Source organism: Solanum dulcamara, chromosome 6 (assembly GCF_947179165.1).
Source record: "Solanum dulcamara chromosome 6, daSolDulc1.2, whole genome shotgun sequence".
NCBI classification, from domain to species: domain Eukaryota; kingdom Viridiplantae; phylum Streptophyta; class Magnoliopsida; order Solanales; family Solanaceae; genus Solanum; species Solanum dulcamara.
In genome coordinates this window covers 73,964,379-74,036,467 of record NC_077242.1, presented here as the reverse complement: position 1 = coordinate 74,036,467, position 72,089 = coordinate 73,964,379, and the positions used below count along the sequence as shown (strand labels likewise).

Below are 72,089 nucleotides of genomic sequence, written 5' to 3'. Positions count from 1 at the left end.
CTTATTCAATTATCATTCCCACTACAACAATCGACACACTCATATTACCCCAATTCCAATTCCAATAATTCCAAGGCCCACCAATACATTAACCCATTATCACAATTCCCACTTAATTCATTCCCAACAAAAGACCTCAGCATATGCTATCAGATGCGCACATACGCGTCAATTTTTCGGACAAACATCGCAAAATCACCGCTCAAATGGTAATTTCTTTCCATTCTCTCTCCATTTCTGAGATTTCATAGAGCCCTCGTTATTGCCTTTGATTCATATTTTCTTGTCCGAAATTCAATGCGAATCAGAAACCGTTTAGATCAATTTCAAATTTTCAGGGATATGTTTTGATATTCTTTGAGTTTTGTAAAATTTGATCTTTTCTCTCTCTCAGATGGCTCCTTTTGAAATTCAAATCAGTTATTTTTGGCTATAAATACAACGCTTGTTTTCATTGAAAGGGGAGAAAAAAAAGAACCATTGAAAATATAGAGTATTCAATAGTTATAAGAGGAGGATTCATTCTAAGAAAAATGATCTAAAAGAAGAGAATTTCAAAACGAAAATCTCTCAAATAGCTCGACGAAACCTTAACTTAGAAGCATAAAAAGCTTGAGTTTTCCAGTTCTTCTCGAATTCGGAGTTCTTCTTCACTGGATTCGGCTTATAGGTGGTGGAGTCGCTTCGAAGTCGTCGTTCTAGTCCGCTGCTCTCAAAAAGGTAATACCCTTCTTCTTCTCTTAGTTATTTGATTGTAACAGTTTATGTCTCTTTTTAGTATAACTCTCTTTTTAGTATAATTTTCTTTGTATTCGTACTCTCTCTTTTTGGGATGATATAAATAAGGGCAAGAGATACTCTATTTATAGGAGAAGAAAACACGTAAAAAAATTACGTGTTAATTTTCTACGCGTTTTTTTTCTTTTCTGTCAACATTTGCTTTTCAACAAATGTTGCATATACATTTTTGATATAATTCAAAAAAGGAGGCAACAATTGTTGATCAAAAAGGGAAACAATTGTTGACCTTTTGTTTTCCTTTCATTCTCCCACTTGAAGATTTAATTGAGAATCAATTAAGTCTTCACGTAATTGGTCTAGCAGAAACATAACATTGCAGTAATTGGGTAGAAAGGATGGTATGAAGACTTAATTGATTCTCAATTAAATTTTTAAGTAGAAGAATGAAAGAAAAACAAAAGGTCAACAATTGCTGCCCTTTTTGGTCAACAATTATTGCCTCCTTTTTTGAATTATATCAAAAACGTGTATGCAACATTTGTTGAAAAACAAATGTTGACAGAAAAGAAAAAAAACAACGCGTAGAAAATTAACGCGTAATTTTCTTACGCGTTTTCTTCTCCTATAAATAGAGGGCCTCTTGCCTTTAAGCTAAGAGGGAGATGATAGGGTAATGAACCAAAGTAAGTCTTGAGCTTTCGATAGTGATGAGTTGATCAGGATGAGACATCAATGTTTTTCCGTCTTGCATTTTCCTAACACTTTAGTTGAGGTGATACTATATTCCTCCTGTATGTATGAGCACCATGCCCATGGCCTAGACCCATGTGCCCCCCATGTTGATGATAGTAGACTGAGTTGAGTGAGAGTAAATGGGGGAGAGTGAGTGTTTCCTGATTGTGATAGTTGTGTTGTACTTGTCTATTTGAGGATAGAGGTGTGGAAGAGGAGCGAGATGAGACCTGTGATGTGCAATAGATAGGTAAGAGTATGTTAGTATGTCTCTGGGTAAGAGCTTATGCAATAATGGAGGTAGAAGTGTTAAAGTAGGCTTGTCAATTCTTAGATGTGGTAGAGGTGGTTAGAGTGATAGGCTTGAGTGTGTGGTTGTTTCTATGAGGGTGATAGTAGTAGGCTATTGATCACTTTTGGGGGAATTATTGGATGTACGTGAAGGGTGTTATGAGGCTTGGAAAGAAAGGAAAGTTTGGGCACCGATATATTGGCCTTACGAAATTGTGAAGAGGATTGGGGATGTCACTCATGAATTGGAGCTCGACGGTTGATGATCTAGATGTTTGAATAATTCGATTGATAGAGTTTCGATGTTCTATTTGGGCCTAATGATGAGAATGATGAAGGTAATGTCCCTACTCTTGACTTGAATTGATTTGTCTATTCTTGAGTTTGGATAGTTGATTGTCTAGATTTCTTGATTTGGTCGATTGGTTGATTTGATTAAGTCTTGATTGTTATTCATTCATCGAGTCTAGCTCCAGTTGATCTTCATTCGAGGACGAATAATTCCAAGGGGGAGATAATGTAACACCCCAAAATTTTTCGTCAAGACTCAAACCATTCTTCATATGCGTATAGACTTAAAATGACTTGTAATTGTACATATGAGTTGGGATCAATTGCTAATTATTTGAAAGGTATTAGATGTGGTTTAGGTTCATGAGGGATCTCTAACACCAAGCCAAATCCAAAGAATTTCTATCGGCTAAGTTTTCCAATGAGTCCGTATAAGGGTAAACTTCAAACGATCATAACTTTTACAATATTAAGATTTCGGTGACCCATGGCCTATCAAATTAAAGGTCTTTGAGTCTTCTTTCCAACTCCACCAAGATTACATTTTTTAAGTTTGGAGTCAAAAGTTATGATCATTTTACTATAGACTATCACTGCAGCGATTTCAGGTCTGGCGCTGGAGTGGCGCCCGGCGTCACTATAGCGCCCGAAACTAGCTACAGTAGTTTTTCCTTTAGCGCGGCGCGCCACTATAGCGCCTGCAAGGTTTTGAACCCGTTTTTTAGATTTTTTCTTGATAAAGGGCATTTTGGACTTTTCCCCACCTATCCCAAGTATAACCCTAGTCGTTTTGGGACTGAAAATCAACTCCCTCATAATATCCAAGGAGGTTTTCCTCCCCGTCACCTTAGGAGATTTAAGAGAAGAGACCAAAAAGGAGAAGAAGAGTTAGGATTCAAGATCTTCAAGCCATGTCCTTGGTTTTTGGTGAGATAATCTTTATTCCAGGTATGTAAGGCTAACTTAAAATATGGATTGAGTTCTTTCATATGCCCCATAGATGTGTTGGATGGAAATTGTGAAAGACTTGAACCTTATATGAATGTTTTCTTGAATTTTTCCTAAACTCTAGAATATTTTTACATGTTATTAATTGATTGATGATTTTCATGACTTGAATTCTTGAATAATTACTTTTCATATTTTATTTCATAAACCATAGCTACATATTGACGGCAAATGATTATGTATATGTATTGATTGGAATGAAAAGAATGAATTGGGATAGCTATGAATATGAATGGCATAAATAGGAACGAAATCTTGGTGGAGCTAGAATGTCCTTTGTGTCTCTATAAATTGAACATATAATTAAATAAGGATTTTGTAGCAAGATGTTTGATGATGATAAAAATAATGTTCATCTTTAAAAAGTGAAATGGTTGATGAAGATGTAATGGTAATGATGATGTTTTGAGATGTAATGGATTGGAGTCTAATGTGACTACATGATATGATTTGCATAATTGGATTTGATTGGAGTCATATGAGGATCTTGAGTATAAATGATTGTTTGAAAAGTAGTTTTAAAAATAATTTGTGAACATTTTTGCATAAATTATTTATGCACCATTTTGAGTTTAAAAAAATGAATATTTTCATCTTTGATTTAGAAAGAGTTTAAGCATGAGTTGAGTTTGAGAAGTCTCTTAATTATTATTTTAAGCATGAATATTTTGAATATAAACGAGTTGAGCATTATTACATTAAATCATCTATTTTGAGATTGAGTTGCGGAGTTAAAAACTATGTTTTAAATGCATTCATTGAGTTGAGATTGTATCAAATTTAAAGAGAAGAGCTTGATAATTGAGATGGGTTGATTTTGAAAGAAGGTCCAATGAGACCAGATTGATTGAGTTTTGAAAAGAGTCCAATGAGACTAAATGAGTTGATTTTGAGTATTTTGAGTATTTTACTCACCTGATAGATATGCGAATATTGAGTCTTGGGAGGAGTATCGAGCACCGAATTGGGTAAGAGTATAGTCCCTACTCGAATCCCATGAACTACATAGCCAATGTAGGAGAGGATTGGACCATTAAAATCGAATGTTTTTCTATTTTATTGTCCTGACATGATAGGACTTGACTGATTATTGGATCCATGATTGGCTGATTCGTTCATACCCTGACAAAGTATTGAACGGACGTGGCAACAATGTCGGCTTGTTGTACATTATTAGCTCATAGGTGATGGTTGTCGGTTAGAGAAACTCTCATTGAGTGGATTGCGCATGATATGATTGGTTTGATTGAGATTGTAGATGATTGAGTTGAATTGTAAAACATTGCTAAATTCTAATTTGCATATCTATTAAGTTGAGTCCTTTGACTTTATTGTTGAGTTGATTGTATATGATTGGATTGGATTGAATTGGATTGTACATGATTGGATTGAATTGTATACGATTGGATTGGATTGGATCGGATTGTATATGATGGGATTGGATTAAATTGTAAATGATTGGATTGAATTGGATTGTATATGATTGGTCTCTGTCTAAACTGTGATCTTACTTTAGACTTATGACACCTTGATTGAGTCTCCCTTATCTTTCTGACTTGAGATATTTGAACCGATATTATTCTATCTTGACGCATGTTTCATTCTGTCATATTACATACTCGTACATTTCATATACTGACGTCCAGTTGGACCTACATCGTTTCATGATGCAGAGACAGATTTAAAAAATCATCAATAGGCGCACCGTTGAAGATCTGTTCACACTCAGCTTATTGGTGAGTCCTCCCCTACATTCGGAGGATACCATTTATGTTATTCTTGTGTCGAGTTTAGTCTTTTCATTTTGATTTGAGGTAGCCATGAACCTGTCATTGGCACCAATTAGATAGTAGTGATGGAGGTTCATAGACTAGATAGTAATGGGTCGATTGAGTATTTTATTTTCTTGAATTGTTCTTGTCAGACTATTTTAATGACATAGATTGGAATTCGATTTGTTGGCCCATGTCCTTTTTTTCTTGAGCTAGATTGTTGATTGGAATTGCCCACTTAATTACATCGTTATTTTAAGTCTTCCACTGATTGAATGAATGAACGGATGTGTGATCAGGACAAGTAGTTCACTTGGGAGCCAATAATGGTTTACGAGTGTCGGCCACGTCTAGGGTACCCTCTCGGGGCGTGACATAAGCAATACAACTATTGCGCACTACCCCAACTAACTCTAGTTGACATAGACTTTGAACACTCCGATCAAGCTAACTCTAGTCATGACTCAGAAATTAAGCAATAAATCTATTGCTGACTATACCAACTACCTCTAGTTGACATAGACTTCAAACACACCTTTCAAAGCTAACTTAGCTATGAACTCGATGCAAAACTGATACAAGGAAAAATGATCAATATTCCTTTATAGATTAGGAACTGATGTTACAATATTTAGCACATTACACTCAACATTACAACAAAGCAATAACCTAAACACTATTCTTCAAAAGTAGCTGAATCGGGTCCCTTGCTGCCTTGAGGAAGTTGTTCTTCCTTGAGAGAATAATGGTTTTTTCTTGTATATACTCGATGTGCAAAAACTTGGTTATTTCTTTTTCAAGGATAAGTATTAACGTATGGACAAAAACAATCTCGTGCATTCTGATTGGCGGAGCAGGTCCATTGTCCTCTGCTGTGTAGGCAGTGGCAGCTTTTACAACTGGTATTCATTATGTTGTTGACATTCCATGCTCATGCAACCAGGTCCGTCTATCAGGTCTCATGGTTTGTTGATATACAAAATACGAATATTCACCTCTATTGCAATGCCCACCAACCTCTGTAACTTTTGCAGTTTTACAATTGTACTCTACTTTCTTGCCTGAAAAAATATTACACATGGGACCAGGTCCCTCTATTAGGTCTCATAATGTGTTCAATCATCAAACACAAATGTGAACCTCTGTTATTGTGCCCACTTACCTCTTTAGCTTTTGCAGCTTTACAGCTAACTTCCATTTTCCTTTCTTGGGTCGACGTTACTCATGAGACCAGGTCCCTCTACCAGGTCCCATAGTTTGTTAAATCATCAAAATACAAATATAACATTTTCCATCTTTAAAAGTCTCAGAAAAAAAGGAAAGGAACAAAAGAAACTGACATTATTGTTGTTCAAAATTGTAACATCTTGATGATTTGTACTACCTTAATTATGAGTGGAGTAGGAGGATGAAGAGTCATTCGCCTTATGAAATAGATGGCTTTGTCTTCAAGTCATCAATAAAATTGAGCTCATATGTGATTATGATTGTACACTGATGCTTAAGTCCTCTTTACTTATCAACGAGCTAATACGCAAGCATGATATAAAGTACATTATATTATGCATGTGTCTTCTTAGCTTTACAATGAGCTAATATGTGATTATGATATGTAGTACATTGATGCAGAAGTCTTCTTTGCTTTAGATCGAGCTAATATGTGATTATGATATATAGTGCATTAATGCAGAAGTCTTCTTTATTTTACGTCGAGCTAATATGTGATTATGGTATATAGTACATAATGACTATGTTGTCTTTATTGTTTTCTTCTTATTTTACTTGAGTTGGGTCTTTCGGAAACAACCTCTCTATCTCCATCAGGTGGTACGATCAGCGTACACTATACCTTCCTCAAATCCCATTTAGTTAAATTTCACTGAGTTTGTTGTTGTTGTTGATATATAGTACATTGATCATAAGTCTTCTTTACTTCATATCGAGTTAATATGTTATTATGATATATAGTACATTGATGAAGAAATTTTCTTTACTTTACGGTGAGCTAATATGTGATTATGATATATAGTGATTGATGCAGAAGTCTTCTTTACTTTACGTAGAACTAATATGTAATTATGATGTATGGTAACATTGATGTAGAAGCCTTGTCCATTCCATATAAATCATAACAGATAAGAAAAATCTGGTCGATTACCCCCTCCATTATTGGCTCAATTCACAGGCTAATCTAGAATATAACATATGGGTTCATTGAAATTCAATTTCTTCTCTAACTCGTATTTATATCAATAATTCTACTAAATGTCTACATATATTTGACAATAAACTCAATTATTATTATTATATTACTTAAAGTTATTGTAGAAATTGATAAATTTTAAATTCTGAATCTGGCTTTGACTCCCTAAATGCTATAAGTCAATAACGACGAGGTTTAATTATTGGTATTAAAGGGTTTTAGCATACAGTAGTATTATACTGAATTGACTATTGGGTCCCTTTTTTTCGTGCTTACAGATTTTTAGTGAGCACATTCTGTGGTCCTAAAGAGATTTGAAGGACAAAAAATCTGGTAGTTAAACATCTTTTAGAAACAAGAGCATACTCATTTTAAAATCAATTTATGTACCTTCATAAAGTAGAGTCAAATTTGTGTACACGCTATCATTTAGTTACCCTATATTTCCTCTACAAATGCTAAGAAAATTTTCATATTTACCTACTATGTATTGGAGTTGTACCGACTATGTTATTGATTATTGTTGTCCTATTATTTTCTTTTGTGGATTATCAATGAAACAACAAGATCAGTTTGACCAGTAACTAAATTAGTATCTTGAAGATATTATTATCTACTGTAACTCTTAGCACAACTCTTTTTTATTCATTATTTCAATTTAGAAAGAAAAGAGCTTAAATAAAAATACTTAATTAATAGCATGGTGATACAGGCTACGCTCCCTCGAAGGATCTTACACCAATGAAAAGATACGCCTAGGAAGTTTTTAGGTTCAGTATATGAGGAAAGACTAAAGGGGGTAGGCTTTTAGTGGTGAGAGATCAGGCACCACAACGAGAAATCTTGGCTCATTCGTTCACGGGTGGATTCATGAGTCATTGTAGATGAAATTCTTGCATAGAAAGTGTTAATATGGGCCGGGGTTGCCTATAGCTACTTGGCCTATGGAAAATGACCAACCAAAAAATAGTTCTTGGTGATGGAATTATTGAAAATAGGCTTGACAGTGAGGGATTTGGGTCGTCTACCTTTCAAGGTAGGACAAGGTCTGTATATCTCTACCCTCCGTAGATTTAACTCGTAAAAATATACTAGGTATGTTGTTATTATTGTTGTGGCTTAATTGTGAGGGAATGGGAGAAACACGAGGAATTGGCGACTGCATCCACCATTGAAAATGCCGTGAGGAAGTTAATATATTTGTAATTACATCATATTTATTTTATGAGGTACAAAAATGTTGTTAGATACTAATTTTAATAGTGTGGTAAAAGATGGTATTAGAAAATTTAATATTTCCATTTTATAATAAGTTTCAATGTATAGTGAGTATATGTTGCAGCTCACTGAAGATATGACCTTAGATAAGAGGGTATGAAGATCGCAAATTGGGTAAAAGATTAGTAGATAGTAGAGCATTTTGCGCTTTTCGGTGTGGGGTTAGGCTTGGTGGTAGTTCAAAGCACCATGTTATGTTGTATTAGCGTTATTCATGTAGTTTCTTGCTTTTTGATATTTGTTACCATATGTCGTTGTTACTCCTCTTTTAAATTCTTGTGTATTATTTTCTGTATTAATGGTCAGATTTGATTAATGACGGGAGGTTGTATCTCATTAAAAGACTCTATAATAGATAAAATTGTCTTACTATTTTTCTCAAATTATTATTTAATTATTTATATAATATTTAGAATTAAGGAGTCCACCCCACCCTTGTCATTTATAATCCTCCATTTAAGTAATATCTTTTTATATTATATACAATATTTTTATCTTTTAATATATGTATTTATAGATTTTTATTTAAGTTCATTAACATTGATGTAAGTAGAATTATCATTTATAAGTTTGTTGCAAAATCTAATGTTATTTTTTTATGATTGTTATTTTAATATTATATGTATTATGTACGTATATATGTATGTATTATGTGTATGTATAGTTAAATTTCACTTATTTCTCAATCATAATACATTAACATACTATTTAACTTGATCTCAGTTAACAACTACGAAACCTTAATTTGTAATGATTACACCAAGACTTTATAAATAGACTGGTCTCTTTTGCTTTTTGAATTGGACTTTAGATTAGCTTTGCATTGAAATTGTAAATACATACCAATCATCATATACCATATATATTATATTAAAAGCATGAACGTTCTTGGAAATGTTGTTTGAATTTTTTGTCTTTCATTAAAAGATTTCACTTAAGCTAAAATTGTTTTTTCACCATTTTTCTTCAATTATTATTTAATTATTTTTAATTAAAATAATTTTTGATGTGATAAAAAGGGAAAAAGAAGAAATATAACATTTAAAGTAAAAATATATTTTGAGAGTCATATTTAAATTCTATGGAATATGATTTTCAGTATACAATTTTCTCCAAATAAGGGTGTAAGTAGACAATAACAAAATTTGAAAGAAAATATTATAACACAATTTTTTGAAACTTATCACAAAATTCAAGCAATTCATGCGGAAAATAGTGGATATATATATATTTTTTACAAGCGTTTCTTCATAAAATTTTCTTTTAGAATCTTTAGTTTTTAATAAGGTTTTATTATATAAAAAATGACAATTGTTATTTGGATGATTTCTACACAAAAAACATAATGATGGTGAAAGAAGAAAAAATGAGTATGTTTAATATATATGATTGACATGGTGAATTATTATTTCTGATTTAAATTCGTCCATACTGATTAGAAATAGTCATTCAATTATTATTCTACTGTAATCATTTAAAATTTATTAAATATAAATTTATAAATGATTTAAATTATATTAAATTTAAGATATATTAGTCCAAATAAATATAGTGAATTAATTATTTAAATGCAATAAATATGAATTTAATTAAAGTCCAAGCCCACTTTATTAAGCCCAATATCATCTCATTCTAGAGGCCCATTTTGATGCCACGTGTCAAGTGGCATGTCATGCCAAGTAAAATAAACAAGTCAATAGGATCATGTCATGTGTTAAAATGACAAGCCCATTTGCTAAAGCCCAATATGCCATTTCACTTAAATCTTATTAACCGGAGGAAAATTTGTTCTTATCACAACTCATCTATTCTACAACGATAAATAGGAGTCCTCATAATTCAGAAAAGACATCAGAATTCTAACAAGAAGCCAAAGAGAGCGTGTGGATCAAATGCCGCAGATTTCTCGACAAGCTACAAGTTCAAGAATTCAAGATCAAGTTCAAGAACAACTCAAGATCAAGACCACCAGATTCAAGAATAAGCCCAAAAGTCCTTGAATTCAAGTACAAGTCAAGATCATGTTCGAGAACAAGTGAAGATCAAGAAATTCAAGATCAAGCTCAAGAGCCTTTGAATTTATATTCGAAAAGACGAATCAGAGGATACATAGAGATTGTAATACTCATATTCAAAAATCAAATACTACGATTGTTGTGATATTTTTCGTTCTTGATTATTATTTTTTCGACGCGAATTTTATTATCTATAAATTTTGGCATGCCTAGTGGGACATACCTCTGATCTCAACTTTTCAAGCATCAGAGAATATCAAAATGACTTCTAAGAAGATTAACTCCCAATCAACTTCTTCCAAGATTGTTGACTTCAAGTTCTCTACTGATGTAGAAGGAATCATTGGTGGTACCTTCGGAAGGTTTGAAGCTATCACGAGGAGCAAGGCTACTATGTTGGGACAAAAAACACGTCAAGTGTCGTCCACATCAACTCCTGTTTTGGGGTCCTCAACTCCAAAAGGATCAAAGTCCTCCACAAATGCTTCAGAAGGAGGAAGTAGTGTTACCGAAAGGATCAAGAAGACTTTAGCTCTACTCGGGCGCTCTGGATCAAAAGACTTTACCATAAATGGGAATCATGATTCAACTGGTAGATCCTCTCCACATGCACCGCGTAATGTGTGTCCATTGAATATCAACTTGTGTGATAATCTATGCTATACTCCTACAACCTCAATGATCATGCCAGCAATAGTAACTGACGCTTCATCTACAGAGGAACAACTTGCAAACCTGACAAAGTTAGTGTACAGATTGACGAAGCATGTATACCATCAAGAGTCTCGAATTGATAAGTTGATGGATAAGATAGAGGGTCTCTTAGACAAATATGACAGTTATGCACCAGAAAGGGTATAGAAGTTCAAAAGATTGAAGATCTTAGAAAGCAAGCACCCTCTGTCAAGGATATACCAGTCTCTTCTGAAGGGATGATCCCACTCAATGGATTGAAGGAGTTCACCGAAGGGACCATAAAAGATAAATATGAAGTCTCCACTAAGTCTTCCCATATGTATGCCAAGTTGTACACTGCAAGAATTGATAGCTTCAAAATGCCTGTCGGTTATCAACCTCCCAAATTTTAGCAGTTTAAGGGAAAAGGAAACCCAAAGCAACATGTTGCACACTTTGTGGAGACATGCAATAATGCTGGGACCTATGGAGACTATCTTGTGAAGCAGTTCGTCCTCTCTCTGAAAGGAAATGTCCTTGATTGGTACACTGATCTTAAGCACAATTCTATTAATAGTTGGAAGCAGCTAGAGCATGAGTTTCTCAATCACTTCTATAGAACAAGGCACACTGTGAGCATGGTAGAACTCGCAAATACTTGTCAAAGGAAGGATGAACCGGTCATAGACTTCATAAATTGGTGGAGAAATGCAAGCCTAAATTGCAAACATAGACTCAATGAAGCTTCTGCCATCGAAATATGTATCCAAGGAATACACTGGGAGCTTCTGTACATTTTACAGGGAATAAAGCCGAAGTCTTTCGAAGATCTAGCTACTCGCGCTCATGATATGGAGTTAAGCATGTATTCTGCAGGAAAAGATGTGATGTTTGTCCATGATCCTCGCAAAGGAAAGGACAAACATGAACCTAAAAGGTGGACGAAATTTGTGCCCAGGAATGATAAAAAATCCATGAATATTAATGTGTCGACTGTTAAGTTTACCACAAAGGAAAGCAAAAGGCAAAATATGAAGATGACTTTTCAAGAGCATCTGAATCGAAAGTCAACCTTGAGAGAGATGCAAGAAAAGGAATACCTATTCCTAGATTCTGACGTCTCTGAATTTTTTTTGATTAATTGCTCAAACTAAAACTCATTGAGTTGCCAAATATGAAGTGACCTGATGAAGCTGGAAAAACTAATGACCCAAATTATTGCAAGTATCATAGACCTGTAAGTCACCCTTTTGAAAAATGTTTTGTCTTCAAGGATAAAGTTATGCGATTGGATAATGAAAAGAAGATTGTCTTTGATGATGAGAAGGTTAGTTCTAACCAAATCTCTATCATATTTGGCTCGCTTGATCCAGTCCAAATATGTATCTCTGAAAAGCATGAAGAAGATTCATTGGAGAAAGATAAATCCCAAGTTGATGTAGACGATGGGGAAGGTTGGATTCTTGTGACTAGGCAAAGACGCAACAAGAAAAGTTTGTGAAAAGAATCATCCGAACAACCAATCAGAAGAAAGATGGTGAGGATACTGAAAAAGTAGAAACCAATCAAGCATCTGAAGAGGGCAAAGTATGAAGTGCATCACCACCAGAAACCTCGACGTCATGTGACTCTAGAGAAATTCTTACCAAGTTGATTCTGTGCAAAGGCTACTCAAGACAGAATCAAGGCTTCATGTTTAATGCCGACAAAGAAGTGAGAGTGAGTGAAACCTCACCAAACGCGTCTTATGCAAACAAAGAAGAAGAAACATATGAAATCTTATCAAAGGTATCTCCTTCACCTTCTAAAAATCCCGTTGAACCTTCTTCCCAAGAAATACATGCATGTGATACAAAAATGACAATTACAGATGACGATCTTCTATTTGATAAAACACTATATAATCGTCCTTTGTATATGGTGGGTCATGTGCTAGAGAAGAAGATAAATAGAATCCAGAGAGATGAAGGATCTGGGTTAACATTCTGCCAATCCACACTTTGAAGGAACTTGGCATCACAACCAAAGAACTTAGTGAAAGTCATTTGTTGATGCAAGGATTCAATCGAGGAGGTCAGAAGTCCATAGGCTCAATCAAGTTAGAAATCCACATGGAAGATTTGCTATCAAGCGCATGGATGCATGTGATCGATGCAAAGACTTCATATAACATATTGCTTGGCAGGCCTTGGGTACAGGAGAACAAAATTATCTCTTCTTCTTACTATCAATGTTTGAAATACCTTGATGATGGAATTGAAAGGAAAATAGTTTCTGATGATAATCCTTTCACTGAAGTTGAATCACACTTTGCCGATGCAAAATTCTATCTAAAGAGTTACGTCATGAAGGAGGCAAAACTCGACGACGTCAAATCAACCAAGTCTGGTAAGCTTGCAGGTAAAAGAGTAAAGAGTTGATTTGACTGTTGGGAAAGTCAAGGTTGATATTAAGGAGCCTTGTTCCATTCTTAATGAAGGGAAGATCATGCCCTCAAAAAACTCATCTTCTATACTCCGCTACGTTCTAAAGGAGAAGAAAGAAGAAGGTGAATCATCTTGCACCCAAGGAAATGTACTTAAAGGACTAACCCTTCCTATCAAACAGATTGATGTAATAAACTTATCTTCGAAGCTACCGGGGAAGTCAACTATCAAAATCCATCGCAAGATGTGGTACTTCCTATAAGACGCACATGAGAAGGCTTTGACCTAAATGCTTACAAGTTATTCATGAAGGACAGATATAACCCTAATGAGACGTCAAGGTTAGGGAAACTATTATCGAAAAATACAACCAAGCAAGCACGTGAAGGCTTAGGCTATAGCCAACTACCGCCAGTTTGCATTTCCATAAGAAGGGAGAGAAATAACTATATCACTATAGAAGATGAGTCTGTCGCTTCAAATTAAAGGACTTCCATCTTTGATTTACTTGGGAAATAAACCACAAGAACTTTTGTGTTTGAGAGGTTAGGTCCATTGAAGAAAAAGAATTACGAGCACCAAAAAATTTGCCTGAGGGTGACAACGTATGCTTCGCCTATGATCTAGAAAGATTTCAAAAGTTTAATTCCTTCTAGAATGAGGAGACAAGTGAGACTTATTATCTCATGTAAAGAAATACAAAAGGCGAAGACTCATACTGTGGTTTACACCAAGAAACGCGAGAAAGATAAAGAAAGTGTAGGCTCCTAATATCATGTTACAACCCAGAGTGAGCACGACATCTCGCCTCAAATGAAGATCGATGAAGAGTTGGGAGATATTGCCTGGTGCTATCATATATCTGTCAATGACAATGATCCTCAAGAAGAGGAAGATACTAAAGATGCTCCGCTAGAATTAGAAAAAGAAGTGAAGACCACAGTAGATCCCTTAAAGGAAGTTAACCTTGGAACTAATGAAGATCCGAGGCCAACTTACCAGAGTGCCTTTTTGGAAGCTGATGAAGAAATTGCTTATATGGATGTACTTAGAGAATATAGGGATGTATTCACTTGGACTTATAAAGAAAGGTTTGGCTTGAATCCTAAAGTAGCAGTCCATCAATTGGTAGTCAAGAATGGTGCTCGCCTTGTTAAGCAAGCTCAAAGATGGTTTAGTCCAGACTTGTTTCCATTGATCGAGAATGAAGTTAATAAACTCATTGAAGCAAGCTTTATTCGTGAAGTCAAATACCCTACATGGATTTCAAGTATTGTTCTTGTGAGGAAGAAGAATGACGAAATTTGAGTTTTTGTTGACTTTAGAGACCCTAATAATACATACCCTAAGGATGAGTTTTTTCTTCCCATTCTAGAGCTGATGATTGATGCTATAATTGGCTATGAGGCGATATCTTTCATGGATAGTTCATCTGGCTACAACTAAATCCATATGGCAGCAAAAGATGAACTCACCGCATTTCGCACGCCTAAAGGTATTTATTGTTACAAAGTGATGCCTTTTGGTTTAAAGAATTCTGGCACCACATATCAAAAGGCTATATAAAATATATTTGATGACTTATTCTACAAAAATGTCAAATGTTATGTTGATGATTTGGTAGTGAAGTCAAGAAAGAGGAGCGGCCATTTGAAAGACTTAAGAAGGTGTTTTAGTTGCTTCGAAGATACCAACTGAGGATGAATCTGTTGAAATGTGCCTTTGGAGTTGCTTTTGGCAAGTTTCTTGGATTTATTGTGCGACATCGAGGGATTGAGATTGATCAAGCTAAAGTTGATGTTATCTTGAAGATACCGGAGCCTCGAAATATTTATTAGCTAAAAAGTCTTCAAGGAAAGTTAGTTGGAAGATGCCAGCCATTTAGCCATCTTATGAAGAAGGGTGCTCCTTTCAAGTGGACCAAACATGTAGCAATGCCTTTGAAAGTATCAAAGTATATCTGGTGAAGCCTCTAGTTCTAGCATCCCCTATATCTAGAAAGCCATTGATACTCTACATTGCGGCATAAGAAATATCCGTAGGAGCCCTATTAGCTCAAGAAAATAGTGAAGCCAAAGAAAACTCTCTTTATTACTTAAGCAGAATGATGACATCAAATAAGCTGAATTATTAGCCAATCGAAAAGTTGTGCTTAGCGCTAGTCTTCTCAATCCAAAAGATGAAGCATTACTTTCAAGCTCATATTATTCGCCTTGTGTCTAGAGCAAATCTCATCAAATTTGTTATGTCGAAATCAGTCCTTAGTGACCAACTAGCAAGGTGGTACCTCCAGTTCCAATAGTTTGAGACCCTGTATATCCCTCAAAAGGCTTTGAAGGGGCAAGCATTGGCAGATTTTTTGGCAGACCATCTAATACCAGATGAGTGAGAGTTAACCGATAAGCTTTTTGATGAAGATGCGATGGTTATCGAAGTTCTACCTCCTTGGAAGATGTACTTTGATGGAGATGCACATCGTGGCAGAGCTGGTGCTGGCATGGTATTTGTCACTTCATAATAAGAGGTTCTACCATTCTCTTTCACTTTGAAACAATGTTGCTCCAATAATGTCATTGAATATCAAGTATTAATACTTGGAATTGAAATGGCCGTCGACATGAAATAATTGTAGTTACAAGTCTTTAGTGACTCTCAGGTGGTAATCAATCAAATTCTGGAGAGCTATGAAGTTAAGAAACCTGAACCACACCCTTATCATTCTTATGCTCAGAATTTTATAGGATGGCTTGGAGATGTGACCCTCCAATATGTGCTAAGGAAATAGAACAAGAAAGTTGATGCCCTCGCTTTAATTCTGACTCTTCCAGATCATACACAAGTCACTATCTATCAAAAATGGGTAGTACCACCGCCAAATGAGGATAAATATGCAAAAAATAAGCTTGAGCATCTCGTCACCATTTCTGAAGCCGCAAAGAAAGATTGACGACAATCTATTACCGACTATTTTTATCATGGGTTACTTCCAGAAAATCCGAAGAGAAGGAATGACATTCATCGTCGTGCACCTCGATTCCTATACTACAAAGACACATTAGGCAGAAGATCATTTGAGAGAGTACTCTTGCGATGTTTGGGAGAGAAAGAAGTGGTCCAAGCTTTATAAGAAGCACATTCAGGAGTATGTGGATCACATCAATCTGGACCAAAGCTCCACTTCCACATAAAAAGAATGGGTATTATTGGTCAACTATGGTGAAAGATTGCTTAGACTATGATCGAAGGTGTAAAACTTGTCAATTTCATGCAAATTTCATACATCAGTCGCTCAGAGTATTACATCCAATTATCGCATTTTGGTCATTTGCCGCTTGGGGATTGGACGTTGTTGGACCACTGTTAAAGTCTTCCGAGGGACACTTGTATATCCTGGTTGCAACATATTACTTCGCAAAATGGGCCGAGTGAAGAAGGAGAATGTTGCAAACTTCATTCGGGTGAATATCATCTACCAATTTGTCATTCCTTGCTATATAATAACAGACAATGGAAAGTCATTTGATAACAAGTTGATGAATAAAATTTGCGATCTCTTCGATTTCAAGTAGTGCAAATCTTCTATGTATCACGCTGCTACTAAAGGCCTATCTGAATCATTCAATAAAACTCTATACAATCTATTGAAGAAAGTCATCTCCAAGTCCAAGAAAGATTGGGATGAAAGAATGGAAGAAACTTTGTGGGCATATAGGATAACATACCGCACACCAACTGAAGCAACCCCATATTCACTTGCTTTTGGAGTTGAAGTTGTCCGACCACTTGTGCGTTAAATACCTTTCTTAAGACTTGCTATCCAAAAAGGTCTCACTAAGGAAGAAAATGCTCAACTACGTCTTGCTGAGTTAGAAGCTCTTGATGAAAAAAGGCTAGAAGCTCAACAAAATCTTGAAGGTTATCAAGCCCGTCTATCTCGTGCTTGCAAAAAGAAGGTTCGTTTGAGATGCTTCTAAGTTGGAGATCAAATCTTTGCAGTAAGAAGACCCATTATCACTTCACATAAGTCTAAGAGAAAATTCACCTTGAAATGGGATGGACCATATGTCGTATAAGAAGCATATACAAATGGTGCTTATAAGTTTATCGATGCTGATGGTATTAATGCAAAATTCTTGAAAAGTTACTACCCTTGAAGTGAGATGCCACTCCTTAAGGTACGAGTATAAACTACATGTTACTCCTGGCCCGCAAGAGTATAAACTGTGTACGGCCCAAAAAAAGGCCCGCTAGGTTGAAAATCTCGAAAGAAGCGGCCTAGCCAAAAGTTAGGACACAAAAAAAAATCACTCCCCCCTAGAACTACGTTGTGACTTGATACTCTTCACTAAGGTACGTATATGCTTACAATTATATTCTGAGTTCAGTTGCATGAGTGTCAAAACCCACATGTTCCCGCTTGATCTATCACATGAATATTGAGGTTATGTACTCTCTTATCGAACTTTAGACTTGTATCAAATGGTGGTGACTTGATGGGGGAAAACCCCTTTGAAATATGATCTTTTTTTTAACAAAAGTTAAAGTCTTCAAATTCTTCAAGTCAGCAAGCTAGAGTCTCAAATCCACTAAGGTTGCAAGCTTAAGTCTTCAAATTCTTAAAGTCTGCAAGTTGGATTCTCAAATCAATCAAGTTCGCACGTTGAAGTCTTCAAAGTCTGCAAGTTGAAGTCTCAAATCAAAAATATATGTTGAAGTCTTCAAAATTCTCCAAGTCTGCGAGTTGAAGTCTAAAATTGACCAAGTCCGTGTTGAAGTCTTCAAATCATTTAAGTATGTAAGTTAAAGTCTTTAAATTCTCCAAATATAGAAATTAAAGTTTGCAAAATTATTTAAGTCTGCGGATTGAAGTCTCAAATTGACCAGGTCCATAAGTTGAAGTCTTCAAATCCTCCACGTCTTCAAGTTGAAGTTTCGAATCCACCATGGTTGCAAAGTTTATTTCTTCAAAGCCACTAAGTATGCGAACTTCATAAAATCTTCTAAGTCTGCAAAGTTGAAGTCTTCAAATAGAAGTTTTAGATCCATCATGCATGCAAAACGTCAATTTTGAAAGTTGAAGTCTTTAAGTCATGACCTTCCTTAAGGCGGGAATGCGTATCTATTCCTTTTCACCGTTTAGAATACCATAAAATTACCTTTCTTAGGGAGGGAATGGGTATCCATCCTTTTGCGCCTTCAGAATACCATAAAATTACCTTTCTTAGGGCGGGGATGCGTCTCCATCCCTTTGCGCCTTCAAAATACCATGAAATTACCTTTATTAAGGTGGGAATACGTATCCATTCCTTTGCACGATAAGAACACCTTCAAATTACCTTTCTTAGGGAGGGGATGCGTATCCATCCCTTTGCGCCGTAAGAATACCATAAAATTACCTTTCTTAGGGCGGGGATGTGTATCCATCCCTTTGCACCGTAAGAATACCATAAAATTACCTTTCTTAGGGCGGGGATGCGTATCCATCCATTTGCACCGTAAGAATACCATAATATTACCTTTCTTAGGGCGGGGATGCGTATCCATCCCTTTACGCCATAAGATTACCTTTAAAATACCTTTTTTAAAGTGGGGACAAGTATACATCCCTTTGCGTCGTAAGAATACCCTAAATTTCCATGCCTTAAGATGGACAAAAATTATCCCTTTACACCTTAAGATGGTCTTTTATAGACTTACTCTCAAAGGATCTCTATATTTCCATGCCTTAAGGTGGACAAAATTTGTCCCATTGCACTTTAGGCTGGCATTTTTACGGGTTTATCCTTAATAGGATCTCTAAATTTCCATGCCTTAAGGTGGACAAAAATTATCCCTTTGCACCTTACGCTGGTATTTTATGGATTTACTCTTAAAGGATCTCTATATTTCCATGTCTTAAGGTAGACAAAAATTGTCCCTTTGCACCTTAAGCTAGCCCTTTTATGAGTTTATCTTTAAAAGAATCTCTATATTTTCATGCCTTAAGGTGGACAAAATTTGCCCTTTTGCACCTTAAGCTGGCCTTTTCATGGATATAAAATTATTTTTCGTAGGGCAAGGACGAGTATTCATCTCCTTGCATTGTAAGGTTGCCTTCTTCATAGATCATCCTTTAAATCCTACCTACAAAAGAAGGGGGAGGGGAAAGACAAGACAAATAAAATACAAGTAGAGGAGAGATTGTTACCTGTCAAGACGTTACAGACTTGAAAGCCATGCTAGACTAGCTAGGCTATACTTGAGACGAGATTTTCTTGGTGAGAATGAAGCCCTTGAAGTCTAGTTTTAGCGATCACAACTTTTTTCGGTAACGACATTCCGACATCAAGATATAGAATATTTTGTGAGGAAATAAAAATCTGAAATTTTCAGCATGACAAAATTTAAAGTTAAACTTCAAAAAATTATCTAGAACGATATTGAAGGAGTTTAAATCTAAATTTTGGATATGTTGAACAAGTTCGTGTCTGTTTTATGTAAAATCAAGAGAATTGAAATTTCGATACTTCGACATCGAGATACAATTTTTTTTGTGCCTTCATACAAATCTGGAATTGTGGGTGCGCCAAACTCTAAAGCTGACTTTGTAATAACATCTAGAACACTTCTGAAGCTATTAAATTTTGAATTTCGGATATGGTATAGAAATTTGTGTCTAGATTCTGAATAATCAAATGACTTGTGGTTTTGTCATTCCTACATTAAGATAAAAGAGTTTTAGTAAAGTCGCGCAAATCTGAAATTTTCAGCATGGCAGAATCTAGAGCTAACTTCAAAAAACTATTTAGAACGGTCATGAAGGTATTGAATTCTCAATTTTGCATATTGTAGATTGAGAAGTTTAGTTTCTATAATATCAAACCGTTCATGATTTCGAAATTTTTACAATAAGATATGAATTTTCTAACACAGACGTGCTATGCTGTGAAGAGGTGACGGAAATTGAAAAAAAAAGAAGAAATTACCTAGCTCCCTCGTCAGAGAATATGACACTACGATTAATGTTGATTAAACGAGGAGAATATACCTCTATTTATAGAGGTCACAAGCAGCTAATATTAAGTATCCTTATCCAATACTAATTGAGTGTTTTGATTGCAGTAGAATAAGAAAAGAGAAGGCGGTGATATGAACTCCTTAAGCTAGACTAATTGTAATCCTTTGGCTAGGACTATGGAAAGAATAAAAGAAAAATTGGAAATTTGGTGTATTATTTCCATGTCGGTTTATTCCCTGATATGGAACTAAGGTCACCCCTTTCTTCCTTAATTATGATTGGTTAAGGATAATAAAAAAGTGATAGATGGTGTCACGTGAATAACAAAAAGGGGGGGTGTAAAGCCACACTTTCTATTTCAATTGTTTTGGAGTAATATATATATATATATATATATATATATATATAGTAAATGTATTCATGGTGTATATATGACATACAAATTCATCATATAATTAATACTTCAAATTCGGTCTTTAAAATATTAAAATGTCTCGACAAGACTTGAAGTGGAGGCATTTGTAATCATTTAAAATTTATTAAATATAAATTTATAAATGGTTTAAATTATATTAAATTTAAGATATATTAGTCCAAATAAATATTGTGGATTAATTATTTAAATCCAATAAATATGGATTTAATTAAAGTCTAAGTGCACTTTGTTAAGCCCAATATCATCCCATACTAGAGGCACATTTTGATGTCATGTGTCAAGTGGCGTGTCTTGTCAAGTCAAACAGATAAGCCAATAGGATCATGCCATGTGTTAAAATGACAAGCCAATTGACTGGAGATAGTAGATCTCCTTGTTTAGCAAATTGGCTTGTCATTGTTTATCCAGCCTATTTATTTTAGGTGCTGAGGTACTCTCAAGAATGCTCAATAATCTACATCAACACTATTTGTACAAAGGTTTCCATATGGAGAAGAAAGGTCCATTGATTAATCATTTGAATTTTGCTGATGACATAATCATTTTCACTTCAATATGTAGATACTCTCTCAAGCTGATCATGAAGACTCTGGAAATGTATGAGCAGACATCAGGCCATCTTATTAATACAGAAAAGAGTCAATGCATGATCCCTATAAGTACTGATCCTGAGATCATTGAAAGGGTCACTTCTATCACTGGTTTCAAAACAAACCATGGTCTTATTACTTACTTGGGATGACCCTTATATATTGAAAGACAAAGTATCATATACTTTACTAGTATGGTGTCTAAAGTGATATCCAGAATTAGAGGATGGCAGATAAAAGTCCTCAGTTATGGGGGGAGAGCAGCTCTTGTGAAGTATGTTTTGTAGTCTATTCCAATTCGTCTTCTATCTGTTGTGATTCCTACTTCCACTACCCTCAAAAAAATAAAGTCTCTTATAGCAGACTTCTTTTGGAGATGGAACAAAGAAAAAAGGAAATACCATTGGGCATCATGGGAGACACTCATCTATCCAACAGAAGAAGGAGGTGTTGGCATGAAAAATCTGAAAGATGTGTGTCTAGCAATGCAGTATAAACAATGGTGGATCTTTAGGTCTAAGAAAACTCTATGAGGGAGTTTTTTGAGGGTCAAATACTACCAAAGAGCTCATCCAGTAATCAAGAAATGGCACACTGGTCAATCACTTATGTGGAAGCATATGATGACATAAAACTGATATTGAGCATCATATACAGTGGCACATTAACTCAGGTTCTTGCAGCTTTTAGTGGGATGATTGGCTAGGGATTGGCCCCTTAGCTTATCACAATGATCATCTACCTAGGCTCAACAATACCACTGTATCTAAGTTCCTAAATAATGGAGAATGGAATGAAGAGCAAGTGAGGCAACATGCACCACAACACCTGATACAGAAGATCCTTAATTTTCCTATCAAGTATCAACCTGACCATCCAGATACAGCTTACTAGAGGTTGACCTCAGAGGGAAAATTCACTTGTGCTTCATCTTGGAACCATATCAGGAAAAAAAGGAACAAAACCATGACTGATAATAATATATGGCACAAGAATATCCCTATCAAGATATCTTTGCTTGTTTGGAGAACACTCAGAAGCAAGTTGCCCACAAATGAAAGTATTGAACACTTTGGTCATGCACCTGTTCAGTGTTCTTGTTGTTACAGGCCAGGATGGGATAATATAGATCACATATTTACCTCTGTACACATGTCTAGACACATATGGAAGTATTTTTCTTATTGTTGGGGTATACAACACAGTATCAGTCCTCTGAGGGGCAATTTGATAAAATGGTGGTTGGATAAACCAAATAATGAAGTCCATAAACTCTTATTGCAAGCTACTCCTATATTTATTTGTTGGAACCTCTAAAAGAATAGATGTGCTAGCAAATATGGAGACAAAAAGTCAAGCAGTACAAGAGTGAAGTTTTCAGTCATCAAAGAACTATATCTGCTGATCTTCACAACATTCCCCTACCTTAGCTGGCCAAGTGACTGGAAGGAGCTAATATCTATGGTGGAAAAATGCAGCCATGAACTGAAAATCATACAAGTTAGTTGGCATAGACCTGCCTACAATGTGGTTAAGTTTAACACTGATGGAAGTGCTTTGGATAATCTTGGAAGAATTGGAGCTGGGGGCATCCTAAGAGATCACAAAGGAAAACTCATATATGCTTTTGCTGCACCACTTGGAGTTGGTCCTAACAACCAAGCTGAGTGCAGGATGCATTAATGGGCATTACTTGGTGCATTCAACATGGCTACAGCAGGTCCTATTGAAGGTTGATTCTGAATTACTTGTGAAATGGCTAAAATAAGAAATCACACCACCTTGGACCATCAGGAACTATATCACAGACTTGCAGGAGCTGATCATAATGTTGGATCTCTTTCAATATAAACACATTTATATGGAAGCTAACTTTATTGTAGGCAGCATGGTTCAATTCTACAGTTCTTACCAGCTTCCTAAGGAAACAAGAGGATACTACATCTTGGATAAAATGGGGATGGCAAACTTTAGGAGGACAAAACTGAAGAGGATCAAACAACCTCCTTGATTTGTATACCATTAATTGTAGTACAAAACTCCTTATGTATAAATTCATAGTTTGGAGTTTTGTAAAGGGGAGAGTCTGCATTGTTTATTGTCTTCCTAGAACAATTGACTTACCCCTAGAGATAGGGATTAGAGTAAATAGCTTCTTTTTTCTTTTCTTTTGTGATTATGCAGGTACCTACAGAGCTGGAACATATAAGCCAACAATTGCAGGCAATTTCTGGTTAATTTCTTGGCACAACAGATGCAAAGGGCAACCAGGGACAACCTGGAGGTTATTCTGGAGATGCAAGAATGCTGCAGAGAATCAACACAGAAACCAACAATGGGATCTTTTTCTTTGTTTGGTTATCTGGTACAGAACTACAACAACAACATAGGATACCTGGGATGCAAAACTATAGCAGCTTGGAGTATGGTGTTGGAGTTGCAGCAGCTGAACCTGGATTTTACAACAGCAGTAGCAGTTGCCAGAAAACCAGCCACAGTCAACAACACTCAACAATTTGCAGCCTGCAACACATTTAAAAATGATTCCAAATATTGTAGGTTGTAGTAATTCCAACATTTATTGAGCTCAAGAAGTTACAGCCTGAACGGATAATTGAGGACGTTAGTCAAGCGACCTTAAAAAAAGGTTGCTGACTTAAGGAATTTTATATACAGACCTGCAGCACCATGTACTTCCTTGCATGATGCACTCGCATCGCATGGACAAACTCGGTATGTAAAGATTAAGAAGGACGACGATGACATGAACGATCTCGATCTATGGAAATCGGAAGTTTTGTATACTTGCTCTAATTCAATTTAACTATGTATTGAATGTAGCTTAATTGAATAGAACTAGTGTAGGTTTCTTTCTTGTATTTACATGGAAGGGGAGAGTCTCCCTCATTTACGTCTTTTCTTAGTCGCATTGTATTGAGAGGAGTCCTCTCATAGGTTTATCGCTTTCTATCTAGTATACATTGGCATAAAAAAAGTAGGAATGGATAAATAACCGCGAGAGTGTCACGTACGGTTCCTTTGAGAAGGGTGTGATACCACCACCTATCAGGCCCGACGAGCGGTCCACGGAGGTCATAGGCTATCGCCCATTCCTGATAGCCGGCGAAGAGTCTAATTACTGCTTATTGTTTCACTTTATAGGGTAGGGTCCTCAATAGGGCAATTCCTCGCACATAATTAAGGGAGCCATTGCGGATCCCTCCGTTGTTTCCTTTTCCTTCCCTTGAGGCTGAGAGGTTAACTCCTTCCACTCTCAACCGCCTTTGCTTATTTCGACTTCTTTGAAAGGTGAAAGAGTAAGAAGCTAGCCGCGGGTTCTTTCTTTCCTTGTAGGAAAGGTCTTTTTCTTCGAGCGAGCGGTCTTTCTATCTTTTTGGATGAGTTGGCTGACCTTAGTAGGTTAGCCGACTTATGAACCACCTTAAGTTCGGAGGTACGGTTTATATCTCCGTCCGTGTATTTTTTATATTTTTTATGTATGATAAGGCTTGGGGGTGGAAAAAAAAACTTAAATCTTATTGGTCGAAGGGAAACTTGTTCTTATCACAACTCTTCTATTCTACAACTATAAATAGGAGTCCTCATAATTCAGAAAAGATATCAGAATTCTAACAAGAAGTCACAGAGAGCTCGTGGATCAAACGCCGCAGATTTCTCTACAAGCTACAAGTTCAAGAATTCAAGATCAAGTTCAAGAACAACTCAATATCAAGACCAACATATTCAAGAACAAGCCTAAAAGCCATTGAATTCAAGTACAAGTCAAGATCAAGTTCAAGAACAAGTAAAGATCAAGATCATCAAATCAACAAATAAAGATCAAGACCACATGATTCAAGATCAAGCCCAAAAGCCCTTGAATTAAAGTAAAAAGTCAAGATCAAATCCATCAATTTCAACTAAATTCAAGATCAAGCTCAAGAGCCCTTGAATTTATATTCGAAAAGACGAATCAGAGGATACATAGAGATTGTAACACTCATATTCAAAAATCAAATACTACGATTGTTGCGATATTTTCTATTCTTGATTATTATTTTCTCGATGTGAATTTTATTGTCTACATCTATTACTTGCGATTATAAAATTAACTAAACTTATGTATTGAATATTTTCATATTTAAAGTTTTAAACTATGTCACATACCAAATTTACTTGGAAAATCAAGAGACAACGCTAAAAATCAATATTTTAAAACTCTTAATAATTAATATTATAAGATAAATTAAAATTTTAGTTATTAAATACGTTCAGGTAGATAAAATTTCCTAATTAGTAAAACTTTTCCTATTTGGCGTCGACTTGCGGCAACAAAGTTAATTATAGACAAGTTTCACTTAATTAATTCTAAAATTACCCATGTCTTAATTATGGATATAACTAAAAAAAAGATATTTAAAATTTCAAAATTAACTAAAAATTTAATTATTATATCTTTTATTATTTGAATTATGTATGAAATCCTAATATCTAATACTTTTAAATATAGCAAGATTTGACCTTTTATAAATTATTTTCTTATTTAACTATACAACAACAACAACCCAGTGAAATCCCACAACGTGGGGTCTGGGGAGGGTAAAGTGTACGCAGACCTTACTCCTACTAAGGTAGGATGGCTGTTTCTGAAATACCCTCAGCTCAAAAGAAGCATAAAAAGAGGTCAGATAAGGCTAAGAAGTTCAAAGCGATATGGGAAAGCAAATAACGAATAACGCAAATAACGAAAGCGACATAGATAAGATAGAGTAATCAAAGTACATAAATTAATAGAAAAATAATAACAGAAGTCAGAGCACAATAAATTATAATGCGCTAATGCGCCTACTAATACAGAAGAATAACGAGACTATGTACTAGCCTTCTACCCTTATATGAGTTCTCCACACCCTCCTATCTAAGGTCATGTCCTCGGTAAGCTGTAACTGCGTCATGTTCTGTCTAATCACCTCTCCCCAATATTTCTTCAGCCCACCCCTACCTCTTCTGAAACCATCCATGGCCAACCTCTCACACCTCCTCACTGGGGCATCTGTGTCTCTCCTCTTCACATGTCTAAACCATCTCAGTCACATTTTTCACATCTTGTCTTCCACCGAGGCCACTCCTATCTTGTCTCGAATAGCCTCATTTCTAATCCTGTCGCTCCTGGTATGCCCACACATTCATCTCAACATTCTCATCTCGGCTACTTTCATCTTTTAAACGTGAGAGACCTTAACAGGCCAACACTCCACCCCATATAACATAGCCGATCTAATCACCACTTTGTAGAACTTGCCCTTAAGTTATGTAACATAAAAATAGTATCCTCCACATTAACATTTGTAAATATTTATTACTTTGAAATATTAAAAGCTGGAAGATCCTTAGAATTATTGATTAAGCTTTTTGTCATTAATTAAAAGAATCTAAAATAGATAGAATTATCATTTACTTTTTTTTCAAATAATTGTCACTCAATTATTAGCTTGATATATAGAATTTTGAACGGGTAAAAATCATTTTCAGTTTGAAATAATCTAAATTTTTACATAGAAATAGGGTCCTAAATAAACATTAACTTCATCACTCCAATTTAACTGCAAGCACTATTCGATAATTTTTAATATTATAATAATTCATAATCTGAAAATAGATTTCTAAAATTAATATTGATATTGTGATACTGATTTAATGGCAAAAATTATGGTGTTGTTAGACTCTTGGTAGTTAACTTTCAATTTTTTTCTTTTATTATTAATTAACGTGACATACACGTGCAAAACACGTATATTTGATTAGTATATATTATATTAAAAGCACGAACTTTTTAATAATGTTGTTTGAACTTTTTATTCTTCATTAAAAGACTTCGCATTAGACAAAATTGTGTTTACACCATTCTACTTCAATTATTATATTATTATTTTAATGATATTAAATATGGACTATAATATAAATCCTAAAATAATTTGTCCTAAAATAATTGGCAAACTCCTTAATATTTAGTAGAATATTTTGTTTATTAAGGCATCCTAAAATAATGAAAAATTTCATGAATCCTAATTATATAAAGAGAGGTTTAAAATATGTCCATAAATAATTAAATTGAGTTAATCTAGAATTCCTTTCAACTCATTAGATCATTTTATAGAATTTACACTTTTTTCATTAATTTTTATTTTATAACCTAAACATATTGTTTACGTATTATGTTTTCTAAGTTTATTAGGAGTTTTAATGTTAAATTTTCTATATTAGGAATTTGAGATAAAATAATTTTTATATATATTAAAATGTGTTTACTTCACCATTTTTAGTTTCTTACACTTTTTATTTTTATAGGAGTACACTTTTTTGTTCGGTCGATATCCTTTTTACGAAAACTTTTAATATATATTAATAATTTTTTCTCCTGATACTAATTCGAAATTCAACTCCTGGTTCTTAATTCGAGACTGATTCCTAACCTCGAGTTGATGCCCAACTCTCGTGTCCCAAATCGGCTCTAGATTGAATCATGATTTTGAGGTCGAATCTTGAGTTATGCGTCAGCGTCAAGACTTGAGTCAAGTGTTGGAATGGTGTTTCGAGCCGAGTGTCAAAGTTGGATTTTGGATCGAGAGTCGAGGTTGAGGTCGAGGTCGAGTCATAGGTCAACTGTTAGATTCGGGTCCCGAATCAATTTTTAGGGTCAGATATCGAGGTCGAATCTTGGTTCAGAAACCGAGTCATGGATCAGTTGTTCGGATCGGGTCCCCGTCAAGTGTCAGGGTTGGATCCTGCTTTGAAAGTTGGGTCCCAAATTGGGTATCAGGGTTGGATCTCAGTTTGAAAGCCGGATCGCGAGGATGCAATCTAAATCAGTCGTTAGTGTCAGGTGTCGAGGACGAGTCCTAATTTCGGAAGTCAAGTCTTGGGTCGGGAGTTGGGGTCATGTCCGGTATGAAATTTAGATCTTGGGTCGAGAGTCGGGCTTTGAGTCAAAATTCAAAAGTCTAGATCAGATCCTTCTTCGAAAGTTGGATCCCATATCGGATATCAGAGTCGGGCCTGGTTTAGATGTCGAACTTCGGGTGAGGGAGTCAGAAGTCATACCTCAGGTCGAGTTTCAAAGTTGGATCCCAATCGATCATCGATCGTCGAGGTTGTGTCTAGATTCGGATGTCGAGGTTAGAATTTTTCATAGAAAATATTTTTCTGCTTCTAATTTTACTCCTTAATATTATTGGTACGATGGTGAGTTATAATATTTCTCTTTGAATGCAGTTTTTATCTTAAAAAATTTACGTTATCTTTTAAAATTTTGTACTTGATAAAATAATAGACCAATAGTAATTTGTTCTTTTATATGTGTGTGTGTCATTAATTAATGCATTACACACGTGCAAAGCACATATACTTAACTAGTATCTATATTATTATAAAAGCACGAATATAAATATTGATTGACCAAAATATCCACTGAAAGTTGATTAACTTATTTGCCATTTTAAGTTAAAATTTCCTCCATCTAAAAAATTACTAATGGATATAAATGTAATTTTGTACTAGGACTAAACAAAACATATTTCTATTAGGACTAAGTTTATTGTAGGATACATATTATCCTATTAATACTATGAGCTTAACATTAAATCTATTTCAAGTAAACTATAAGTAGTAAATTTCTACGCTTAATAATATTGGTCGACCAAAATATTCATTAAATATTAAACGACTTTCATATCTTTAATGAGCAAATGTTTAATAGTTATAAGTTTAATTAATTTCAAAGTCCTACATATTTGCATAATAATTAAATAATAATTATTTTTTTAAAAAAATAGAGTAAATGACAGTTTTTCCTATTGTAGAAAAATAGTAAATGATAATTTTATCTATGATAGAGTCTTTCAATAAAGAACAAAATCTTCAATCAACAATTCAATGAGATACAACCTTCCATCACTAACCGTTTTCCTAAATTCAAGATGATTCGAGACCCAACTCTTAGATCTCTGGTCGGATCAGAGTCGAATCTCAATTTGAGTGTCGGATCTCGAGTCAAAAATTGAGGTAAGATTTCGAGTTGTCAAGGTTGGGTCCCGATTTAGGTGTCAGGGTGGGTTTCGTGTTGGGTGTCGGAGTTGGGTCTCAAATCGAGAGTCGATGTCGAATCTCAAGTCAAGTATCAGAGTGGGTCCATAATCGATCGTCGAGGTCGAGTGTCGGGATCAAATCCCGGTTCAAAAGTCAAATTTCATGGTCGGGTCTTAATTCGAAATTTGGGTCCTAAATCAAAAGTTGGAGTCGGATCTTATGCCGGAAGTCCGTATCGGATCCCAAGTCAAGATTTGGGGTCAAATTCCGGTTCGCAAGTCAGGTTTAGGGTCTGATGTCGGAGTCAAATCTTGGATCGAAAGTCAGGCTGGGTCAAGAGTCGAAAGTCAAAGTTGGTCTCATTTCGGATGTTAGGGTCGGGTAAAGTCAGATCTCAGTTCAAAAGTTGGGTGTAGGATCGTATCTCGGATTGAAAGTCGGGTCCAGATCCGATATTCGGATCGGGTCCTAGGTCGGGAGTTGATGTCGGAACTGCAGTCCCAAATTAGTGTCAGGTGTCAGGTGTCAGGTGTCGAGGTTAGATATCGGGTTTGAATTTTGAGTCGGGTCCAGAGTCCAATATCAAGATTGGATCTCAGGTCAAAAATCAGGTCTCGAATCGAGTCCTGGACAAGTGATGGATCGATTCATAAGTCAAAAGTCAGGGTCAAGTCTTTATTAGGAAGTAGAGTCCCGTCTAGGATGTCGAGGTCGGATGTTGGGGTCGAGTCCTGAGTCGGGTGTCGGGATGGGACTCGGATTAGTCATTAGAGTTTTTTTGTATGATAATTGATAGGGAGTAATGTGAAAAGCACGTTCATAGACACTGGTATTATTAGAAGTGAGAAGCTATTAACCTCAAAGTTGGATTACCATTTTGCTCCTATTTAATCTCTAAACTAAATTAAATATTAATATCTAATCAATTAATTAAATATTAACTAATATTTATATTAAAATTCTAAGATTAAAAATGTCACATCCATAACTCAATACATATTCAATTTATCTTCATAATTTTTCTTTTGATTTATTAAATTGTTCTTTAAAACTTGTATGACTTAGTTCTTGAGCCAAAACGAATCATTATTTTTATTCCATCAGTTTTGTAACTTGTAAGTTTAATTATGTTAATTAAGAAACTTTAATTGCTTGTCTCTTTATTTTTTATGAATGATTGTTTTTATCCCATCTGTTTTGAAACTTGTAAGTTTAATTATCTGAATTAAGCAACCTTAATTGTTTCTCTCCCTGTCTTACATGGATAATTACTTTTATCATTACATCAGTTTTATTACCCTAACTTAAATGTTTAAGGATATAAAAGTCTTTCAATATTTGAGGGATATTTTGGCCAATCAACATTTATATTCATGCTTTTATAATAACTAGTGTCTATGAACGTGCTTTGCACGTTACTCCCTATCAATTATACCAAATTACCGGAATCAAAGAAAGAGTCGTAAAATTAATGAAATGTTGAACACTTGAAAGTTGAAAACTTCCACTTCAATAAAAGATTGTTATCACTTTAAGAGAGAATTGAGAAATTGAGAGTGAATTAGTTGATTGTTGTAGAAAAAATAATGAAATGTTAGAGGTATTTATAGAAAAAAATGTAAAGAGATAATTTTTTTTTAAAAAAATCTGAAAAGTGGCCCAACAATCACAAACGTGCAAAAAAAAAAGATTTTATCCTAGGCCGGTGGACTGCGTCCCAGTCTCCTATCAAGCTGGTTTAACCAGGTTTGGTCCAAATATCCACCGAACCGGCCCAATTCATAAAGAACAGGGGTTGGGGACCGGTACGGCCTTACCGATATACGGCCCTTAACGGGACAGTCTAATTGGGCCTAAAATCGATCCACCCGGCCCATTTGACATATTTATCCCATATTATCCTTCCTTATTCTAGAATTGGCGCTCATTATTACTCAATGAGGGAATACTTTGAAAAGGAACAAACTCCAAAAAAAAAATAGCTCAGCTCATTAGAAAGAAATGGAGTAATTTGAAAAGGGCACACTCCAAAAGCTTTAGCTCAGCTCAGTAGAAACTAAAAAGAAATGGGTATTGGAGTATGGATCTCATTCCCATGGGTCTACTCTTGTTGTCTCTCATGGCTTTTTCCTATCCAAGTATAACCCTTAAAGATTTAATTTTTATGTTGAAAATAGGAAATATCTTCTGTTTTTTTACAGAACTTTTGTAAAATTGCTAGTGTTTGAATGTAAAATATATAGCTGCTCTGAGGTCTCTTTCTCCATCTAGTTTTCTACAAAGGCGTTTGTTACAAGTTGTTTTGAGTGTTTTACTAACCCTTTACTGTAAGATTAGCTTTTTCCTTCAAATATTTTTGCTTTCTTTACATTTGAACTCTTTCAGAGCTTAGATTTTTGAGTTTTTCTTCTTTTTAACTGAGGGTGAATGTACATGTGAAAACATGTGCGCAGCTACTTTTGTTGCAAGTTGTTTTGTCCTTCATTGAGGAATTTTGAGTGTTTTAGTCTCAGCATGGTCTTCATTTATTGAGATGTGGTTTTTGGGACAAGGATAAGAGGATCATTTAGTTAAAAATGTTACTTATATTGTTGTTAGTGAAAGGATTGAGTAAACTCGAATTGATACTGTAACACCCCTCAAAAAAAAAATCTTCCCTAGGATTCGGACCCTTCTTATATCGTGTCGGGTCGAACCCAATTATTTAGAAGTGTGTGCTTGAGTTGAGATGAGTCCCCGAGTAATTGAGGAGTGTTGGAGGTGATATGGGGTCACGGAGGACCCCTAGGATCGAGCTAAGACCAAAAAGGTTCATCGTGGCTAAGTTTGAGGAGGAGTTTGCATAAGGGTTTGACTTCTAACGACTCTATGTTTTGATATATGACGATCTGGGTAGCCCACGACCTATTAAATTAATGGTCGTCGAGTCTTCTTTCCAACGCCACCAAGAATGTAATTTTTGGAGTTCGGAGTCGAAAGATATGACGATCCCAAGATGAACTAGCACAGTAGGAATTTCAGGCCTGGGGTTCAACTACTGGAAATCTGGGCTTGGCGCCGCAGTGGCGCGATAGGCCACTATCGCGCCAGAAACATGCCTCAGTAGTTTGGGCTCTGGCGCAGCGCGCCACTAAAAGGTGTGCAGGGTTTTCAAGCCAAATTCCAGAATCCAGAAAATATTGGCCTTGGCGCTGTAAGGGCGCGACGCGCCACTATCGCGCCAAAAACATGCCTCAGTAGTTTGGTCCTTAGCGCGGTGCGCCACTGCGAGGTGTGCAGGATTTAGGCGTAATCAGCCTGGCGATGCGCCACTATCGCGCTAGGTGCATTTTTGCCTATTTTTTAGAACTTTGAGAAGGGGCAATTTGAGAATTGTCCCAAATTATATAGTATTACCCTTGGTCTTTTGGGAACACATTTTTACAGCCTCACTCTCTCTCTAAAAGCCCTAGGAGCTTCTCTCTCTCTCTCTTCTTCTTCTTCTTCTTCTTCTTCTTCTCCATTTCCACCAAGAGATTGTTCCAAGAGATTCAAGACTTCAAGCTTTCCATTGAAGACCCAACAACAAGTTTTCTTCAAGAGTTTATTCTAAGGTATGTAAGGCTATCCAAAACATGGGTTGAGTCCACCCATGTGCCCTACTCTTGCGTTGAGGTAGATGTCCATGAAAATAGAGTTTCTTGGTATGGTCTATGTTTGAATGAGTTTTGTCCCCTATTTATTGGAGGCTATATGTGTTGATGTTGTTGAGCTAAGAAGTTCCTAAAACCTTCATGTTTGTATGAGTTGATGGAGATGACTTGTTATTATATTTTGTTGATCTCTTTAGCTATGTAACTATGTTGCTTAAGTCAATTTCCTTAAATGTGCTATTCTACTTGTGTTGTTGAGCTAAAGTCATAGAGTTGAGATGAGTCTTGAGGAGGTATCATAAAGGCTTACTTAAATGAGGCTTAATTGAGTAAATTAGAGGATAGAATTGACGAGTGGACGAGGTCCTAAATGGAACTTGCCATTTTGACTTAATTGAGTTGAAATGAGAATAGAGTTGATGAGTTGGCAATGTCCCACATGAAACTAGCCGTGAGGGCTTGTTTGAGATAATTGGAGGGAGTCTTATGAGCATAGAATCATGGGAGAAGTATCGAGCACCAAGGCGGGCGAGAGTATAGTCCATACTCGAACCCTAGGAACTACACCACCAACATAGGTAGGGATGGAACCGTTAAAGTCGGATGCTTCCCATGGGATCGAACCATTAAAGTCGGATGTTTCCCATTTATTTGTCCTAAAATGATAGGACTTGACTAATCGATGGTATTCATGATTAGGGAGGCGTTCATGCCCTGAAAAGGTATGGACGGACGTGGCAATAATGTCTGATTGTTATACTATCACCGGCTCATAGGTGATGGTTGTCGGATAAGAGAAACTCTTATTTAGGTCTTGATAGTACTCCGAGTCAGTTGAGTTGAGAGGCTTATGTGTTAGTCCCGTCTAAACTATTCTTGTTAGACTTAGGACACTTGAGTGAGTTGTCATGTATATCTATGAGTTGAGGTCCTGAGTTGATATTGATGTCTTCTTGATGTTGTTTCATTCGGCTATTTTACATACTCGTACATTCCATGTACTGACGCCCTTTGGCCTGCATCGTTTCATGATGCAGAGACAGGTACTAGAGATCATCAACCGGTGCTCCGTTGAAGATCCACTTACACACTCAGCCAGTTGGTGAGTCCTCCTAGTTTTCCGAAGGATATTGAGCTTTCTTGTATAGTTTTGTTGTCGCTTCCTTTATTTTGGATTGTTGGTAGCCATTAACTTATCATTGGCACCTTCTAGGCTTTGATAGAGGCTTCATAGACTAGAGTATGGGAAGGTTGGACTGCTATTGTTGAGAAGTTCTATTTTACTTGTTTTGTTGAGTTGAACATGTTTGGTCATCGGCCCCCATATTATGAATAATATGTTTATGATTGAACCCTACTTTGTGTGTATATGACTGAATGATGAAGTGACTGAATTAGGTGGTTCGCTGGAAGGTCAGAAATGGATTTCGAGTGCCGGTTACGTCTAGGGTACCCTCCCCGAGTGTGACAGATACTTAATTATACAATCTTTTATCGAAGTCTTTGTATCATATTTTAAAATCACCACCAGCAGTTGCCTTCACTTCTTTACAAGGCTTACATTTTTGAGTTTTTGCTTGATTCGACATGTGGAGTAGCTACTTATGTACATGTGAAACTATGTGTGCAGCTACTATATGGGTTGAGACTGAGTGTTAGTTGCAAATTGCTTTTTCTTCATTAAGTATCTGTGGTGGCTTGAAAAATTCTTACTAGTCTGTAGAATCTATTCTTGAATTGTTTGAACTGTTCCTTGCCTTTTATCTTAATCTAGATCATTTATGTTTGGTTTTTAGATTTTATCACATGTTTTGTTGCAGGTGCTTATGGTGCCCGGACCAATATTACGATTAGGTGGGATGTTATGAGTTGGACATCAAACGGGTACTTGGTAAGTGTTTTTGGCTCAAACTTTACTTTGTCTACAAATTTCATTTTGTCTCTAAAAGTTTCATCCAACATAGTTGTGTCCTTCATTAAGGAATTTTTAGTGTTTTAGTTTTAGTGGTACATAGTGTTTGTCGCAAGTTGTTTTGTCCTTAATTGAGGAATTTTGAGTGTTTTAGTTTCAACATGGACTTCATCTGTTGATATTTTAATTGAATGGAGAAATATTGCTAGTAGGTGTGAGTTCTGGGTCGTGTAGTTCTGATCGAAAGAGGTGTAGGGGTTTGTAGGGTCTTGGAACACTGGATTGCGTGGGTTGTAGATTGGCATTTCTTGGAGTTGGTGGCTTTCACATGGGTAAGGTGGTTGACATTGAGGTTGGAGAGTTGGGAGAGGAGGGGGTTGGTGGTTGAAATTGTTTCTCAGCATTTGATGAGAATAAGGGTTGTTGCTCATCGTGAGTCTTTAATTTTGGCGTTGAAAGGAGTTGTGGTGGAGGTGATGGTATAGATGATTGTTGTACTGAGACATTGTTACTAGAAGTTGGGATGAAGCTTGTATGTGCTAATATAGTTGGAGGGTGGGTTTTAAAGTTTTCATTTAGACAGGTGAATCTGTTGGAATCGATACTAGGTTGTACTATAGGATTTTCTTTTTTGGGTGATATGGCTTCCTTACCTTTCTCAGAGTTTGGAAGCATACTTTTAGGGTCATTCGTGATTTTGCGTTGCAAATTTCTGTTTGGAATTTGATGTATTGAACCATTTTTCTTACTACAACTGCTACCACCGTGACATAAATTTTTAATAGTTTGACCTACTTTTCTTAATCTATCCATTATGCAAATTAAAATAATAAAAACTATAAACACAAAAAATAAAATATTTAAATATTCAAGAATTAATGTACTACATAAAAGCAATAAAAGGAATAATTATACCAAATTGCCGGAATCAAAGAAAGAATCATAACATTGATGAAATATTGAGTACTTGAAAGTTGAAAACTTTCACTTGATGTTGTTAATTGCAAAAAATAATAAAATATTATTATCATTGTAAGAGAGAATTGAGAAATTGAAAGAGAATTAGATGATTGCAGTATGAAAAAATAATGAAATGTTTGGGGTATTTATAGGAAAAAAACGTAAATAAATTTATTTTTTTTGAAAAAACAATTGAAAATTTGGCCACTTTTCAGTATAGCCGTTGGGCCCAACGACTATACTTTCTGAAAAGTAGCCCAACAGTCACAAACATGCAAAATAAATAAATAAAAAATTTGTATCCCAGGCTGGTGGATCGCGTTCCGGTCTCCTACCAATCTGGTCTAAACGGGTTTGGTCTAAATATCCACCTTACCGACACTATTCACTAAGAAGGTGGGTCGGGGACCGATCTAGCCTTACCGATATCGGGTTAACGGACCGGTCTATCTAGACTGAAAATCGATCCAATCTGCCCATTTAACAGGTTTATCCCACATTACCCTTCCTTATTCTAAAATTGGCGCTCATTATTACTCAACGAGGGAGTACTTTGAAAAGGAACAAATTCCAAAAAAAATAGTTCAATTCATTAGAAAGAAATGGAGTAATTTGAAAAGGGTACATTCCAAAAGTTTTAGCACAGATTAGTAGAAACTAGCAAGAAATGGGTATTGGAATAATGGGTTTCATTCCCATGGGTCTACTCTTGCTATCTCTCATGGCGTTCTCCTATCCACGTGTAACCCTTAAAGATTCAATTTTTATGTTGAAATTAGGAAATATCTTATGTTTTTTTTACTAAACTTTTGTAAAATAGCTAGTGTTTGAGTGTAAAATTTATAGCTGCTCTGAGGTCTCTGCCTCCATCTAGTTTTAGTCTACAAAGTGTTTGTTGCAAGTTCGTTTTGAGTGTTTTACAGAACCCTTTACTATAAGATTAGCATTTTCCTTCAAATATTTTCGCTTTCGTTAGAGTTAAACTCTCTCAAGCTTAGTTTTTTGAGTTTTTCTTCTTTTCGACTAAGGGTGAATGTACATGTGAAATCATGTGCACAACTACTATATGGGTTGAGACTGAGTGTTAGTTGCAAGTTGTTCTAATCTTCATTAAGTGGCCATGGTGGCTTGAAAACTTCTTACTTGTCTGTAGAATCTATTCTTGAATCCTTTGAATTGTTCCTTGCCTTTTATCTTAATCTAGATCATTTATGTTCGACTTTAGATTTGTCACATGTTTTGTTGCAGGTGTTTATGGTGGCCATACCAATATTACGATTAGGTGGGATGTTATGAGATGGACACTGGACGGATACTTGGTAAGTGTTTTTGCTCAAACTTCACAATGTTTGTAAAAGTTTCATCCAAAGTAGTTGTGTCCTTCATTAAGGAATTTTTAGTGTTTTAGTCTCAGCATGAGAAACAGTGTTTGTCGCAGGTTATTTTGTCCTTAGTTGAGAAATTTTGAATGTTTTAGTTTTAGCATGGTCTTCATCTATTGATATTTGGACTGAATGGGGAAATATTGATAGTAGATGTGAGTTCTGGGTGATGTAGTTCTAGTCAAAAGAGGTGTAGGGGTTTTTAGGGTTTTGGAACACTGGATTGAGTGGGTTGTAGATTGGCATTTCTGGGAGTTGATGATTTTCTTATGGGTAAGGTGATTGATGTTAAGGTTTGAGAGTTGGAGAGGAGGTGGTTGGAGGTTGAAATTGTTTCTCAGCATGATGAGAAGGAGGGTTGTTGCTCATCGTTAGTCTTTGATTTTGGCGTTGAAAGAAGTTGTGGTGGAGGTGATGGTATAGATGATTGTTGTACTGAGACATTGTTACTACAATTTTGGATGAAGCTTGTATGTGATAATATGGTTGGAGGGTGGGTTTTAAAGTTTTCATTTATAAGTCAAGTGAATCTATTGGAATCCATACTAGGTTGTACCATAGGATTTTCCTTTGTTGGTGATGTGGCTTCCTTACCTTTTCCAGAGTTTTGGAAGCATACTTTTAGGGTCATTCTTGATTTCATGTTGTGGATTTTTGTTTGGAATTTGATATCTAAACCATTTTTTTCTTACTAACACTACTACTTTCGGGACATAAAATTCTAACACTTTGATCTACTTTTTTTAATCTATCCATTATACAAATTAAAATAATAAACATTATAAATAAAAAAATTAAAATATTTAAATATTCAAGAATTAATATACCAAATAAAAGCAAGAGAAGGAAAGATTATACCAAACTGTTGAAATCAAAGAAAGAATCGTAAAATTGATGAAATATTGAACATTTGAAAGTTGAAAACCTCCACTTTATATTGTTAATTGCAAAAAATAATAAAAGATTGTTATCACTTTAAGAGAGAATTGAGAAATTGAAAAAGAATTAGATGATTGTTGTAGAAAAAAATAATGAAATGATAAAGGCATATATAGGGGAAAAAATGTAAAGAAATAATTTTTTAAAAAAAATTGAAAAGTGGTCCAACAGTCACAAACATGCAAAAAACAAAATTATTCCGAACCGATGGATCGGAGGACCACGTCCCGGTCTCCTACTGGGTTGGTCTAAACGGGTTTTGTCCAAATATCCATCGGCCCGGCCCAATTCATTAAGAACGTGGGTCAGGGACCGGTCCGACTTGCTGATATCGGGCCATTAACGGGCCAGTCTAGCTGGGCCAAAAATGGGTTCACCCGACCAATTTGATAGGTTTATCCCCACATTACCCTTCCTTATTCTAGAATTGGCGCTCATTATTACTCAACAGGGAGTACTTTGAAAAGAAACAAATTCCAAAAAAAATAGCTCAACTCGTTAGAAAGAAATGGAGTAATTTGAAAAGGGCACGCTCCAAAAGATTTAGCACAGCTCAGTAGAAACAAGAAAGAAATGGATATTGGAGTTATGGGTTTCATTCCCATGGGTCTACTCTTGCTGTCTCTCATGGCTTTTTCCTATCCAGGTATGACCCTTAAAGATTTAATTTTTATGTTGAAATTAGGAAATATCTTCTGTTTTTTTTTTACAAAACTTATGTAAAATTGCTATTGTTTGAGTGTAAAATTTATAGCTGCTCTGAGGTCTCTGCCTCCATCTAGTTTTAGTCTACAAAGCATTTGTTGCAAGTTGTTTGAGTGTTTTACTGAACCCTTTACTCAAAGATTAGTTTTTTCCTTCAAACATTTTCGCTTTTTTTATAATTGAACTCTTTCAGACTTAGATTCTTGAGTTTTTCTTCTTTTCGACTGAGGGTGAATGTACATGTGAAAGCATGTGCGCAGCTACTCTTTGTTGCAAGTTGTTTTGTCCTTCATTGAGGAATTTTGAGTGTTTTTGTCTCAGCATGGTCTTCATTTGTTGAGATGTGGTTTTGGGGACAAGGATACAAGGATCATTTAGTTAAAAATGCTGTTTATATCGTTGCTAGTGAAAGGACGAAATGGACTCGAATTGATGTTCAATTATATAATATTTTATGAAAGTCTTTGTATCACATGTTAAAATCACCACAACCAGTTGCCTTCACTTCTTTACAGGGCTTACATTTTTGAGTTTTTTGTTCTGTTCGACATGTGGAGTAGCTACTTATGTCCATGTGAAACCATGTGTGCAGCTACTATATGGGTTGAGACTGAGTGTTAGTTGCAAGTTGCTCTTTTCTTCATTGAGTGTATGTGGTGGCTTGAAAAATTCTTACTAGTCTGTAGAATCTATTCTTGAATCCTTTGAATTGTTCCTTGCCTTTTATCTTAATCTAGATCATTTACGTTCGGTTTTTAGATTTTGTCACATGTTTTGGTTGTAGGTGCTTATTATGGTGCCCATACCAATATTGCGATTAGGTGGGATATTATGAGCTGGACACCGAATGGGTACTTGGTAAGTGTTTTTGCTCAAACTTTACTTTGTCTACAAATTTCATTTTGTCTCTAAAAGTTTCATCCAAAGTAGATGTGTCTTTCATTAAGGAATTTTTAGTGTTTTAGTCTCAGCTTGGTACACAGTGTTTGTCGCAAGTTCTTTTGCCCTTAATTGAGAAATTTTGAGTGTTTTAGTCTCAGCATGGCCTTCATCTGTTGATATTTGGATTGAATGGAGAAATATTTATAGTAGACGTGAGTTCTGGGTCGTGTAGTTCTGGTCGAAACCGGTGTAGGGGTTTTGAGGGTTGTGGAACACTGGATTGAGTGGGTTGTAGATTGGCATTTCTGGGAGTTGGTGGTTTTCTTATGGATAAAGTGGTTGATGTTAAGGTTTGAGAGTTGGAGAGGAGGTGGTTGGAGGTTGAAATTGTTTCTCAGCATGATGAGGAGGAGGATTGTTGCTCATCGTTAGTCTTTGATTTTGGCGTTGAAAGGAGTTATGGTGGAGGTGATGGTATAGATGATTGTTGTACTGAGACATTGTTACTAGAGGTTTATATGAAGCTTTTATGTGATAATATCGTTGGAGGGCGAGTTTTAAAGTTTTCATATAGACAGGTGAATCTATTGGAATCCATACTAGGTTGTGCCATAAGATTTTCCTTTGTTGGTGACATGACTTCCTTACCTTTCCTAGAGTTTGGAAGTATACTTTTAGGGTCATTCGTGATTTCGTGTTGCAGATTTTTGTTTGGAATTTGATGTTTTTGTGGGGCTACCGAATCATTGGAACTGGTACTTTGTTTTTGGTCTTTAATGGATATATTTTTGTTTTTCTCATACATAGGCTTGAGGATTGGTTTTTTTCTATTTTGGGTATACCACCGTCATCCACCCTCCATTTTCATTTATGGTAATCAGGAATCCCATCCCGACACTCCATCTATGTCATTTCTCTTTGATTGGTGCTTTTGGATGTGGACAGGATATCACTAACTCTATTTGGACACGAGTGTACTAGGTGTCCAAGCCTTCCAGAAAGAGTACATAAGAGTGTAGATGGTTCGTAGTAGATTTTTTGGAGGTGCTTACCTATTAGGATATTGGTTGGTAGAGATTTAGAAAGGGGGGCTAGGATGCAGAGTCTGGCATATCTTCCTTGAGAGGTGTTCATTGTAACTGTATCTATTTTAAGTATTGTTCCTATTTGATTTCCTATTTTTTGAAGAATGTTAAGCTCGTAAAATTTCGTAGGGAGTTCGAGGAGTCTTATCCAAACTGTTGAGAAGTTTATGTGTGCTAAAGATGAGTTAAATTTTTGTACCCATTTGCGAATAGAGATCAAGTGTGAGCCTAGAAACCATGGGCCTTGATGAAGGATATTATCATAATTTCCAGGCTGTGTGAGTTTTATGAGGTAGACATCTTCACTAAGGTCAATGAGGTTTTTTTTTTCCAGCAAGTTGCCAAAGGGCTTGAAGGCGACTCTGTAGATATACGTATCCTATTCTTTTACCACCTAGTTTGATGATTAGAGAGAGCTTCCAAGGTGAGTATGTCTATGTTTGTCACTTGTTTTAGGGATGAAATTTGGATGGTTTGGGGGATTCTTTTGTTCGTCTTGAAAGTTTATATTATCCGGGCCTTGCGTAACATAGTTTATGTCTGGTTCTACTGTTTATTGATTGAGAGGATTCTAGAAAATATACTTTACGGTTAGGTGCTTCTGGATCTTCCTCTTTTTCTGTTTCTTTATACTCCGAAGAAGTAGATCAGTTTCTTGATCACTCTTGTCTTGGTCTTCTTTGTCCATCTCTTGATCTGGTGCCTTATTCAAAGTTGTAGTGAGAAGCTGGAGCTTTTTAATCTGCTTTTTCTTGTTGTTGGTAGGAAATAGAGTTGTTATAATGATCAATTAGTGCAAGGAATAGGGAATGGGTATTGTTGTTATGTTTATGCAAAGACTGTGCTTCTCATTGTATCCTCTCGTCCCATTCTTTGATTCTACCAACTGTCTTTATTTTTTTCCCTATATTAATGATATTCAGCTTCTTCTACCAAAGTGTTTGCTTCAAGTTGTTGTCCTTCATTGAGCTAGATGTTTGTGGAATGGCTTGAGCAGTAGTACTAGTGATATTGTTGCTAGTGAAAGGACTAAATGGACTTGCTTTTATGGAACTCTTTGAATACTAAATTACTCAACTTGTTTCAATCTTGTAAATTTTACTATAAAGTTTAGACTTAAGCTAACACTCAAAATGTAATATAATACAATCAATTCTCGATTTAATGAATATTGTTCAACCAACTACCCTTCGACATGAAAGCCAACCAAGGTTTACCCATTTAGGATAAACCCTACATAAATACACACTAAATAAAAATATAAAGAGACAAACAATAATAGTATAAAGTTAAAAATAAACCCCAAATTCCCTTTTCTCTGGGATCACAAATAATTAATTTGAACTCTTCTAGGGTTTTGCTAATTTTTATTTTATCGTTTTACATATCCAGTACAACCTTTATGCTAGGAATCAAATATTGTAAATTAATTAATAAGTAATCCTTTTACCACTGCGCATTAGACTGATATCGTGACAAATGAAATGTAGGAAACTTACGTAAATATAAAATATTTATCATTTATAGCAATAATATATTTTTCATTGAACACTTATAATACAGTTTTAATATTTTTTTTATACATATTAGCGAGAATAATTTATAAAACTCATATAATACAAATTTTATTCATGGATAATATATTTATAACATACTTTAATATACTTATAATACATTGTGTCAATTTCTTACCAAACAAGTATAATATATTTTAAAACATTTATAATATATTTTAATTGCATGCATAATTTACTTTTAATACATAGCAAATATATCATAATATTGTTATGTATTGCTATAAATGGTAATAAATAAAAAGTATCGCTAAAATCAGTAATTATTTATTAAAAAGTGTTTTTCTTGATAATTTTTCCTTAAATGTATATATAACTTCTTCCGATCCAAAATACATGAATTTTAGGGTGTGATACACAATGGTGGATTTAGAATTTTTATATATTAAGGGGTTCGGAAAAATAAATGTATATATACAACTCCGTCCAGTCCAAAATAGATGAATTTTAGTTTGTGAAGCACAATGGTGGATTTAGTATTTTTATTAAAGGGGTTCGAAAAATTAAAATATAGTGGATGGAGTTCGAACTTGGAGCGTTAAGGTGAATTTTGAAACCCCTAAACCACTGAGTCAACCGATTCAAAATCTATATATATCTCTATCTGAAAAATTACTATTGGATATAAATATAATTTTTGTATTAGGACTAAACAAAATATTTTTCTATTAGGACTAAGTTCATCGCGGGATACATATTATCTTACTAATAGTAGGAGCTTAACATTAAAACTATTTCGAGTAAACTATGAGTAATTATGTTTGTTACGTATCTAAATTGTTTATGTACCTATCTAGGTAATTTTATTTATAATTACTCCCTATGTCCCAATTTATGTGACACAATTTAAATTTCGAGAGTCAAATAGTTTTAGTTTGACCGTGAATTCGGACATGAAATCTTTTAGTTTTTTGAAATATAATTTATATATTTGAAAATTACATAAAATGTACTATAAGATACAACAATTGACAATTGAAAATATTTATACGATATATGAAAAAAATACGGTCAAAGATAGATTTATTTGAATTTTAAAATTCGAAAGGTGTCACATAAATTGAGACGGAGGGAGTACGTGTTTAAGGTGTATTTGTTTAGTAGTGGAGTACCTGTAATTAGCAAGATGTAAAAATATTTTGTAAAGTACACCTTAATACAGTAATTAACTTTGATTTGATTGGTTTGAGCACTAATTAATTAGATTATGTCAAATTTTATGTTGCTGCACACTAAAAACTATTCGTATCTATCCAATACCCTTTTTCAATTCATAATGGTGATGGCGAATCCAAATCTACGTGGTTCGTACGTGTATATTGTGTTGATTAATGAAAATATATATTTTCTCTTACGTATTACAAATTTTTTAACTTAAATAAACATAAAATAATCCTCAAAACTGCATTTTATAGACCCTTAAAACTCCATCAAGTTGAATCGTATATTCAAACCATGTTGATGACAAATAAATAATTTTTTTGCTACATATTGTAGAATAAGCAACCAAATAATAGAACATGTAGTTTGTAAATCTATATTTTAATTTTGACAACTTTTATAGGGATCCACTTTTATTCAATCCTATTATTTATTTATTTTTGGAGTTTCACATGGTGTCCAATATTTGTATGAAGTTCGAATTTAAGCATTATAAGACTCATGTGTGTGGGTGACGCTTTTAACATGATTTTTTTTAAAAATCAGAGTCAGGTATTCGGTGTCGAGGTCGAGTCTCGAGTCGGGTGTCGGAATGGAATTTCTGATTAGTCATCGGGGTCGAATGTCGATGTCGAGGTCAGGGTCAGGAGTGGGGGATGGTCTCAGGTCGAATGTAGGGATCGGATCCCGAATCGATCATCAGGGTCGTGGTTCAAGTGTCGGGGTCGGGATCGGGATCGAATCCAGTTCAAATGTCTGGTCTTGGGAAATACCACCTCTAACTTAGTTATGAACGAGGAAATACTGCTATGAAGAAAACCTAAAAATTAAAACGAAAAGAAATACACAAGAATTATAAAAAAAACAGTAACAATGACATATAGTAGCAAACATCAAAGAGCAAGATACTGCATAAATAACACTAATACTACAACATACATGGTGCTTCGGATTATCACCGATCGAGGTCAAGTGTTGAGTGTCGAGGTCGAGTCTCAAATCGGGTATCGGGATGAGATTCCTATTTAGTCATTGGGGTCGAGTGTCGATGTGGGGTGTCGGTGTCGGAATCAGGGTCGGGAGTGGGGGGTCAGGTCCCAGGTTGAATATCGGGATCGGATTTTGAATCGATCATCAGGGTCGTGTTCAAGTTCTAGTGTCGGGGTTCAGATTCCACCTCTAACCTAGTTATGAACGAGGAAAATTGTTATGAAGAAAACCTGACAATTAATACGAAAAGCAATGAACAAGAATAATAAAAAAAACAGTAACGACATATGGTAGCAAATATGAAAGAGCAAGACATTGTATGAATAATGCTAATACTACAACATACATTGGTGCTTCGGATTATCACCAAGCCTAATCTCACACTGAAAAGTGCAAAAATGCTTAACAATCTGCTAACTTTGTACCTCAATCCACGATCTTCGTACCTTCTTATCTAAGGTCATGTCATTAGTAAGCTGCAACCTATACTTAGTAGATATTGAAAACTTGAAAAGTTAATGTAATTATAAAATGGAAATATTAACTTTTCTAATACCATCTTTTACCATAGTATTAAAACTGGTGTCTAATAACATTTTTGTACCTCATTAAACAAATATGATGTAATTATAAGTAATATTACCTAACTTCTTTTTTATATGATAATTGATAGAAACACGTTCATATGAGACTAGTACATACATAAAAATATAATGTTTTGCATCTTGCTTCAGGGCTTAAGTGTGTGCCGCCTTTGACAACAATGGCTGAACGTAAACTTTATGTAGAAACGAGCTGAGCAATTTTAACCTTTGAGATTGACTTGGGTTGCTAAGATAGCAAACAGAACACAAGGGAGTAAGACACTGGGGGTCCTTTATGGGCTTCATTTATTTCAGCCTTACTGCATCTACTATATGCTATTTCAACATTCTTCTCAAACTAGTTGTTTTTCTTATTGGAGCATATATATGAGATGGCTAATTTAGTAGGAAGAAGTGGTGTTATTGCAGCTTCTTTGTTTTGTGCATTAGTGATTATTAGTTGTGAATTCAAGTCAACAACAAAAAAAAGAGTATGTTACCTTCAATTGTTTGACTTGTATACACTCCCTACTAAGAGGACTTCATTTTGATTTATCTTTACTATTTCATCACACATTTTTCTTTCAAATATTGTATGACAAAGAGTACACTTATTTTAATACTATATATGTCATTTAAAAATTTATAAAAGGGATAATTATTATTATACCCCAAAAAAGAAAATTATTTATCATTGGATACCCCATTATTTTCATACCCGTTGTTTTTAACTATCTCGTGCATTTGATACCATGAGAGTATATAATATACTCTGATGATATCAAACAGTTTTACTGAAGCACTGTTTCTTCCTTCTTGATACCATCAGACTATAAATTGCTTGATACCATTAAAGTATAATATACTCTGATTGTAACAAAGAGGAACAAGGGAAGGGCACTAGTGTAAATACACGTTTGATACCATGAGAGTATAATATACTCTGATGGTATCAAAGAGGAGCAGTGATGCTGACGTCAACATAACGTCATGTGCGAAATTAAAAGTGTGAAAATGGAATAAGAAGGTAAATAATTTGGGCCATGAGTCTATTAATGATAAATAATTTGGATTGGGTCCAATTTAGATAAATAGTTTCACAATTGGTTTGGTGTATTTTGTATAATTTTCCCATTATAAAACTAATTAACCCAAAAAATATATGAGATAATTTAGGTTCATTTTTAGATATCGTAATAGTTTTCTACTTCTTCAGACACATTTATAGTTCCACATCTACGGACTGTCATCTAGTGGTGGATGCTAGACATCCCTACCAACTAGTTATCCCTTTGTTTAACTTATAAAACAAAAATATGTTCAAATGGGCTAAGGGGAAGACACAAAATGTAACAATTATATTTTAATTATATTGAATGAATAGCCTATTGGGTCCCTCCCTACTTTTTGTGCTTACAGACTTTAAAAAAATGTGGTAGTTAAATATGATTCTCCCAACCAATGAAGCTATACTCAACTATATCATGCAACACTTGACTATTAAAGAACTTGAGGAGTTTATTGGTTTTCTCTTCCAAATACCCTACAAAATGATAGTAATATGACAATAAAAGTAAACAAGAATGACTTAAAGACACATGTGCAGCTGTTTCTTCAATGGTTTCTTTCTGCCCAAAGAGACTTGTTTAATCCAGCTTCACTGAAGAGAACAAGTAATGTACAAACCAGAAGGAGGAAAGGAACCCGACCGTGCCTGTCGCGAGCATGATGGCAAGGACCATGAAGAGGGAGTATCCTAGGTAAAGAGTGGCGGAAACAGGCCCACTCAAGCTCTTGAGATCGAAGATTAGATAGTTTACGGAGTAGAGGAAAATGTATATAGCAACTGATCCAGAAGCAAAGAAAGATTTCCACCACCATTTCCAGTCCTCTACACAAAGATGCATGTAGGTCAGAACAAGAGACACCTCAGCACAGACGACAACAAGAAGGATCATGACAATGAAGAGGAAGCCGAAGACATAGTACACACGGCCCATCCAGAGACTCGACATGATGAAGAAAAGCTCAATGAACAGAGTACCAAAAGGAAGGGTGCCTGCACCCAAAACTAAAAGCCAAGATGGATATTTTTGTGGTGGAATTTCACGGGGGATCTGGTTGGTTCGGACTGGGTATTCAATGTGAGGAGCCTTTGCCCCGAAATAACCACCGACTAGGGTTAGAGGAACGGAAATGCAGAACCAAAGTAAAATGAGGACGACAAATAGAGAAAATGGTATGGCCCCTGTGCTGTGACTACCCCATAGCAGGAAGTTCAATGTGGTTAGAATGAGAAAAGCAATTCCCGGGAAGAAACAAGCAGCTTTCCATGAGACTGAAACCCAGCCCTTGTGATCGCCACAGAAGATTGTCCTCCAGAGACGAACAGCAACATAACCAGCTGCAACACCAAGAATCATGTAGAAGAATAGCATGCCGGTAATCAATGTTCCACGAGAAGCTGGGGACATAAATCCAAGGGCAGCAAACATGATAGTCACAACACCCATCCCTAAGATTTGAACACCATCTCCAACCATCGCACACAGAAGTGCTGGATTACTTGGAGCCCTGAACACATCACTCACCACAAGTTTCCACCCGGATAACTCCTCATTCATCTGAGCTTGAGCCTCTTTGTCAAGTTCCTCATACCTCGTCAGATCCCGCCGGACAGTTCTCAAGAAGATTACAAGCACAATTCCAGCCAAGAAAGTGATCACCATAAGGGAGTTAAGGATAGAGAACCAGTGCACCTTTGCACCTTCCATCTTCAAATAAGCATCCCATCTTGATGGCCACTTGATGTCACTTTCCTCAAAGTTCACCTCGTAAGTAAAAGACACGGGCTCATTTTCTTTAATAGCCATGGCGACAATTGTAGGGTCGCACTTAATTGGAGTCGGGTACTTATTGTACATTTTCAAATTCTTTGCTGAATCAGGAGCATGCTGAACACTACAAGGAACAACCTCAAACCCAACAACCATGTAACCAGGTGCCTCAGATCCATCCTTTCCCACTGTTGAGATCACCTCAGCTCCATCCCCAGTACCCATAACCCGAGCCACATTGGTCTCTTCATACTTATGAACAAGAACCGTAAACTTCAAGTGATTAAACACATAATATGCATCTTGAACCTTGATCCCAACGGGATAACCAGTCCAACGCAAGAAATAATCTTCCTTCCTCGTATACCGTATAGCAGGCAAATTATCAAGAATCAAATTAACTTGATACATCTCATCAATCCTCTTCTTCAAAAGCTTAAACTCCTCACCAGACAAAGGTTTAGTTTGACACATGAAAATCTCAGTCTCATTAGTATACATCTTAAACCTATAAGGAGAATTCTCAATTCTATCACCCATAAGAAGTTCACCAAGATTCTCAGCACTATCCTTCACACCCTCTTGGGGTTGGCAAAAAGGCAAACTATAATAACTATAAGGCAACTCAGTGTCAATTGATGTCAATGAATTGACCTTAACATTCAACAAATCAATCAACTCCATATTTATGAGGGTAACTTCCAGGTAGATAAAACCCATAACCCAATTCAAACACCAAGCAGATTAACAAAACCCAAATCTTGAATTTGTCAAAAGATCTCATTTTTAGTGGTTTCTTGATCAGATCTGGATGACCCAGATCAGGAACTGTAAGTAAAATGCCAAAATCAGTGGAATTTCTCAGCAGGGTTTAACACAACAATGAAAAATCCAATGGTTTTGGGATCCGATTGTGCAGTTTTAATTACTAGTAAACAAGTAAGAAATGCAAAACAAGAAAATGAAGATATGCAGAGATTTAACTTACCTCCAAAAGGAGATTTCTGAAGTCTACAATGGAGAGATTGTGGAGTGACAGAGGAAGAAGCAGAGGGATCTGGATGCAAAGAATTTATATATATTCCTATTTCCTCGTCGGTGGGAGAATTTGGCCAGACTTTGGGGGCCCTTTTGAAGAAAACTGACTTATGTCCTAATCATCAAACCAAAGGGGGAGAAGGGGGGGGGTGTTGGACATTATAATACTGTTTTCGTTTATAATAATCTCGATGTCTCCACGCGCCTCGATCTTTGCATTTTATTTTATGTCTCTTCATTTGATTTGACATCATATATAACAAAAAAAATGAAGATTTTTTAAATTTGTGATTTAAAATCATCCACGCATATTAATGTGGTTGGAAATTATTTCATTAAGAATAAAATAAAATTTTTAAAATTAAATTGTGTATAATTATAATAAAATAATATTTTTTGAAATGGACTAAAAAAAAAGTGTCATATAAAATGAAACGAAGAGAGTAATAATCTTGCCTCTACGGGCCTAGGTTTTTTATTTCAAGGTGAAATCCCCAGAATCAGAAAAAGGTAGGATTAATTTTCATAATAATAGAACAACTTCATATTGTAAAGCATTTTCGCTACATAAGATTAAACTGAAATTAGATCTTGAAAATAATTGACTCTACTTATAAATAATAAAACATATTTACAATTAATATCTATTATCTAATATTTTGAGCGGTAAAAAAGATATAAATATGATCTCATATAGAGACAGATCTAGAATTTTGAATTTCTGGGTGTCCGCTGCTTTGAACAGTAACATATGGCAAAAACTCCAGTATAGAGCAAGATAATACTTAATATTTATTAGTAAATTTGCATATAAAATTTAGATTTGTTCTGTTGGTCTGGTTAAGATTTTTACTTACAAGAAATCTAGAGTTTTAATCTACTTATTAACAATTCTTTTTTTAGTAAAATCGCTACATATGTCTTGCATGATAAAAAAAATTAAAAAAATACACTTTAAAGCAGGCTCGAACTTTCATTCCTATGGTAGTAAACCTAAGTTTTAATCTCTGGCACTACAAAATTCATTATTTCTAAAGGTGTCACGTTTAATTTTTATATTTTCCTTATAAATATAGATTTTTAATCAATACGGGGTGACATAGATCCGCCCCCTGATCTCATATATGGTGGGAGTGGAGGGTAGGGGAGATAATACTTTTTTATACTCTCTCCATTTCTATTAATATGTCACCATTTTAGATTTCACGTGCATTAAGAAACTAAGTAAGTTTACTATATTACCCTTATTTAATATTTTTTTGAAGTCAAGTTTTCAATCAATGAACATAAATTAATTTAATTTGATTAATTAATTTGACTAATAGACATGAATTATTTACTTAGTTTTTCTATGTTGGTTAAATTTATTTTTTTAAGGTTAATCACTCGCAAGGATAAAATAGGAAGAATAATGTCATTTATGCATTAATTTTGTGAAATGACAAATATTAAGAACCATCTATTTTTAGTAAGGATAACAAATAAATAGGAATGGAGGAAATAATTATGATGTCTGAATCAATTTATACATTCCTCAATTAATTTTATTAGATAAAACATTATAATACTTTTTTTTGGTAGAAAAACATTATAATACTTGCAAATACTGAAACATACTCCTTCTGTTCCTTTTTACTTGTCAAATTTTGACTTGACACACCTATTAAGAAACAATGATTAGTATAGTGAGTTTACCATTTTATTCCTATTAATTGATAAAGTTTTAAACATATGTATCACTACATTTTTCAAAGATATTAACTCAATGTTAATAAATTGAGGGTATAATAGGAGGATAAAAATTGTCCTTTCTTGATTTGTTAAAATTGACAAGTAAAATGATTTGTTAAAATTGACAAGTAAAAAGAGAAATCAAATTAGAAAATATTTGATAAGTAAATAGAAACGGAGAGACTATTTACGATCAATGAGTAATCTATAACTTATGGAATAAAAGATAAATTTTGCCGTTGTATATTTGGTGATAGGTTCAAAGTAGTGGCGTAAATAACTTTTGAGAAATTTTAGTCTCCTTAGCAAATCTAATTGTTCGATCATTAAGGTGTAGTGAGAATGTTATTGATACTCAAAAATCAAATAGCACATCTTGAATATTTTTAACAGAATTTTTGACTTTGCCGTTGGAATAATGAATTTGCTTTTTCGAGAATTGTAATTTTATCTTATTTTTAATGTGTAATGTAAGTGATTTATTTTCAATTCAAACAATATGATTTTAGTAATCTTATTGTAATTTATGAATACATTGAATGTCTATTCCTATATATTCTTGTGCTTTGAACCATCTAAATTTCACAAGTATTTATTGAATATTCCCTACTACGTACACCAAATGATGTGCATCTCAGTTGGTATTTGTAGCACAACACTAAATGTGTATTTATGGAAGAATATGAAAAACGTAGGAGGTGAAAGATAGTGTAACTGGACATTAACGCGTATTCATTGTCCATTTAATTGAATAATAATAATGGTTGTGCTATTTTCTAAATATTACCTTCAAATTATAAAAGAAAAAATATGAAAAAAATTCAAAAAAAAAACACAAAACAAATAAATAGGTTTCTATCCCTTGAAAACATACCACATCATCAAGTCTAACATCCTCCATGAAAATGCTAAAGAATCTGCAATAAACTCCTTATCCTTCAGCATAGATTTTTATTGAATTTACCAACTGATACGGTAAATTTATCAATTCAGATAAATTGGGACTACAGTAAACCCTGTCAAGATATCCGAATTCGAATAGTTTGGATGTGAAGACTGGACTTCCTCCTGGAAATACAGAGATTCTTGGGTATAAACTTTTTGTTCCCAAATACTCCATAAGTTTCTTCGCTTTCATTTGGGAGATTGTATATCTGTTTGGTAAATGACGGATATTCTTTTTCTTTTGGATGAAGGTTTCCCACCCGAAAAGAAGCAAACTTTTTTGTCATAACGGGGTTAGCACTTTTTTCTGATTTTTTAGAAGCTTTTTCAGTTTTCACTGATTTAGTATCAATTGGGTTCTTTCCCTCTGCTCGGCTTTGGCTTTGTCGGTAGACTCAGCTTTCAGCATATCCGTGCTTACCGATGAGATGTTGGCACTATATAAATATAGATTTTCGTATTTTTATATGGCACTTGACCGGATCTAACTTTACCGTTAGCAATTGCCGTATTAAAGATAGTAGTGCCTCCACTTCACTCAAATTTTGGGTCAACCTCTCAATAGGTCTAAAAGAGAGAGAGACCGAAGAAGTATTGAAGAGAATAAGCTTATAAATGAACCATAAAAACGACATCCACACTTCAATGCACCAAGAAAATGAAAACCTTTAGTTCTATGGTTTATAATATAAGATAATTAATCAAGACAATGAAATGAAGATAAGAGCAAGGCTGCATACACGCCACCCTCTTCAGACCTTAATTATGCTGGGTAATGTTGTTGTAGTCGGCCACTGAAATAGGCTTCAGGGCAACTTATAAAGTTCAACCAATTAGTCCAATCATAGTAAAACATATAGCATAACATAATCTACATCAAGATGGGAAATATGAACATTTTTGTCTCTAGTTGAAAGATAATTAATGTGATTTCTTTTTAGCTTTTGGCACCTAATCCTTGGGATTTAGGACGTCTAACAGCAACTAGGGGATTGGTTATGCCTTGTGAACTTCTCCCAAGTCCCATGCCTTCAACAAAACCCATCTTTGCCATCATCTTTGATCCAAACCCCTTTGTATGCCTCTCAAATCCTGCAAATCCAATAGATGACTCCTTCCTGATGGATTTCCCGCTTCTACCGATGATTTCAGCACCCGGAACAGATGATTTGGGTAGAAAGTCCTCCTTCGCTGATGATCTACTACTTGTTTCTGGGATTTCAGCTCCTAATCCAAGAGCTTTTGGTCGTTGGCGCGCTTCGATGGGCTCTGAAATGCCCTGTCCATCTTTACCTAAACCTCTACCTTCTTGATAACCCATTTTAGCCATTATTTTTGAGCCAAAACCCGTTGTGTGCATCTCGAATGCACCGTATTCGATTGAGTTGGTCACAACCTTCGTTTCATGAACAATGGTGGTTGGCTGGGTTGTTTCAATTGATTTCTCCTCAACTTCTGTTTCAGAACGCATGATACCACTTGAAACAAAGGAGACAGGAAGAGCGTAGGAGCCTGTTTTCTGATCCCTTCTTTTCTTGCTGCTGTCTTTTTGTCCACGTGGATTTATCGGGGTTTTAAACAATTTGCTTGGGCCAGATTGTCCACCACTACCCTTTGAAGAGTTTTTGGCTGCATTTACATCCTTTCTATGACTTGGTATACCGGTGACTCTGAAATCAGAATCCTCGTCACCAGCTCCTATCAACTGAATGGTCAAAAAATGGAAATCTCATTGTCAGACAGAAAACATGCATCTTTATAGAATGTTTATGCAAGGAATATATTATGTAAACCAAACAATAGAAGTCTTCGACAGACTGGAGGCGTTAAGTAACATAACCTTCTCCAAACGAATTTTATCACTGGTGGATGGCATAGCCGTATACTGTGTCTTGGTAACTGTCACAAACCTGGAAAAAAGGAACACTGATGACTTCAACGAGTACAATTTTCTTCCCGTAGAAGTAGTACAACTACGATACACATCCCAAGCAGTCAAATCAAGTGGAGGTGCACAAGCCACATTACAATTACAAATCTTTTCTAAAAAGCTTTTCCATTACTAGTATTCACATCTAAGGTAAAATGCACTCTACCCGTAGAATAAGCTATCAAAATAACCATAATTTTCACAACTAACTATTTAAGGCCTCGAAAATAAAGAACTGTCAGAATATTGCAATCCATTTCTTCTTAATTAAGAAAGTTTTGGAACATCAGGAAATACTGTAATTACACACCTTCCCTTCTATACATTCTTTACATGTTAAATGAAAGTTCCCCTCTTGATTATCTCTGAAATTCAGATCTGAAAGACTAGAAGGGAAAAAATATCCTACCTCTTCTTGCCAGAACCTTGACAACCGCTTCGCAGGCGGTATATTGCAGCTAATCTCTGAACCTGTGCATGTTCAGCACTGAATGTCAAAACAAGTGATTTATAGTCGTTGAACTCATAGAAGACACTCGACTGAATGACAATTAATTCCTTCCTATTGCAAGCTATTTTCATAAAGTTGGTTACTCATGACTACAAATGGTGAAATTGAGCCTTAATTATTAAAACAATGTTCCCTTTTTCATAAGAAAGGGAAAAATAAGATCAAATGAGTAAAATATCACTATGTAGCAATTTTGTACAGCTTTCCAAAACAAAGCAGCAGCACCAGAACAATTCAGATTATCATATTAAGTTCTTCTTTGTTATATGACTTTCTTCTAAATTATTTTCCACTATACATGAGATAATACCTGCTTGAGTAAAACAGCAACAGTATCACATTGGCACTGAATGGAAGTTGTTTTCAAGGAATGTTAAAAATAAAGATGAGAAGTTACTGGATTACATGTAGACAAGTAAAAAGACTTTATTTCCTGAACATAGGTAGGACAAAACACAATACCTGAGAACAATCACGTGAATGCATGGGCTGGAAAGATAACATATCAGCTCCATCCAAAACCATCTGGTGCAGTTTCTACATTTTAAGAGCAAAAGGAAATTTCAATAAGAAGAAAAAAAATTATTATAGCTTTTGTATAGATCTACTCAACATCAGTTTGGTTTCTTTGATTTTGATGCACTGTATTTCTGGTAAGGACTACGGTACTCAGAAGATGATGATTTCAAAAACAAGGCAACAAAGGGGTTCCCCACCCTATATACACTGTCAAGATATAAAAAGGTCTCCCAAGGTAGGGAAAAAAGCAGTTTCTAGGAGCTAAAGAGAGCAGCTATAAAAGTCTAAATCACCTACAAAACTAGCCAACTTAAAGGTCTGACTTTGGCTTGTCTTTGTTCGAGAGAAACGAGCACAGTGACTCACTCAGCTACAAAAGGAAATAATATGAAAAGGGACATAAAGTAACTCAATGAACATCCAATTGCAACTTCACTGTACACCATTATCATCTTCTCAGTGAACTATTAAACCAGCTGAGATGAACAAAACCATAAATATAAAGAGGAAATAAAAGACAACATAAATCAAAAGTTCTGTTTTATGTCAGCACTGAGCAGATAGGTGATGTTTAAAGACCAATTGATGAATGATCAAGAACTTCACATTACTGATACTTCATTGTTTAGGCAGGAGAACCCTGTTTTCTATTTCATTTCAAAAAAAAATCTGATCCTGAATCTAACACGGGAAACTGTCTTAGTTTAATTAGGAACCTCCTACAAATCTACACCCCCTACCAACAAGTATTTGCAGTAAAATTTCGTTATACAACTATCACAATACATCCGGATTCGCTTATGACCTGATTCCAACTTACAGATTAACTATACAAACAATATCAACACACAGACAGGACAAATATACAGACTTCAGGACAAATATGTCGGCCTAAACATACAAGAGAGCTCAAAACTGAAATGCGCAATTCCTTTTTTTAAGAAAAAGGAAATAGATGAGATAATTTTCATACTCCTATGTTTCTCACCAACAAAGTTATTAAATAAATTTAGTGGAGCAGAAAAATATCAAACAAGGAAAAGTTTGCATGCTTTCTGCTTCCTTAGTTCTGGAAAAGAATTAAAGGAAATATGAATTTGCATGCTTGTCATTAATTCCAGAATAAGCTTTCACAAGCCAAACCATACCCTAACATATGTTTCCATTATCTAGTAAGAAATGTCAAAGAGACGGATCTGCATAGGAGCATAGGCAGTTGACACGATCAAGCTGGTGGGAAAGACAAAAGCAACAAAAGACTAGACTCCGAGCAAGGGAAACATTTTCAAGTTCTTACTGAATTTATCTTCTGAAGATCAACACCTCGGCGGAGCATTCTCTCTCGACGCTTCAAAGCCATCATCTCCTTGCGATGTTTCTTCTTAGCACCTGAAAACATAAGCTAGGAGTATATACAGTGGAGTTGAAGGCACATGGTCAATACACAAACAAACAAAAAGGTGAACAAAGAAAACAATGGAAGCAAAAGCACAGAGAGAATTCCAGGGGAACTTTATCCTCTTCTGATCCAAGAGAGTAATAAGTTATATGTACTCGGAATTTAATGGCTAAGCATAAGCAAATTCAAATAAAGACGAAGCATATTGTGGCAAGTCACTATAGGGCAGATATTTTTACCTGGAATCCTCCCGAAATTTTTACTCTTTTGAGACTCAAACGGCCATGACTGAGGAAATTTAGCAGCATGTTTCTTTTTCCCTGAAACTGTTCTTGGGTCCTTTACAAACATAAGGCCATCCAAATCAGATCCCCGGGTTTGCTTGGCAGGAGTAGATTTCTGACCTCCTCGATACTTTCTCTCTTTTGGAGGCTTCTTCATTCCATACTCCCTAGAGGCTTCCCGAAGATCAATCCCACCCAACTTCTTTACGGTTTCGTCTAAGCTATCATCAGAACAGCTACTAGGAACTTGTCCAACCAACTGTTTAACATCAATTACTTTGCACATTCCACCAGTGCTTTCGTAATAATCCGCAGCAACCTCTTCATCAACATCTGAATCACTATCAGATGAGCCATCACTTTCAGATGATCTGTCAGATCCTTCTGATTCTGACGAACAAGAACTTCCATCATCAGATGAAATGTCTTCATAATCACCATCACTTTTCTCATCTGATAAGTCTCGAGTATGTAGTCTAAGCCCCCCAATAGACAAAAATCCCTCATTTTCCACAGAAGATGACATCTCAGCTGGCAGGTGATCATCCATCTCGATGCTGGCACCACCAAGGAATCCACCATCAGCATCCATATCGTCATCAGAGAATGAACACTCAAAAGAAGGGTTTTCCTTCTCATCCTTGGATGACAATCCAACTCCTCCATGTGTTATTTCTGCTTCTTCATAGAATCCCAATCCTCTGTGTGAACTCTCATCCAGTGAGAAACCAGCACTATAGTCGCCAGCATAGTTAACTTCATGAGAATCTTTATTTTGTCCAACATCTAGAGATAAAGGAGTTGTGCAATCATAAATACATTCCTGATTTTGAGGTTCCTTATTTGGGCCTTCATCTATGAAAGCAACAATTTGAGTTTCTTTTGTATCAACCAAAAGAATAGGATGTTCCCAATCCAACTTGTCATCTTTTACTCCTCCACTATGTACTGCATCTGAACGTATCTGGAAAAGACGCACAGATAATTTCATCAGCAATGCATATCATTGCTTTTTTTTTAAAGAAGGTAACAGATTTTTTATAAATGAATAAGTAGCCCTCAGCACAGAGAACATAGCGCAAGTTTTTTTGTTTTATAGTAAGACTAGTAAACTCATCTGCGCATTGCGCAGACCTCATTAGAGTTACGAAATAATCTTTTCATTAATATCTTGATAGTCAAATATTTTAGAAAATATTCTCAGCATCAAAACCAAATAATTTTTTTTTTTTTGAAACTGCCAAAACCAAATAAATTATATTTCAACTTATAATCCACTACCTACGTTTTTAGTATTTTAAATATAGTTGATTTTGTACGATCTATTCAGAACATATTTCTTTAAAACGTGTAAAGAAGAAAAAGAATTTCAAGAAAATTTGCTCTCTATTTGTGCATGTGTAATAAATTCTAAAGTATATTCTTAGGATGAAGTTAGATTTTACAGCATTCATAATTTTTTCTTGATGGAGTTTTCTTTCCTCGCTTGATTTCGAGCTAGATTTTTCTTTCTTTTCTTTGTTTCTATTGTAAGCAGAACCACAACAACAAAAAGAGCAAAAGAGGGAAGAGGGGGAGGGGGAGGGGGGAGGGGGGGAAGCAAGACCAAAATCGTTGGTTCCAAATTCATGAAATCAAATCAAAGTGTACGGATGTTCTATCTAATTGTTGTCTTATTTCATTTCCTTCTTCCTTTTCTTTTTTAACCTTTTTCTCTGTTCAGTTCAGTACTTTTCTTCTTGAACTGATTTAACATGATGTGAACTAAAAAATAACAAGTAAAGGAATAAATAAATAAATAAATAAGCAATAATTTAACAAAATCAAAATTCACACTCTAACTTTTATAACACGTCATATACAACTATCATCCCTAGAGTTCACATGCAACTGATTTCAAGTCATGTTGAACAAATTACTTTATCTCAAAAACTTACATCTTTTAGAATTTGTTGTCCATAAAATAATAAAAGTAGACTTTATTTTGGTGAAAATCATCTCCAGTATGTTGAGAAATCATATCAGCACAAAACAAGCAATCCAATAGGAATATCATATTTGCAGTATTAAACTAATGAGACACTAAACATAACTACAAGACTAATTTTTAATCTAGCATGAATCTAATATGGAAATTCCAAACATTCAAGTTAAAAGGATAGTAATGTAATAATTACTAATACAGAACGAAAAAAAGAAGCAGCAAATTGCAATATACCAAAACTATTAGTACTCTCTTATAAATATATTTTTTTAAAATGCTAAAAAATTCAAGACTCTATTGGAAATCTCTCAAGTCTAAAATTGCTGCTTGTAGCAACTAAGCAAGATGAGAAGAATCACCAACAATAATTAATAAGCTTAGGGAAGAATTTCAATCAGTTTACGAAAGGTCGTATTCATCAAAATGACTTAGCTTCTGAAATCCTTGAATGTATTCACCAAAATTGCCGTGGAATTAATTTTCATCATTGATTACATGAACGCATTCCTTATTAAAGCAAATATAACAGGAAGTAGGGAAAGTAATTTGTGAATGAAGCGCGGAAGTAGCAACCTGATACAAAAACCAAATGACACATTTTTTTTAGTTTCTTAAAAAGAGCAGCCAGACATGAGATTAATAGATAGTTTGTGTTTAGTTTCTTTTTATGAGCTAGAGTGTTGGTTCTGTTATGCACGTGAAAGGTTTGGGAGTCATGGATATTATTAAGGTTATTAATTAGTAACTAAAAATAGAAGTTATGGAGATCAAGAAATGTAAGTTATGGAGAATGATTATTTAGTGATAGTTAATACCATTGACTATTCAGTAATTATTTTAAGAGGTGACTTTTGAATTATTTTTTAAATAGCACATTGGTGAAGAAAAAATAAAAAAATTGAGAAAAGGATAAATGCAATTGGAGGCCATAGAGAGGTGTCACATCACCTTGTTTATGTTTAGCTTTATATTATATATAGATTTGTAGCGGACATAGTTTAGTGGGATAAAAGTGTGATTCATTCTATTAACCCTTTAATAGTTAAAGGAACCTTTGCCTAAAAATGGATGCATGCGCAGCAGCACCAATTATGAGAAATCCACCGATTCACATGTGAGGTGTGAACAATGACAGTTGTGTACCATAGTAATCAGCTAGAAAGGATAAGGGGCGTGACGTGGCGAGCTACAAGAATGGTTAAAGAGACTAACATAGCTAAATAAGAGATAACTGAGCATACCATAATGTTGTTAGGATCACATATAGGACTTGTGGCCCTTGATAAGGAAATTGAAATCGATATATGAATTTGAAGAGTAGAAATGCAATCTACAAATTGTGGCAATCATGTCAGAAAATTACCATAAAAGGGATAAATAGCCCAAGACTAAACTCCCTACTTGATCGATTTTAAGGAAATACTAATCCGTACACATACTGGGCATTAATCTGTAACATTCCAAAACAAATACACTCATAGCATCCAAACCCATCAGAGGAGATACGTGGAAAATCCACATGTCTAGTCTTTATTTCTTATCACGACTGAATTTCCCTATGTGGCTTGGACTCTTCAAAGTGTCAGTGGGTGCGTGTCGGATTCTCCAAAAGTAACATATTTTTGGAGAAACCGACACGGGTGCGGCATCAAAAGTGAAGAGTCCACGCAACTTAGGAATTTCCAGTCTTTAGCCAATATCAACAGATATCAGCCAAATATTTGATTATGATCCAAATTACTAAGCTAGATTTCGTGTTCAGAACTAAATTATTAACTAAACGGAAAAGGACCAAAACTACCCTCAAACTATTTGAAGTAGAGTACATATACCTTCCGTTTGTTTTTGGTCTCAGAACTACCCCACCCGTCTAACTATTGGATCACATACACCCTCCCTTTTAACGGACTGCCACTTCTCACTATGTGGTGTCCGATGAGTAAAAAAAAAGTCACATGGCTTTCCACCTAAGCAGACATATTTGGATTAACCACCCACCCATTAAATGCCCCGACTTCCCCTACCATTTAGAACCTCAATTTCATTTCTTATCCCATCTCTTAAAAAAGCTTTCCTCCCCTATTTCTTCAAAAAGCTTTCTTTCCCACTAAATTTTAAAACAATGTCAGAATGCTCAGATCCCGGTACGGATTCGTCATAATGATATTCGATGACGGTAAAAAAAATCTAGCCCAAGCTTCCAAATTCTGTATGGATAAAATAGGGAACAGAATAAAGAAAACAACAGCATTGGAATTGATTTTTCTTAGACAAACTAACCATACTAGACTACAGCAGACAAGTAATTACTGGAGATATTTGACACACTAGATAAGGAGTACTACACTTCTGTCCCAAATTAATTGGTGTTGACGGACCGCATATTGTTGTTTTTATCTACTGTATTTCACAAGGAACTGTAATGGTTTCCTGATACTGTAACTCGATAATGACTGAAGGCACAGAGAACACAGTGCCTTAATGAGAACCACGGAGTAGCCAACTTACATATCCTCAAAAGTAGCACTATTAAGACACTCCCAGGGTGGTGGGATTAGCAAGAACAATTATGAATTGATAGAACATTCTGACATTGCTTCAAAATTTAGTGGGGAAGAAAGTTTTTTTTAAGAAATGGGTTAAGAAATGAAATTAGTGTTCTAAATGGTAGAGGAAGTCGGGGCATTTAATGGGTGAGTGGGTAATCCACATTTGTGTGCTTAGGTGGATAGCCATGTGACACTTTTTTACACGTCGGACACTACATAGTGAGTAGTGGCAGTTCGTTAAAAGGAAGGGTATATGTGATCCAATAGTTAGATGGGACGGAAGACATAGTTTTGAGATCAAAAACAAATCAAGGGTATATGTGCTCTATTTTGAATTGTTCGAGAATAGTTTTCACCCTTTTCCATTAACTAAATAATCCTTTCAAATACAGCACTTCAGTACTTCACCTCCAGAAGATATACTTCATTAGATGTGTATAGTTCCTTCTGCCTTTTGAAAGAATATAGAACCTCAATTAGCTTTACAAACAAAACACAACATATAAAGATTCACCCTTAAAACCTCTAACAATAATATGATGCACAGATATAAAAGCATTCCTAGTCAATATTCCAACAACAACAATAACTCAGTATAATCCCACAAGTGATGTGTGAGAAGGTTAGGATGTACACCGTCGTTACCCCTACCTTAGTGGGGTAGAGATATTGTTTCCACTGCATCCTCGACTCAAAAATAGTATAATCAAAGTAGGGCCCTAGTCAGTATTCCATTTCCACAAAATTATCTAGGTGATCATCGTTACCCAATGACCTTAAATTATACACTCTTCAATTAAAATTCAATCTTTGACAATTAAATAAACTAAAAATGCCTCTAAATCTACAAATAATATACTCATTTAGAGATTACTGATCCTTGAAGAAAAAATCAATCTTTTACATTATCCAAACATAAACATACCACTGAATCTGCAGAAGGATATACATAACGGATCTCATTTCCTCTAATTTTCTTCAATTCGCTTTTCGAACTCGAAGCATTCTTCGAGCTGCTAACAGCTGCATTACGATTCCTTGAACTACCATTTCCATTTCCATTTTCACTCTTCAAATTTCTCCCTAAATTCCCAAATCAAATAAACAAATAAACAAACGATGTCACTGTAAATACACACAATATATACATATATGATTCAGAGAAAACCTCTTGAAGGAGGAGAATTGAAATCGCCCCAATCAGATAAGACTCCGCCTTCAACGAACAAGCCCCGACCCGAACAAGACGGGTTCCTGGGCTTCCGTGTTTTAGGTTTATTAGATCTTTTTCTGTTATTTCCTCCCATTTTTTGAGCTGCTTGTACGTCGGCGGTGTACGGTAGCGAAACGCTGTGGACGGCGGAGATCGGAGGTGAGTTTTCGATCGTTTATTGTAAAGTAAAGGGAAAAAAGGTAAGACGGTGAAGAGGTTGGATTCAGTGTGATGAGGTGTATGTTTTTTTATGGTGAGGTTGATTCTGAAAATGTTGTACGTTATGAGGTACAAGTGGTGTATGGCTGGGGTTGAAGTTGTATAAATGAAAGTTATTGGTGTTATGTGTAAATATAGAAAGAATATACTTCCTTTGAAGCAAGCATAAAATAACGAATATTTGAAACCATAGAAGAATATTTGGAGCTAAAAATTTAAAATAAAAATCATACCATAGAAGAACATTTGGAGATAAAAATTTAAAATAAAAATCATAGAATTCTATTTAGGTTGGTCATGGATAGTTACAGAAGGTAGGGATAGGCGAAGAAGTATTGGGAAAAGGTGATTAGACAGGACATGGCGCAGTTACAGCTTACAGAGGACATGACTTTAGATAGGAGGGGGTGGAGGACCCACATCAGGGTAGAAGGCTAGTACATAGTCTCGTTATTCTTCCCTATTCGTAGGCGTAGTAGTGCATTACGATTTCGTGTGCTCAGATTTCTGTTATTTCTGTTATTATATAATACTTTATATACTTTGATTACTCTATTTTATCTGTGATGCTTCGTTATTTGTTATTCCATAGACCTTTGAATTTCTTAATCGTATCTGACCAATTTTTATGCTTTTATTGAGCTAAGGGTCTCCCGGAAACAGTCGTCCTACCTTGGTAGGAATAAGGTCTGCGTACACTCTACCCTCCCCAGATCCAACATTGTTAGATTTCACTATGTTGTTGTTGTTGTACATAAATAAACTTTTTTAGATTAATAATTACCCTTTTTTAAAATACTTTTTTAATTACAATGCATATTTATTTTAATTAATAACTAAAATCACTTTATTACACATCCCCGCACTTGTTTCTTCTTCTTCTCTTTTTCTTTGCCTTCCATTTTTCTCACTCTATCTCTGTGCTCTGTTTCTACTTCTCTTTTTTTTTTACCATTTTTCTCTCTCTCTTTGTGCACATGTTTCTCCTCCTCTTTTTTTCTCTCTTGTTTCTTCTTTTAAAAATAATAATTAATTATTTTAATTTAAAATTAATTTAAATAATATCAAAATATTTTAAATTCACGCATAATACTTATAATATATTTATATTAAAAATATTTTAATTATATATTCAACATATTTTAATTATAATATATTAAATTCAAAATCTATTCTAATTATTTTTTTTCTCTTATTAATGGGATATATTATTGTGTTAAAATTATTTTAGTTATATATTCAGCACATGCATTGAAACATGTCTATATAATATATTGAATTCAAAATGTATTACAATTCGAATTCAATATTATACATTGTTATGAATTCAATTGTTGCTATTTTAACAACGTAAATTAATTTGAATAGTACTGAAATGTTTGAAATTCACACATAATACTTACAATACATTTGTATTAAAAATGTTTTAGTTATTTATTCAGCACGTGCATTGAAACATGCCTATAATATGTATAATATATCGAATTAAAAAAATATTATAATTATTTTTAATTTTTTTGCTTATTAAAGGTGCTAAAATATATTATTGTATTAAAAACATTTTATTTATATATACACCACGTGCATTGAAACATGCCTATAATATAATGTATTGAATTCAAAATCTATTATAATTATTTTTTATTTTTTTCTCTTATTAACGAAATATATTATTATATTAAAAATATTTTAGTTATATATTCACCACGTGCATTGAAAAATATCTACAATATATATAATATATTGAATTCAAAATATATTACAATTATCGTTCATATTTATTTCTTTTATTGGGTTAGAAATATATATTATATATATATTTACATAAAAAATTATTTAATTTAAAAAATAGTAAAATTATCATTTTTGTAATATCCAATTCAAAATTAAATTTTAAATTAAAGTAATTAATTATTATTTTTAAAAGAGAGAAGGGGAAAGAAAAGAGAAAGAGAAAGAAAAAAAGGGACCAAAAAAGAAAAAAGAGAAGAAGAGGAGAGATAGAGGGGAAGATAGTGAAAGGAGAGAGAGAAAAAAGAGATAGAAGAAAAGAAAAGAAGGAGAGAGAAAAATGGCTGGAAAAATAAAAGAAAGAGAGAAAAAAATAAAAAAGAAAATGTGTATTTATTATCTTTTGCTATATTAGGTAATAAAATTAATGTTATTTTTGGTAAGAGTATATCTTATATCATAATTTATAATTAATGTAATATAATATATTATTTATGTAATTGGGCCATCTATTTAACAATCAATGTCTGGTACTTACATTTGAATACGATCCAATTTTATGTCCCATAAGGCCCATTAGGAGAGAATGTACTCTAAACAAGATTTTTTTCATATATAGAATTTAAATACGAGACATTTTCATCATCAATTGATACATTGAGAATTCGAATCACCTTAAAATAAATATGAACACTATTGATCTCTTAATGGACTGGGGTGGGGGTGGGGGGTGGATATTGTTGGTGAAACTAGAAAATGGAAAGCCTTTTTATAATCTTTTCAGAAATTTTTCTTAACTTTTAAAACAAAGGAAGATTACGAGACAACTTTTATAAATAAGGTTCAAGAAGCACATAGTTGAAGTTGATGAAGGCAAGAAGAAATTGAAGAATGTCATTAGTTTTCTAAATTTTGTGAAGACTCACTTAAAAATCTTCTTTCTTAGCAAGAGAACTTATTTTTAAATTACTTTTTGAAAATTAAAATCATAGTATATTTTATCATAGTAATACTGTGAGCTAATGTAATTATTGATTTGATTTGGTTCTTATGAACTATGATTAAAAGGATGCATCAAAATATCTTTATTTTGGTTTTGATGAGTTTGTGAGTTGAAAATCAATATATTGTTATGTTCGTGAAGATTGTACTAAACCCTATTATTTTTGTTAATGCTAAAAAAGAAAAGATTTTAGAGAATATTCATGTATTGATATCTAAGCTGAATTGTTAAAAAAAATACTAACTTTTTACTTATAAAGGAACCTGGTTTTATTTAGACCATCAAATATATCATTATATTCAAGATTGACCAACATCAGAAAGCCAAATACACATGTCAAATCAGCAAAAATACTAAGGCAATTATGTCATGTCACCTCCAAAAAAATCAAGTTTGATTACCAAAACTAAAGATTGTAACTTGAAGAGCTATTAGTCGTGAACTTTAGAAACACGTCTAAAATCTAAAATTTTCAAGAAACACAAAGAAAATGTTTTTTTTTTTTGTCCTTTTTCCTTTCATTAAAAAATTGTGATGGTTAGGTCTATTAGGTATGACGACAATAAAGGGAAATTTTGAAAAAAATTGGAATATTTGTTACAAAATCTATACGTTTTTCCTTTTACAATCTGGAAATTGTAGGTGCACACTACAGATATACATTTGTTGTTCTCTTCTATGATTGATGGTAGTCAAATGTAGGACATAATCTTTGTTTGTAGCTATTTTTGTTTTTATTATGTTATACTTTTTTAGAAAAAATAGTTAAAATTATTCGTTAATAGTTGGGGTTAGATCTATCTTGCCCCAGTGGTAAAATCAGAAATTTTATTCAAGGTGTTCAAAATTTAATATACACGCATGAAAAATATTTTTTGACATATATACTTTGTACAATTTTTTTATATACATCATATAATTTTTCGACGAAGGGTGTCCAACTGGCCACCCTGAACTATATGTGGCTACGCCACTGTCTTGCCGCTATAAAAATGGGTGTACCTTTGCCTTTATTGATTAACGAAAGAAGCATATATAGTCTTTAATTAGAGTGTTTAACAATTAGTGACGCCACATGTTCAACACATGAGCCTTTTTTACAAGAGAAAATAATTAAATTTGCTTCTCGACTATGTAAAATCATTTGAATTTAATGGCAGACGTGCTCTGACAACCTTACTCGAGTCTTCCTCCCTTCATTCAATGCTTGACAGCTTTCTTCATACGGCGTGATACGTTTATCTTTGACACTCATCAATTAGCTAAAAGACGGCGATTGCAAAGCAAGAGGTGAGGTAGCGCTTGCCATGGGAAGAGAGCTCTCACCTTGAAGGGATGATTTGGCAGGACGAAGATCCAGAATGAGTGCAACTATCAAGTGTGTTTCTCCACTCCTTATCACAAAAAAGGGTTTTGAAGGTTTCTTGTAATGGTTTAGAACCTGAAGCAGCACGTAGGCTTACATCCTCCTATCGTCTACTAGCTGCATGAGTTATATGCTTACTATTTCTATCAATGGAAAGACCCAAGCACGTCTCCCTATAGCTTTGACTGTCAGAGGTCGGAAAGAAGGGGGTGACTAGGCCCTATCACAAAATGAGCAAGTTAGCGACTTATCAAAGCTTGGTGGCAAGTTTTGTCAGAAAAATAGTGTTTTTCAGCGGAGTCTCATTTGGGTGGCTGATTCAGTCGCTTTCAAAAACTCAGATTGACGGGTGAGATAGTATACTTGTATGATTGATTAAAAGTTGGCCATCTATCTTTTATTGGGTGGATGCCCTTCATTTTTGAGTAAGCTTTGCAACTTCTATAAGAGAGATTGAATGGAAAATAATGTCGACAGAAAGGAAGGTCTTATTCCAGTTTAATTTTCGTGCCTGCAGGAAAGAAGATCGAGAATGCAAAACTAGCAAATAACAGTTTTAACTCATACTGCAATCTCATTCCAAAGTCTATAACATATGAATGACTAATTACCTCATTTAGTCTTAAAGAAGGATAGTCAAACCTACATCAAGGTTGAAACTGCACTCAAACTGCTAAATCGAAGCTTTACCCTTTTGAATGGACGTTAAACGCTGCCACAACTATAAAAAAATAGAATCGCAACCTCGTTCTGATCGTTTTGACACTAAAATCATAATTTTTGGGGATGAACTAAATTTCGAGGTCAAAAATGGAAATGTGGGGGAAGCATCAAAAATTTCGGAACTAACCCCAAAAATAGGTCCTAATCAGCCCCACTAACTTATATCCCAAATTGGAACACAATTCGAGGTTCAAAAACACCACAAAATCAATAAGCAACAACAATCTCAAATCTAAGTTAAGGCAGCAGCTAAAACTAAGAAAATACCTCAAACAAAGGTTCTCCAGCACTTTTCGATCACAACACCGCATTTCCACCGGAAAACCACAATATTTAGAGCTTTGAATCACTCAAAACAGACCTAAAATGATCAAGAAACAATTTCCGCAAAATTCACCATAATTTCATTCCAAAAATGGCAAGAGACAATAACTTTGAACAACGATTTATCAGAAACGAAGCCTCGTCGAACAAAACTAATGATACCACGGCGTTTTTTGTGGAAAACCCCATAATTTAGCCTTAAGAATCGCTGAGAACGGACTCAAAATGCTTAAGATCTCAAATCTCACAATTTACCAAAAATCTAATCCTAAAATAGGAAGGACAATAGTTATAACGCGAATATTACCTCAAATGGAGAGTACCCAGCAGTCCCTAAGCACTCCAATGCGTAACCACGAACATTTTGAACACGCTAGGCTTAGAATCACCCAAAATAGAGCTCTAAAACTCAAGTTATGGGATTTTGAGGTTGTAGAAAAAAAGACCAAAAAAGGGTTTGTCTTGCACCAGATTTTACTGCAACACAGATTTGGCAAAGTTCAAAATCTCCGATGGGATGCTCGGAATTCGTTCGGAATCCCATGTCCGCAAATGATATGTGCTAGCCCACCAAATTCGATGTTCCGGACTCAATGGCGCATTCAAAAATTTTATACGAGGTCATTTTAATAAAAAGTGGGTCCCACACCTAAGTGTCATTTTAAGCCAATTTCCATAACGGGCCTCGAGATTAAACCAAAAGCCTCGAAAAGTGAACAAAGGGTCATTCTAGACCAAACATTATATTTCGGAACTAACCACGCTGTCATAATTTTTATCTAAGTGCATTTTCCAAAATTGTTGACCGAAGTCAAACTAGGTCAACTTTAACCTTAAAACAACTTTTTACACCAATTCAAAAGGGAAGCCCCGAAAAATATAACGAGATGCTTTTAGCCCTAAAATCACCCACTAAAACCAACGAAATCATCAGAAATCCAATCTGAGTCTTCGAACTCGAATTGTTGACCAAAGTCAAACTTAACTCATTTAAAACCAAACTTTTCAATTCAAGACCTCAAATTCAATTATCAACCCCAAATCTGATTCTGACAACTCCCCTTGACCAATTTCCACATTCTAAAGCTGATGAAACTGACGGAATTACATTTCGAGACCCATAGCTTTGGGTGGAATTAAAACTCACTTTTAGAACAATTTAAATCTTAAAACTCAAAAACTTACACAATTCACAACCTATTAAGAGTTTAACAAAACCAACTACACAAACTAGTGAAATAATACTCGGAGACACTAATGAGAGGGGCAAAATAATTATTTTTCATAGAAAAGTAATTTCTCAAAAATTGAGACATTACAAAATGTCTCATTTATCTTGATTGAAGAGTATCTTACTGACCATTAAACCTTCTCTACTTTTGAAGACAGTCTGGAAAGCAAGCTTCGAGAATAACTAAGTGAAAGTCAGAGACTTCTTTTTTAGGAACTTAGATTACTTATGTACTGGTAAATTCCACCTAGATAGAGATTTATCAGTTCGATCATTTAGTTTGTGTCCTAAGTCCCCGAGGTGGCATATTCAGTTAATCAAAATTCAGAAGCTGAAATTTCACCTCTACCATCAATAGATTTAGCCAGGGTATTTTACTGATTCGTACTAAATAACGAGCTAATGAATCCCCTTCTCGTTTCCATTAAACTTGTCAATCAAATTCATCGTAAAATTCATAATGATCACCTTTACGAAGATCCCATTTTATTTCGGAAGCTCGTAGCATTGATCACGATAAACCCCAATTTAATGCATCGTCTCTCCTAATAATGCCTACACCTTCAACACGTTCTAAAAAAAAGAATTCTGGGTAATAAGTTTTTGATACTCAACAACCCTTGTTAAAAAATAATCGGCGTGACTATTAGTATGTTTAGTCGGGTGGCGGCCATTAGGTCACCTACTTTGAGTTATGGACACTCAAGGCCAAAACATGTGCGTCGGATGCGTGACCCATTAACTAACTAGAAATGGGGAAGAAAGCATAACGTATCGCAATAAAATTTTGATTCGAGGTGTCAGCAAAACACTATCGTATGTTCCAAAAATAAAAGCCCCTTAGCCTTGTTCACCCTTTGAGCTAAGTATCCCTCCTTTTTATTGATATGAGCCAAGATTCAAAATATGTGGGCCTTAATCGCCTTAAGGCAATCTATCCAAAGAGTCTACCCTATAACAGATTCAGCTAAAGCTCGCTTGGAAGATTTCTTTCTCAATCATAAATTTGAGCTTACTACTTGAATCACGAAATGAGCTTTTCTCACTATCTATTCAATCAAAAATGTTCACTTATAAAATCAAGCTAGTAAGGTCAATAACAAAGCACGAAGTTCACTAGCATGAGAATCAAGCGAAGTAGAGACATAAGCAGATCCAAAGAAAATAAGTAAGACGACTACTTTCATTCCTCTCATTTGCATTCTTCGGATAATTCAAATCGAAGCAATTGGATGTCCAACTCGAGCCTATATGATATGACCAATAAATAGATCCATCTTTGTCATATTTTCCATACATCACACTAGATAGAAATCATATTCATGAAATATGATTCATTATCAAGATGCCTTGGTGATGAAATGGTAGACACACGACTCAAAATCTCATGCTAAAGATGCTAGCTTACGAAATGAAGGGAAAGGAAACCTTTCTATTATAAGTTAAAATCGAAGTAGATAGTCCTCGTATTGCTAATTATTATACACTAAAAGTCTATATAAGATATAGAAGAAAAAATATGAGAAAATTCAATAAATAAAGAATAAGAAGAAGGTTCTCTCCTTATAGTCAAGTGGCTTTCAACTCCTCTCCTTCTCCTCTCTATTGTCAAAATGTTGAATTTCTTTTTTTTACACACACATATAATTTTCCCTAAGGGCACAAGAATTTGCTTGTCAACGAAATTGCACTCATAAGTAGGTTCACATCATGAATTAATTTTCATTTTCTATCAAGAGGTTAAGATACTGGTAAAGAGTCTTATTCTTCTCCTTGGATTATGAAATAATTCAATAGCTCCAAGTTTCCTCACTGCATTCCAATGCAAACTCCTACTAAATCTTACTATTCCTGATATTTCTACAGAATTTGAGCAAAATGCGTACAACGAGCGAGATCTTTGAAATTCAATTAAAACAGCACAGGGTGGATAAGATATAAGATTCTTATCTTCGCGTGGATCACAAAATGAATCTATACTTTCAAATTCACTAGTTGATTTCAAGAAAACCAAACCAATTTGCTATCTTAAAACTTAGAAGAATTGGATCACTGTTCCATGATGGATCCAACCATCGTGTTTTTTCAACATCAGAACGTCCTTTATTTCCAAAGATCATATCAATTGTTATGTTGGTGATTAATTTAGATGGATGAGGATTGGTGGCTAAGAAAAATGATAGTCCAATATGGACCATTTTAAAAAGTGTGACGGCAAATTTAGAATATTTCACACAATTTAAGATTAAATTTAACTTTTTTACCTTATAAAAAAAGGTTCATGTATTGGACACGTAGTATTATTGTATGTTAAACACCTAGTAGATTTGATCATAATTATTAACGGATGACAAATTAAAACTATTTTGCCTAATTAAAACAAATTTGAATGTTTAGCCGACTTTTCAAGTTGTATTTTAAATACACAACTTTATTGCATACACAACTTTTAGATCTTTTATATATTCAACAACTAAACAAATGTTTTAATTTTTTTATTATACAATGATTAGTTTTCTTAAACGAAAAGTTAACTTTGCATATATTTTTGATATATCCCTTTTCATCTAATTACAATAAAAATCCATATTTTTTTTTGTAAAGAAAATCATACCAACCGATTGGACACCAAATTTGAAACAAAAGGATATATAATTGGGGAGGGCAATGTTATTTTACTTTTTATTTTAGTTTTTATTTACTATATCTTTGGCTAGAAATTATGTTCTACTCCCTACGTTCTAAAATAAGTGTCGTCTTTTTTTTTACCGATAATCATTTTAATTAATCTTCAAAGCTAAATTTGAGTCGATCAATTTAATGTTATAAAATTTAAATTTAAATATTCAAAAGTAAATAAAAGATACTATAAATTGTGATTTTTTTCCATGTCAATTGGTCAAAATTTACATAATCTAAATCTCAAAAAGCAAAAAACAATAGATAACTTGGGACGAAACTAGGGAGTAACAAAGAAAATGACTTTTTGTATTACAGTAGTGAGTTTTTAGTCAAAACTACCCTATTTATGGGAAAGATCTATTTTAAAACTTCAAAAATAATATTTCAGTGTCGATTTAAACAGTAATATGTAGTTGAGAGTTCAGATATCTGTGAAGTAATTAAATTGACTTCTGATTATAAGTGAGAAAACTCATGGGATTTCATTTTTTTATTTTGTTGAGTTTTTTTGTCTAATATTCAAA

The 72,089-nt window shown here is 34.7% G+C and overlaps 2 protein-coding genes and 2 long non-coding RNA genes across 4 annotated transcripts in view; 2 read left to right on the top strand and 2 right to left on the bottom strand.

The window, feature by feature from the left end:
• The window catches only part of LOC129891482 (uncharacterized), a 5,314-nt gene extending 285 nt beyond the window's left edge, over nt 1–5,029 (top strand). The window contains exons 1-2 of the long non-coding RNA XR_008767200.1: nt 1–720; nt 4,737–5,029. The exon at nt 1–720 is cut by the window's left edge and continues 285 nt beyond it. This is a non-coding gene — a long non-coding RNA (uncharacterized LOC129891482). The remainder of the gene's footprint in view (nt 721–4,736) is intronic.
• A 33,716-nt stretch (nt 5,030–38,745) lies between these two features.
• Nucleotides 38,746–45,852, top strand: LOC129893065 (uncharacterized). The gene is made up of 3 exons (XR_008767380.1): nt 38,746–39,011; nt 39,855–39,928; nt 45,497–45,852. It is a non-coding gene; the product is annotated as an uncharacterized LOC129893065 (long non-coding RNA).
• Nucleotides 45,853–46,696: 844 nt separating this feature from the next.
• Nucleotides 46,697–49,335, bottom strand: LOC129891481 (transmembrane 9 superfamily member 11). Its single transcript, XM_055966864.1, is given in 3 exon segments — nt 46,697–48,855; nt 48,857–49,011; nt 49,172–49,335. Coding segments are annotated over 2 exon segments (1,974 nt in total). The 5' UTR covers nt 48,968–49,011; nt 49,172–49,335; the 3' UTR covers nt 46,697–46,992.
• A 3,279-nt stretch (nt 49,336–52,614) lies between these two features.
• LOC129891480 (uncharacterized) lies at nt 52,615–62,534 on the bottom strand. The gene is made up of 8 exons (XM_055966862.1): nt 62,242–62,534; nt 61,999–62,156; nt 56,496–57,504; nt 56,155–56,246; nt 54,801–54,875; nt 54,237–54,298; nt 53,738–53,807; nt 52,615–53,602 (listed from the first exon to the last, which is right to left on the bottom strand). Exons 1-8 carry the CDS (start codon nt 62,378–62,380, stop codon nt 52,835–52,837), a joined length of 2,373 nt encoding a protein of 790 aa, XP_055822837.1. The 5' UTR covers nt 62,381–62,534; the 3' UTR covers nt 52,615–52,834.
• Between the last annotated feature and the right edge of the window lie 9,555 nt (nt 62,535–72,089).

What these genes read in the sequence shown, in the direction of transcription:
- LOC129891480 (XM_055966862.1), bottom strand. Translation starts at nt 62,380, where the DNA reads ATGGGAGGAAATAACAGAAAAAGATCTAATAAACCTAAAACACGGAAG. An exon ending in ATCCTTCTGCAGATTCAGTG is followed by an intron (nt 57,505 to 61,998) that starts GTATGTTTATGT and finishes CGTCTTTTCCAG; the next exon opens with ATACGTTCAGATGCAGTACA. An exon ending in ATAAAATTCGTTTGGAGAAG is followed by an intron (nt 53,603 to 53,737) that starts GTTATGTTACTT and finishes TTGACCATTCAG; the next exon opens with TTGATAGGAGCTGGTGACGA.